The sequence below is a fragment of the Artemia sp. Qi Xiang Cuo genome, chromosome 3 (assembly GCF_049724085.1).
Source record: "Artemia sp. Qi Xiang Cuo chromosome 3, ASM4972408v1, whole genome shotgun sequence".
Taxonomy (NCBI): Eukaryota; Metazoa; Arthropoda; class Branchiopoda; order Anostraca; family Artemiidae; genus Artemia; species Artemia sp. Qi Xiang Cuo.
Genome location: NC_142796.1, coordinates 18,582,959 through 18,655,047, shown reverse-complemented (window position 1 = coordinate 18,655,047; position 72,089 = coordinate 18,582,959). Strand labels below are relative to the sequence as shown.

Genomic DNA, 72,089 nt, shown 5'->3' with positions numbered 1-72,089 from the left:
AGTTTTTGCAGAATTTTATCAGTTTGAGATTAGATTTTAGTAGGTTTATTTTGGTTGTTGCTTCTACATCGCCTTAGTTCATGTTTCATGCTCACTTTTCCATTTCAATGAAGAACAGTTGTGTCCAACAGCTTTCAACTTCCTTCTATAAAACCTGATTTGAGTTTACCACTTTTTCACTGATTATCTATGCTTTGATCAACTTCTTGATAAATGGCTGAAAACACGAGAAAGATGCCTGGGGGACGGGCCAGGCATAGATAACAAAGATCATACCGGTTCCGTGGTTTGACAGAGTGCAATGAAAAAAAAGAGTGGATTTCACACGAAATGTGTGCAAGTTGGCAACCCTATTCAGCACAAAGTATAATCATCTACGGAACTTGGGTGATTATACTTTCCTTCTGCACAACTTCAATCCTGGATTTGAATAGTTTATGCCAAAAGTCATTGTTACTCTTTATCAATGTCCTACAGCCGTTGTATAGGCTACCAGGGCTAAAAAAGAAATCCCTGCAATAATCTTTCATTCTGCTGAAACATTGATTGCAAGTTAAAAATAGGATTCTTTTTAAAGCTTAGTAGAAAAATATAAAACATAATTTTTGTTGGAAAATTGATTCCTTTGCGAGGGACTAGAGACTTACCGGTATAGAATGAAGGGAACTAGATGATCAATTTATTCTTCTTCTGGCATACGTTACGAATGCAAATCACGTTAATGAATGCAATCTAACATGCAATGGTGTCATAATAGTTTTAAAAAAAATCTTGATTGACGGGTGTGTATCTATAATCTAAGAGCGCAAAGTAAGTCCTTGGGGCACGAAAAACGTAACGTAGAAAAAAAAATTGGGAGACATACCCCCACCCCCAAATATGTATTTTACCGATTGGCTTGAAACTTGTACCTTTAAGCCATTAGACTAAGGGAACACCAATGCGGAAGAAAACAATAGAACAAAAATATTGATTTTCGAAATAAGGGGCCCGACAAAAGGATGACAAACTCCCCACAGGCCACTTTGATTAGAACAGGAGGATGTGAAAACTTGGGATGGGGGCTTATTTGATATTTAAAGCTCTAGTGCTCTTTTAAAGGATCGAAAGTAATTGGAGGACCCCAATGAAATCGGACCGAAATTCTGAGATTGTCATTTTAGTCAAAAACGTCGAAGGATCTAGCAAGTCTTTCTCCAGGTTCAAAATCAATCTCATGGCCCTAGGGTGAGTCGGCCAAAATTATTCAAACTTTCGTTCCTAATTTTCATCATACGAAAATTATCTCTCTGTGTTTCGAAACTATCTCTATTGGCTGACGAAAATATCTCTCTGTGTTTCGTCTTATCGATTGAAAATGAAAAGCTAACAATAAAGCTATGATGAAACTTTGGATTCGGGATGGTCGGGAATCTAGTTGAATCAAAACAAAAGCTAGCACTACAGTCATATATATATATATATATATATATATATATATATATATAGATATACATAGATAGATATAGAATATATAGACACACATAATATAGATATATAAACATATATATATAGATATAGACACATATAATATATACAATAGATAGACATATAAGAGAGAGAGAGAGAGAGAGAGAGAGAGAGAGAGAGAGAGAGAGAGTGATATATAGTGAGAGAGAGAGAGAGAGAGAGAGATAGTGAGAGAGAGATAGTGAGAGAGAGAGAGAGTGATAAAGAGATAGTGAGAGAGAGTGAGAGTGATATATATATATATATATATATATATATATATATATATATATATATATATATATATATATATATATATATATATATATATATATATATATATATATATATATATATATATATATATATATATATATATATATATATATATATATATATATATATATATATATATATATATATATATATATATATATATATATATATATATATATATATATATATATATATATATATATATATATATATATATATATATATATATATATATATATATATATATATATGGTACTCTTTCATTAGCCGGACTCTTTTTATGTCTCAAACTCGAGACACGTTGAAAAACCCGTTTTTCAACGGGATGATACAAGACTCCGCTGTAGAGAAATACAATGTATAGTGTGGTTTTAATTGCGTATACGATATTTAAAGTGTTGTTTAATGGTTTTTTTGGTGGGAAAGAGGTACCTAGGTTAGGTTACGTATTTAATATATGCTATTCTTCCCCCCCCCCACCCCCTAATGTGAAAATATATAGCCCAAATTTGTTTCTAAACTATTATATAGTTATCCTATTTTATTTTATTTCATTAGCATTAACCAAACTAACACTATATAAAAGAGTCCACAACGGCGCGACTATCGCGTCAAAAAATGTGTTTCTGATCCCAGTCAGATTCTCCATATTTTTCTGCACATGTCTGCCAAATTTCATGCTTTTACCATAAAATGTACAAACCTAACGCTTATGTACCTAACTATTTGTTTTAATTAGCGGGGAAGCATCTTAATACCCTATTTCAATTTCTTGTTTCGGCGTTCATATTTTCAGTGTATGCGACTCATGCGTTAAAAATATATTCTCAAGTTGATTCTTGGTTAAATATATTTAAAAAAACATTTTATAGATAAATGAAAAACTAAAAATGAGTTTTCATTGTAAATTTTACATGTGGAAATGTAATTCAAAAAGTATGTATCAATTGAAACTCTTTTAATATAAAATTGTTATAAAAACTGTTAAAGTTTCAAAAGATACAAGTCTGAAAGTTTGTCTGGTTTAACAATTTTTGAATAGCCTCAACAATGAGATCCAGTTAACGCCGGTCTCTCTTAATTGAGGCTTTGATGGTATTCAGTACTTGCGTCATGCAAATGGGCATTAGCTATGCTCTTTAGATGGGTAGAAATCATATCCCTAGAATAATTCTAACAAGATACCACGCAAAGCGTCATGAAGAAGTCTGATTATGCTGTGATTTGATTGGTATACAGAAAATATGACTTGGTTAGTGTCTTATTGACAACAATTGACAAGCGTAAACATTAGTAGAGAGCAAAGGCTCCTTATAAGACTGCCTTGCACAAACTACCACAAATACTGCCTGAAAAGGTAGATTATATATAAATCGAACTTGCTTTTATTGCAATGCCTAGCTCAGCATATTGGCATTAGTAATTGTGTCTTGAATTCCTGATAACGATTCTGTAGAATTTTAGAGACTAAGAATTATTTGATAAAGTTTATGGTTTATGACACAATTAACAAGTCAGAATCACAGTACATGTCCAAATATTAATTAGGAAACACCTAACTTTATAGACGACGGTCCATTTCAGTGTCCTCCAACCTTTCACCACCTTTATACTATTGTTGCTTTTAAATCCTTTGAAATTTTTTAGGTTGTGGCCAAGTAAAATGCTTTAAACACAGTGAAACTGAGAGTTTACTTGCACTAAATGTTGTCATTCAAAAACTTTTTGAGTTCTTTTATTGTCGGAGATCGTCCTTTTCGGCCATTCATCTAAAACCATAGGTTATCAGGACGTCCACGAACGGAATGGGAAAAGGTTACAAGATAAGATTTAAAGGAAAGTAGAATCTTCGGGGAGAGTGTAAGGAGAAAAGCTTTGAACAGACTGGGACGGAGGAGGGATGCGTGCAGTTTCGTTAGCCTCAGGTGGCTTCCTGCTACGGTGAGTTGTTAGGAGGAGGAAGGCTGGCTCAACATTTGTCGTAGCAACAACAAGTAAATTCAACAACGGGGAAAAAGGTGTGCCTGTTTGGATTCCGATTCTGGTATTTTCTTAAGGAAGTGTGATTGGCTCTGAAAATACGCCACAAAAATAAACCAATGAAAGCAAAGCACACGTTTGACGCGAAAGCATAGGATAGTTATCTCTCATTTTCTCTTTGCTTTAACAATACGAGATGGAAGGGGGAGTTTTGAAGTGTACCAGCCTCAGATGGCTTAAAAATCCAACCAGCGGTGGCAACTAATGAAAATTAGGGGTTGGGAATGTATTTTTCAAAATCTTGAGGGTTAATTTTGTTATTCCCTTTGAATTCAAAATCTTGAGGGTTAATTTTGTCATTCCTTTTCTATTTTTTGAATGGAAATACCAGAAAAGGCCATTTTTCAATGCAAATGTTAAGAACAAGATATTTTTTCAAAATAGAGAAGGGCAAATCCCCCTCCCTTCCCAATTGACCCCACTGAAAGCAACGAGTTTGTTGCAATAGCTAATTGGCAACTGAGATGAAGACCTGTGCAGGAATTCCAATAATGTAATTTTGAAACATTCTAGACCTAGTTTAGCTTTTCTCTTTAGAGTTAAAACAATTGTCATTGCAAGCTAATGGAAAATCCCTATTATTTTTGGGTTTTTAATTTCAGGTGGAAGTAATTCAAAATTAACATCAAATGAGAACGATCATGTTTTAAACACTGCTACGCTTGCCAAGGTTTGTTTTTATCAGCATATTTTTATCTATATCTTATTAATTGAGACAGTTTTACCCAGGGCTATTAAGAGCGAAGACAGGGCTACAGAGACAAAATTATTAACGGCTCACCAAATATTGGTGTCTAATAGCCCGTAGCAACAGGTGTTATCTTGGTTGGTAGACTTATCTTCCTATTCTTCAAAGCTTCTTTCAACTGTGAAAAAAACACCCTAGACCTTGGATATTGTACTTTTAATATCTTCGCCGTACCTACCGTTTTTACTAATAATTAAATTAAAAAAAAAAATTTTTTCAACTGAAAGCAAGGGCAATATTAACACTTGTGTTTCAGGAATCTTTATTATAGAATTGGGGTAAAAAGTCAAGCTTTAGGTAAAGAGTGAGCTATTAAAAAGGGGGCAACTCCGATCATATACGTAATAATTTCTGTTCGTTTTAAGCGTTAGTGTTTCCCCTTACTCTTGAAAAAACTTTATTAAAGAACATGTTTTGAATTATGCCAGGAAACCAAGCTCCCCTTCCACGGAAAGATCCTCTATAGAATTCAATTCCAGTCAATTTTTAGCCCGCACAATAACCATTAACATTTCTAGATGTAAATTGATTCAGCAAAGAGAAATTTAGACCAATTAAAAGAATTTTGTACAAGAATTGTGGAAAATTCCTGCAGCGTAAAATTTTCCCTGAAACGATCCCCCTAGATACTTCCCTCCCCTCCAACCAAAAACTGTATGCATACTTCCTAATAACAAATACTATAGCCTACATAAACAATGGACAAATTTCATTGCTTAAAGACCTTTTCCCTGGGGCTGTGAGGCGTCATGTTATCCCCAAAGGCATAGTTATTGGACATTTGAACTATTCTAAACAAATTGGCTACCTAAAAAGTTTGATCAGACGACTTCGAAGGAAAAATGAGAGTGGGAGGGGGGATGGCTGCCTTTCAATCTTTTGGGTCGCTTTAACAGTGCACTAAAACTTTTAACTTCTAGTCGACTGAGTCGTCTTTCGATATCCTATGACCATTGGATCGATATGATCACCATTGGACCAATATGATATCAGAATTTTCTTTTTAGAGTTTCGGTTACTATTGAGCCACGTCACTCCTTACTTACAGCTCGTTATCATAAACTGTTTGATACTACGTAGGTAATTGAACATGTGCACTTAATCGTTCTTCTGGTTACCTAACATCACCTCTTTACCTTCACTCATTCCCAGTCTAAGTGATTTAGCGACTGACATCAGTTTTGAAGCCTTTTCTTGGACCATGAACTTTCAAAACATCCAAAAATTCATTCGTGGTGCTAATACTTTCATCTTAGACGTTCAAATTATCAGAATAATCTAAATCTAGGAGAGTTATACTTCCTCATTTGATTTTGTATTCTCCCATAGCCTTTGCTGTGCTCCTTAGGGCGAGATCCCTCAAAATTATCCAGATAAATGGGGATAGAAAGCAACTCTGCTTAACTCCTGATACACAACCATCTACTAACCTCATTCCCTACCTTGTTCGTAACAATATTATTATCGTGCATAGCACTAACCACTTCAATCCATTTATCTGGTACACCACGCAAGGATGGGTTCTCGGCTAAAGCTCTTCTATCATCAGAATCAAACGCTTGCTCATAAACTGAGGACCAAAGAGGTCTTGTGACTCAGGTACTTCTCAATTATTAATCAAAGAGTAAATTTTGGTCGGCGTATTCTCTTCCCCTGCTAAGACCACACTGTTCTTCTCTTAGAACTTTACTTACAGAATTTCTAAGTCAATTCCCTAAAGTAATTTAGTTCCTATAGAAACCAAGCTAATACTTCTATAACTACATTACTCATTCTTATCACCTTTCTTACAGAGGGGTTTAACTAAAGTTTTTCTAAAATCACTAAAGGCTTCCCCTTTTTTAAAAATCATATCCATCCATTTCAGCAGTTCATCCCTTACTTCCCAAACACCATATTAAAAAAGACTACGGTACCGCACATTCAGCACCTAGGGCTTTGTTATTTTTTAATCTTTTCACTGGTGTCACTAATCCCTCTTCACAAGTAAATCTTGCTTCATTTTCAAATTGTCACAACAATTTTCATTCTTTTTATTCATTCTTTAGCATGTTTTCAAAGGGTTCTGCAAATCTCTCTTTAACTCTTTCCTTATCAGCAATTGTGGCCCCGGCCCCATTATCCTTAACCGGAACAAGTCTCGATTGATTGTTCCCTCTCAATTTTTTAAAATGCAAGTACAATAATTTACTATTATGCTGTCTGGCTAAATCTTCCAGATCTTCAGCAATTTTATCCCGGGACTCCACTTATCTTTGCTGTAATTTTCATATGATCCATCCAGGGGCGGATCCAGGACTTTCTTTTAGGGGGAGGGGGAAGAATAGGTTGATCCGATAAACTTTCGTCAGGAGCAAGTTTATTTAGTGCAATCTTGCTTTATATAAGTAAATTATACTACTTTAGACTACGTTAGGGGGGCGCCCCCTTGCCCCCTGGATCTGTCACTGGATCCATCACTCAAATATTTCTTCTACAAACCCTTCCTCCTCTAGAACTAAATTTAAGGTTTTTTCACCAATATTCTTAGCCGTGTCTCTAACTTTTATCCCTAATGCACCATCTACGACTTAACAAACTATTTTCATAAAATTATTCAATCCATCTTCTACATTGTCAAATTTTAGACTCTCGAGTTTAGTATTCAGCTGTGATAATGCTATACCCTTTACATCACTTGTGCAAAAACCAAACCTTGGGTTAGAATTGAATAAAAGACCTGCAAGGAAGGAATCCAAAAGACATAACTTTTCTCTTTTCTAGTCTAGCTCTAATTAAAAGAATAAAGCATTGAAGTAATGGTTTCAAAATAATAATTCAAGGTTCCTATCTGATTTTCTTTGGACTTATAAATTCAAAAAACATACAAATCATTCACATGATAGTAATTTAAACAAATTCGAGACTTGACTGTACGAATAAAAAACTGTATAAAATATATTTCTGGAATAAACAGAAAGATTAAATCCTTACAAAAAATTGTGTCTTAAGCTTACTGTGTTTAGTCATTTATATAGGAATCAGTATATCCTTAATTAACATGCCTCTGCGTTAGAATTCCGGTTGACTGGCCTTGCAGTCTTAGCCAGATGTGCTTTCCTATAGTAGCCTCTTTGTGATTGGGGGGGGGGTGTTACTCAAAGATTTTTTTCGGGGGGGGGGGGTACAAAAAAAATCTGAAAAACGCATGAAAATTATTTCTTACCATTTACTCAGTCCTCTCATAAGTACTGCCTTAAAGTCGAGTGTAAGATTGTTTGGAAGAAAAAAAATTTACTTTCAAATTTAACAACAGTTTTATAGTATCATTCTGTCAAGTCACAACACAAAGTAGGCAAAATAGACTATGATTTATCATTTTAAAATAAGCCAAAAATGATTGATCACTAATACCTTGTCAAAATTGCCCTGTAATAATATTTAATAGTAAGAATTCTAATATTTTATTGATGCTTAGTGAAGTAGTGATGCGTAGTGAAGTGTCCACTGCCCATTTGCATACTAACAGGTGAGGGTGAGGGGGATGCAGTGATATTAAGACGTCTTCGCTTGACTCCCCCACTCATAACTCTTGTCAAATCATTGTTTCCACTTGTCGTGCTCGTAGCAGTATTTTCCAAAAATGATTTAAAAACATCTTTTGATATTTGACTAAATTCCTTTAATCGTTTTAAAATATGTTTATTGGCAATAAGGCTTTTTGGAAAGTTTGATGAGTTTAAAAATGTATGCAGGTGACTGCAATGACACAAGTCTCTTACGACTCGTGACCAAATCTGATAATAAATCAAGTAAAATATAGGTCTTGCCATGGATTACAACTTGATTCCCATTGGCATCAATTTGAACATGTTCACTTTCATTGAGATATGTCAAGAGTCTTTTACACTGTTCACGATAGGAATGTGGCATTAGATCTGCAACACTTGTCATAATTTTAGACAAATCTTCTTCTTCTTCTTCTTTTGGTAATATCGTTGTTGATGAAGATGATGGAGTCATTTCCTTATTGGATCCAATAAAATTTACTTTGAGGGGTCTCTCACGATAGGGCTTGTGTTTGTCCACTCGGAAAAGTGCATTTTGAAGCAGAATTAATTTTTCATTGTTGGCAATTGTCCAATTGTTAATAAATCTATTGAGATTGTCCTTCAAATTATCCTTCTGTAAAAGCATGATTTCAATTTGAATCAATCTATGGGGTTAAGTCATTCCCTATCAAGAGGAAAATGATTACAAATCCTACGGAGACGGACAGTAAAGATGCAAAGAAGTTACAGCCCACCTGACGAAGTTATTTTCTTTTAAAACCGTGTCCTTAATTTTTGCTTACTGCTGATGCTATGGACCATACAATTGAATGATGTTGCTTGGTCTGCTGCTTAACACCTTCTGGCAGTTTAACATTGCCTTCGGTTAGACTTAACAAAAATTCAGATACAAGATTAATGAATTTTCAGTCGACAACCAGTTTAAGTATGGCCTTCCTAAATCTATGTTTTGAATTACCAAGGACATTGATTAAATATCGAGGTTCATGTAACTTGTCCAGGTCCATGATCGCAACTAACGAACTTTTTACTTCTCGCTTGCTGATATACAGTAACTTCATCGTCAGAAATATCGGTGACTACACACAGATCCTCGGGTGTGTTCTGATTCAGGTAGCATGGAATATATCCATGGGATTTGTTGGTAGCCTGATTGTAAGTCGAGAGTTGAACTTTTGGTTCACCCGAATAAACCTGTCGCTTTAACGTTATGAGGGAATTGGAATCACGAACAACCCTATAGATGATATAGTTGGTACAATTCAAAGCAAGTGTTCTCATACACTTGTTCTGATGAAACAGATTGTGCAGAACTAGGGTTATGAAAATCCCTTGATGATGAGATCAGACAGTGAACAATTGTATCATCTCCTTAAACCTTTTTTCAATGGACTCAGCCAGCTCATCAATAATCAAGCAAGATTTTGATTCAATACTGTTGAAAATGTCAAGTCCATGTATGAATTTCGTGTCTGGGGCAATAGTTTTTATTCTATCATGGGATTCTGGCCAAAACTGTAGCAATAGTAAATTTTAGTTGGATTTTCTAAAAACATTCTGTCACGATTTTGAATTATTTTTGTTAAAAGTGTCGTTTTGCCGGACATTAATGGTCCACAAAGAAATGATATGAATGGTGTTTTAAATTGATACATGTTCCCTTCAACAGTTCACCTAGTCAACTAACTGTAGACTATAGCTGTCTAATGACTAAATAATTTCCCTACTACAACTACTCCGTTCAAGAATAATAAAATTGAGAAGAAGAAGACGAATAAAGAATCATATTTTCTTTTATTATGCATAAAAAAGTAACAAAACTTAAAAAAATACTACATTGAAAAAAGCACATTAAACATGAGAAAAGAATACAATTTTTTTTATTTATTTATAATAATAAATACAACATTTACATAGGCAGTAGAAAAAAAAACACTTTAAGATACACTTTTTTTTTAAATTATAAAAAAATAATATTTAATGAATAATGCACTTAAAATATCACTTATTTACAACATTTTAAAAGGGGTCCCCCCCTGAAGGGGCGCGGTGGCCGCTGGTGGTGGCCGGCCGAAGGCCGGTACCCCCTCCCCCCCCGGGCTGGCCGCGGGGCCAGAAAACAATTTGAACACTTTTTTTATTTACAGAAAAAAAACATACGACTCTGCCTTGCTATAAAAAAAAACTGCTGCTGAGTTGGGAAGAAAAACTACTGTTGAATTGTGAAAAAAAATGCTGAATTGGGAAAAAGAAAATAACTATTAAAAAAAAAGAATCCAACCACCACCCAACCATTTAATATTTAATTTTTTCCCGACCGTGGCGATTTCTATAATCTCGACACACACCTCGGTCAGATGTCAAATAATGTCCATGGGGTAGCACCTTCACACCATCCACACACACATAGACTTTATCCGACACGGTATACAGGGCTTTTTTATCAACTCGAACTGTGTGGTTTTTAAATTTTAAAGAGCGAATCGCCATGACCTTCGCCCTTGGAATTACACTATTTTCCACACAATTTCTGTATACATTCATGTCGAAATTCTTATTTTCGTAGTGTCTAGGCACCCCTTTGCAGACTTTTTTGACTACCTCGTTGTGTGTTTGCACACAGTACACCTTCGGACCTGCAAGCACACCACTGGAAATCAAGTCACTTCCCGTCTCCGATTTTAACATTAATAACTGATTTGGGGCCTGACGCTTCACTAACTCCGGGTAAATGGACTCGTCCCAATTGGTAAAGTTCATTCGGGAGCTAATGTGCACGCCTTTTTCCAAATCTTCCAATAAATTCGCAGTTCTAACTTTTAGCAAAAGTGAATCGGTACCCCCGTAATTTACTTGAACTTCTCCCTCCCCTAGCCATTGGCGCCTAAACACATCGTAATAGAATGACAACACGAGTTTTTTTGATATTTCGGTTATTGCGCTGCCAGCTGCAATATTTTTATTTAGAATTACATTTCTTTTTTTTCTATTTAAGAGGACCATATTGGAGTCTATGATGGTGAATGATGTAAAGTTTGGATCGGCAACGATTCGAGCACATTATTTTGGGTCAGTCACAACGTCACAACGACTTTGATTGCGTACACTCTCACACATTTTACCGAAGGCTGAGTTCAAAATGAATTTAAAGATTTCCTTTTCAACCTTCCTTTTCGCTTCGGAACGTTTACTGACAAAAGTGTCAATAAACGTTTTCAAATAGGGTTTTTGATCAAATTGGAGGGCTCTATGCATCTTTGTGACGTTGAAACCGTTGGCTACCATCCACCGCAAAAGAACGTGATGTACAACGATATTCTCTTTCGGATGAAGGTCAGCGATAAGTTTTTGTTTTAAAGGTGTCCAGTGCACACCACCATCCTCTACCTAAGAAATATTGTATGGACTCAAAGAGTCCCTAATCACCGCTCTGTTTATGCACGGGAAAAGAAAATCCTTCTTCGAGTCATGATGCTCCACGGGTATTTCACCATCGATTTCAAAAAACCATCCCCACGGTCCATTCTCCTCAACATTGGCAATGTTGGGGAAATCTGAAGCACGAGGATCGTTAAGCCATTTATAATTTCCACACGACAGAGGGTAGTGAGCAATTGCCAATGGATAGAGGGAGCTCATATCCAAGGAAACTACATCCGACTTTTCACCAGGGTCATTTCCAGTTGGATCAGTTTCCAGGATACTATCCCCTTGGAAAACATACCTTCCTCTCATTGATCTCTCTACAAATAGATGCTGATTCATGTCAGTGATCAAGCCTATTTTTTCTTTGCTTATTTTAAAAATTAGATCCATCACCAAATGAGGAGTGGAAAAATAATATCCTAAATACAACCCAAATTCCCCGAAGATTCTTTCCGTTTTCTTACACACAACATCAAGTAACGTCAGTACATCATTTGCCAGGTACAATCTACAATAATCCCACCCATAAAAATAATAACCTAAATCCAACCCGAATTCCCCATAGATTTTATCCGTGTTCTTACACACAATATCCAGCAGCGTCAATACATCACTTGCCAGGTACAATCTACAATAATCCCACCCATTTTTACACCCTCCCTTAGCCCAAACCCTCTTGGCAAATTCATAGTCGGCAGTGGTGCATCGGCGCTCGTAAAGTGAATCATAGAATGAGGTGATGGACGGTAATTGTTCCTCAGAAAGCCTCGCGGTGGAGTTGTAGTAGTCATACGGATATATGCCCTTTAACGTTGATAAATCATACATTTCCCCGTCTGAAAAGTCCTGCTGTTTAAGGAGGTGTTGCTTAAGGAGGGGTAAACTATTAAAATCGTCACTTTTCTGTACTTCAATGAGTTGTCTTAGGGATTTGGGGAAGAAGCTAAAGGAGTCTAAAAAACAGATCTTATTCACGCACAATTTATCGTTATCTATTATTTGCCATTTGAATTCTAAGAGCAGCAGCTTTTCAGACGACTTGGGTATGATATTACAAAAAAAGACCCATCTACCCATGCGCCATCTACAACTCCACCTCGTTGCAATCGTGCCAATGCCGTAAAAATAAATTTCATGTCATAGCTGGAATTGTGTATATAAACAGGTAGAAAGAGTTGCTGTTTAGTTTTTAAATTACATGATTGATGGGCCACTCCACGAAAATTGCTCAATCCCGATACAATCGGGTTGCCCAAATGATTATGGTCGCGGACCATCCCTTTACCTTCTTTCCCCTTACACCCTTTCCCCTTTCCCGCTTTCCCATTACCCTCAACAAATTCCCCCTTACAAATCCAACATATTTTATCAGTTTTAATGGCAAACTCGTCCTCTGGTGATAGAGTCATTGGATAGGATGTATTTCGCAGCCTTGATATCGATTTATTAGCTGTTTTAATGAGTGCTGTCACGGCTGAGAGCATACAATCCTCACCACCCAGTCTCTCAACTACCTCTACCAATTGCATGGAATTACACGAGTCTATTTGTGCGTGAGCATAAGAGACTGCAATGACCTCATGTTTTTTTAACAAGATTTGAATTCAATGGATCCCACACATCTATGAGAGCGGCTTCGCAGTCTAAGGCCATCTTGTCACTCTGTTGGAGTGAGTTTTGAAAGTTCTTAAATCGCAAGATGGCCCTGTCACCGCTAACCGTTTGCACAGATTGACATCCGTGACGCTTGCAATGCTTCATATGATTGTTTAACTTAATTTCCGACCGGAATCTAGAAAGGCATGTCGGACAATAATGGCATTCCCCTCCCTTGTTTCCTTTACACTCACTTAAAAACCGACTAATGTTTGGTATTGGAAAAAAATGTCCAATTGAATCGGGATCACTGGCTGGCTTGTAAAGAAGTCAAACCCAATGTTCCAATGATTCAACGGACGGAGCCCTCACTGGAAATATAACCCCCTTTTTACGGTCACACCCCTCAAGTTCTGTTTCATATTGTAGCACAGTAACACCAATTTTTAACTGTGCATTAGCCCGCTCAAAAATAGTTACCCAATTAAGTGTTACTGGATATTGATCATTTAAACAATTAAAATCTACTTTAGGAAAATTTGGACCCCCATTAACTGAATAATTGTCCAACAGTGTCTTACTAGCTTCCTTTTGCAGAGGCTTGTGAGCTGCCACAAGAAATGCATATTTGAAGCATTGAAGCACTGTATCGAAATTGAAGCGTTGTACACCATAACAATCATTTAAAGCATCATTATATTTTGGTGCCACCGCCCCCCTCCCGCCTCTTAAAATAAAATTCTTTTGAAATTTACCCACAATAATATCTAAACTCCCAATAAATAAAACCACCGACCCACTAACCGCCTCAGTATAATTATCCAATTTTGTTACTATATTGTCAACCCATTCCATAAAAACACCCTCAAAATTATTCAGGTCCAGATGAAGTGGTAGCATTTCAGTACGTAAATAACGCTCATACACCTCATCCGCCTTTTCATTGAAATAAATTATTTTTTGAGCGATGGCAGCCTTAATCCCATCCCTCCCACCACCCTCCCGAATCACTCTTTCAAGAAGGGCTCGAATCTTGCCCACATTGGAGTGTACTATGTCCACCGGATCCGTTATGATGCTACCTGATGTTAGTGAATTAAATGGGTCCTCAAACTCAGCCCTATAAACAAATACATTGTGCAAGGCACAGTCAACTAAATTAAAATCGAGCATGACAGGGGGCATTACGGGGATTTCTTGTCCTCCACCAATTTGCTCAATGATGGGGTTGTTGCTTGGTGTGAAATTCCCCAACTCACTCAACAAACCGTCGAGTGTATCAGAACTGAGATCAGCCCATTCGAGGGTAGCTGGTTGAGTCATACCCCCTGTAGATGTACTTGGTACATTAATATATCTATCCCCTATATTCGGAGGAAGCATACTACAATTAAAATCAGACATGATAGGGGGTGGCACGGGGATTTCATGTCCTGCACTAAATTTCTCAATGGTGGGGATGTTGTGTAATGTGGAATCCCCAAACTCACTCAACAAACCCTCGAGTGTATCAGGACTGAGAAGCATACTACTACTACTACGACTACAATCATCACCAAACCAATCACATAACAAATTTATAATCCATTCCGGTGATTCGTCATGGATATTATCTTCGAATTGTGTTGGTGGTGGGAGTTCCTGTACATTTATCTAAAAAATGAATGTGTAGTTATTTTTTCATTTACCAGATTTTTTGATGGTGATGTGACACTTCAATTAAGCTGAAAAATATTTTCAGTGTTTAATGATCTAAATCTGTAGAACCGCTACCCGTTTGTTACTTTTTTTTAATTCTTAATTCATGGTAGATCCTGACATTGACATTAAGGTTTTTTTTGTTTTTTTATAACACGCACACTGAGATAGAAATATACAGAGATAAGAGAGAAAGAGAGGGAGAGAGAGAGAGAAGATACAATTTTTCTTACGCTATCACGGAGAGAGGTGACTGGTTCCATGAGTACATCAGCTTCATGGGATGGGGGTATGGTTTGCATGCTGAGTGTGGTAGTTGACCAGTTGACAGTTGGTTGGCGTAATATGGGTCCGGGTAGTTGTGTTATCTTGTTGTGAGTGTTGGATGTAGGAATTGACCAATTGACAGTTGGTTGGTGTAAGATGGGTCCGGATGGTTGTGACATATTGCTGTGGATGCTGAATGGGGGAGCTGGATTGTGGCACTTTGGGCCGGTGGGGAACGATTGTGGGGAACTTTGGGCCAGAATAAAAATTAGGTATGATTTAACTCATGTACTAAGCTCGCAATCCATTTAAATAAAGGGTTTACATACTTTTTTTCATGTTTTGATATTGCTCTTTACCGACCTCTGGAGATCCAGATTCAAAAAATATTCAACTATCAGTTAACTATAATGGGATCTGTATAAATTTTAATAGAATTAATTTCTTTACCCACTATAAATATAAAAGAATAACTTACTTCTTGTGTGTAGCTTTCGTCAATACTCCTTTTGTTTGAATTCACCATTATATCTCAAATGCCAATTCTAAACTGAGAAGATAAAAAATTGTCAGAGTTTTTATACCCGTATTCAAGGTTAAACATAAGTCAACCACGCCTAACAAATTAAATTACGAAAAGAATTTCACAACTTCAAACAAAGGAAACGAATTACTAGCATGAAAACATCACGCACTTTGAACAGAAACATCACGAATTTTCACGGTGGTTTAATTCCGGTCATTACACTGTCTGCTTGTATGGTGGTACACTGCGCTTGAAACTGTTATAGCTATATAGGGAGACACCCCGCTTGTAATCGTTATAGCGATATGAGGGGACTGCCCGCTTGAATAGATTGATACATCACTACTGGGATGCTCGTATAAACTTTGGAGAGGGCTCATTTGATTGGAAATTGATAGTTATTTTTCACTTTATAAGAGCCAAAAGAGATCGGAGGGCAACTAGTTCCCGCCCCCCCCCCTCCAGGCCCTAAATGCAGGAGATAAAAATTATGAAATAGACATTTTGTTAAAAATAGTTCAAAGTTCAGATAACAAAAACTCCGGTGTCGACACAGCCCCCCAGAGCCCGGGAGAGAGGGCTTAACTTCAGAGAGGGCTCATTTGATTGTAAATTCAAAGTTCGAGCTCGCTTTTTAATAGTCAAAGGAGATTCGAGGGCAACTAGTCCCCCACCCACGCCTTCTTTTTCCAAGCCCATCTGACAAAAAGTTTTAGATAGACATTTTTTTTAAAAAATAGTTCAAAGTAAAGATAAAAACACTCCGGTGTCGATACAGCCCCCCCCCACCAGAGCCTGGGGGCGGGCATTGTAAGTTATGCCCTGGGGGCATATATGGTTGCTATGGAAGTGATACTTGTATAAACTTCATAGAGGGCTAATTTGATTGGAAATTGAAAGTTTTAATTCACTTTTTAAGAGTAAAAATTGATAAGAGGGCAGCTAGCCTCCCTCCGCACTCCATTTATTTTTTCCCAGAGGCACTTCGTATAAAAGGGGTCTTCGTATAAACTTCAAAGGGGGCTCATTTGATTGGAAATCGAGAGTTCTAGTGCCATTTTTAAGAGTCAAAAATGAACGCAAAGCTGCTAGCCCCCCTCCCCCAAGCTCTTTCCCCCAAATACATCTGATAAAAAATTTTAGGTAGCCATTTTGTTAAAACTAGTTCAAAGATCATTATAACAAAAACTCCTTTGCGTATGTCCATTTCGTTAAAAATAGTTCAAAGGTCAGAATAAAAAAAACGCTCAGGTGTCGACATAACCACCCAGGGCCCGGGGGCAGGCGTTGAAAGTTATGCCCTAGAGGCATTTATGGTTCTTATGGAAGGGATGCTCGTCTAAACTTCAGAGAAGGCTGATTTGAATGAAAATTGAAAGATCTAGCTCAATTTTTAAGAGCCGAAAGAGATCGGAGGGCCCCTAGTCCCCGCCACACCCTTTTTTCCCCGAACCCATCCGATAAAACTTTTGAGACAGCCATTTTTTTTAAATAGTTCAAAGGTCAGATATTAAAAACTTCGGTGTCAACACAACCCCCAAGGGTCCCGGGGTCAGGCATTGTAAGCTATGTTCTGGGGCCATATATGGTTCTTATGAAAGGGAGGCTCGTATAAACTTCAGAGAGGGCTCATTTGAATGGAAATTAAAAGTTTTAGTTCATTTTCTCAGAGCAAAAAGATCGGAGGGCAACTAGCCCCTCCCACCCTCCACGCCTTTGGGTTTATTGGATGGATAAAACCATCTGATAAAATTTGAGGTGACCATTTTGTTGAAAATAATTCTAATATTTGAAATTAAGACTACGGGGTCGACACAACCCCCCAGGGCCCAGGGACAGGCTTTGTAAGTTATACTCTGGGGGTATATATGGTTCTTATAGAAAGGATGCTCGTTTAAACTTCAGAGAGGGCTCATTTGATTGAAAATAGAAAGTTCTAGTTCCCTTTCAAAGATTCAAAAGAAACTGAAGGGCACTTAGCCCCCATCCCCGCCCTTATTCACCCAAACCTGTCCGACAAAAAATTTGAGATAGTCATTTTGTTAAAAATAGTTCAAACATCAGGTAATAAAAACTCCGAGGTTGACACAAACCCATTTTTTCACTTTGATTTTGTTACTTTGATACCAGTTTTAATGCTTTGATGAACATTTAATTTTTTTTTAAAGTTTGATTTGGAAAAAAGGAATTTTTAAAAATTTGAAACATTTTGCAATAAAAAACGAACAAAAAATAAATAAAAAAACTTTCCGAAAAATAAGTTTTACAAAGAAAGTAAGGGCCATTTTAAGCTTAATCTCAGCAGATACAAATACTGTTAATATTCAAACTCAAAACGACCAGACATTACTATTAAAGAATAAATGAAACCCAAAACGAACAGAAATTAAATAAACAATCATAGCAAAAAACATACAGCAAGTAATAATATAAATGAATACATAGATCTTAAAGCGAGTAATGCTTAGAGTGAATATGAAAATCAAGCTTAAAACGAAAAAAAAAAATTTTGATATTGAAGTATAAATGAAACTTAAAACGAACAGAAATTAAATAAAAAATCAATGCAAGCTAACATACAATAGATATTAATGTAAATTAATAAATAAATCTTTAAACGAGTGACACTTAAATTGAATATACAAATGAAGCTTGAAACAAACAAAAATTACCACAAACAAGAGTTTGGGTATCGCCTCCTTCTCGAACTGGAAAAGTCTAAAACCTACTGTGTTATTGGCGCTTTACTGAAAACTATATGCAGCTTGATCAATCTTGAGAAGCATAAACAACATCAAATTGAATATTTGATGTATAATAATATTAATTGTTGAAAGATCCATAGTAGTAACCTAGGTGCTGATCCGAGCAGTGATTGCGTAATTTGTCTTACCTCTCGCCTGAGGCATGAATATACAGTGTAGTCTAACCGGTACATTGACTTACCACGGGTCAGTCACCTATTACTACGAACGGTACTTGCCTTACTAGACGGGTTTCTGCAAAGTGTTATGGGCTTCCTTGAAAAAATACCAGTTAAAAAAAAATAAACATGTATCAATGATCTTTCTTCTGGCAAAAAAAATACAAATTCCAATCAAAACTGGTCAAACATGTTAATAACCTGTAAGTTATAGCTATCTGATAACTCGTTCAGTATCGCATATATTATTAGCGGTATCAATGGTATTTCATTTGCGTAAAGCTATCTCGATTTGACAAAACTTTTATCGTTCGCATAAAACTAACTCAATTTGCAAAAATGGTATTCCATTTGCGTAACTCTGCTCTGAATGTCATTAATGAGGATATAAATAATATAGAATGGCATTGTGACTTGACCTAGCTTTCCCTTTCCGATGTGATCTGTATAATACACAAGTAACGTTTGAAAAGTATTGTCAATTTAAAATAGGATCTTACGTTCCCTTCGTTCCCCCATTTCTGAGGGGCAGGGGATGGTAGGAGAGGGGGAGGGGGAGTCAATTTTGGAGATTTCTGATAACAAGTACCATTCATTGCGATCGTAGCACTATGTTGGCTCGTTTTAAATACTTCAGCTTATCTATTCATTTGTGTTAAATAAAAATCTTGAATCTGGAAAATGGAAAAATAAGTATTTAAAAAAAATCTACGATGCTGCTAATTAAAGAATTGTAGGCTACACTCAGAATTGTTTGCACGAGGGTTCAGTTAAAGAGGTATCGCTTGCACGAGGGTTCAGATGCATGGGGGTTCACTTGCTTAGGGTTTAGTTACACGGACAATGGGGTCCGCACGAAAGCAAAATGAATGGCATTGCAACTTGACCTAGCTTTAACTCTCCGATGTGGTCTGGATAATACACATGTAACGTATAATACACAAGTACGATTCATTGCGATCGTAGCTCTATGTTGGCTCGTTTTAAATACATCAGCTTATCTATTCATTTGTGTTAAATAAAAATCTTGAATCTGGAAAATGAAAAAATAAGTATTTAAACAAAATGTACGATGCTGCTAATTAAAGAATAGTAGGCTACACTCAGAATTGTTTGCATGAGGGTTCAGTTAAAGAGGTCTCACTTGCACGAGGGTTCAGATGCATGGGGGTTCACTTGCTTAGGGTTCAGTTACACGGGCAATGGGGTACACACAAAAAACAAATGAATGGCAGTGCGACTTGACCTAGCTTTACCTCTCCGATGTGGTCGGTATAATACACATCTGGGGAGGGGAGAATGGAGGTAAGTATTTAGTTTAAAAAATGCTAGGAGGACTTGAGTTTTGTGGGTAGGGTGAAAAATGGTACTTATTCAATATTCTGGTAAACATTATACCTCATTCTTTTATTCTAGCTTAACTTCTAGGAATAGGACTTCATTCCATCGGCTAAATCAGTTTATTCATCTATAACGGTGAACAAAAAGACTATTAATTCTCTGTATTCTTCTGATCATGCGCCCATTCCTCCTTCTCTCTTCTTCTTCTGATCATGCGCCCACTCCTTCTTCTCACTCAAGGTCAGTTGACGTCTCAGTATTCGGTAAAAGTTGCATATTCTACTCGTTCTCCAGAGCTCATAATATCCCACATGAGTAATATAGTGTGTGTCATCGATCTTAGGTTCCCAATCTAGATAAGAAAATTAAAAGGCTTAAAAAATATGGAATCTGTACAAGCTGTAATGGACAAAAATTATTACTTCACGATCAATCTTATATACATAAAGATAATGTATTAAAAAGACCGTCGAAAAAATTTTTTTTTCAGTGTAAGGCCGTGCAACTTCTATGGTAAGCACCATTTATCAGATAGCTAAGGAGGGTTCAGTTAAAGAGGGTTCAGTTACATGGGGGATTCAGAAGCTTGGGATTCAGTTAAAGAATACCTCCGAGACAGATATATTTTTTTAATGTATTTTATAGCTATTACCAAAAACGTCTAGCATAAAGAGCAAGGTATTTCGGAGGGGGCATCTCGCTTCATATACGGGATAATTTGCATTCGTCTTAGTTTTTAATGATGTTCCTTATTTCCACTTGAAAATGCTGTTTTCGCAAGAAAATAGCTGGTCTTTAGCAAACTTAGCCATAGCTAGTTGATACTGTGCATAAATATATTCATTTTTAGCCTAATTGCATAGGTACTAAAGGAACATTGAACATTTTTTCTGATTTTGTGTGTTTTCGCAAGAAAATAGCTGGTCTTTAGCAAATATAGACATAGCTAGTTAAAACACTGCATAAATATCTTATTTTTTAGCCTAATTGCGTAGGTACTAAAGCAACAATGAACACTTTTTTCTGATTTTGTGTGTTTTCGCAAGAAAATAGCTGGTATTTAGCAAACTTAGCCATAGCTAGTTGAAACTCTGCATAAATATCTTCATTTTTTAGCCTAATTGCGTAGGTACTAAAGGAACATTGAACATTTTTTCTGATTTTGTGTGTTTTCGCAAGAAAATAACTGGTCTTTAGCAAACTTAGCCATAGCTAGTTGAAACTCTACATAAATATCTTCATTTTTAGCCTAATTGCGTAGGTACTAAAAGAACATTGAACATTTTTTCTGATTTTGTCTGTTTTTGCAAGAAAATAGCTGGTCTTTAGCAAACTTAGCCATAGCTAGTTGAAACTCTGCATAAATATCTTCATTTTAGCCTAATTGCGAAGGTACTAAAGGAACATTGAACATTTTTCTGATTTTGTGTGTTTTTTGCAAGAAAATAGCTGGTCTTTAGCAAACTTAGCCATAGCTAGTTGAAACTCTACAAAAATATCTTCATTTTTAGCCTAATTGCGTAGGTACTAAAGGAACATTGAAAATTTTTTCTGATTTTGTGTGTTTTCGCAAGAAAATAGCTGGTCTTTAGCAAACTTAGCCATAGCTAGTTGAAACTCTGCATAAATATCTTCATTTTTAGCCTAATTGCGAAGGTACTAAAGGAACATTGAACATTTTTTCTGATTTTGTGTGTTTCTTGCAAGAAAATAGCTGGTCTTTAGCAAAATTATCCATAGCTAGTTGAAAATCCGCATAAATATCTTAATTTTTAGCCTAATTGCGTAGGTACTAAAGGAACATTGAACATTTTTCTGATTTTGTGTGTTTTCGGAACAACATAGCTGGTCTTTAGCAAACTTAGCCATAGCTAGTTGAAACTCTGCATAAATATCTTCATTTTTAGCCTAATTGCGTAGCTACTAAAGGAACATCTTTGTTGTATCTATTGGTATCATTATTCCGTTTTTTAGAATTTCGGTTACTATTGAGCCTTACGTGCCCGAAATCATGAATTAGAATATTTAATTAGCTGTTTGGGTTTTCAAACATAGTTTTTTAGATGTTCATGGGTGTTAGGTTCCTGGAGGGTTTTATGACTCATCCCTCCAATGAATTCAGATGGTTTTAGGACTCATCCCCCTAGCCTTAACTCCATTCAACCTTGAGCGAAGATATAAAAGTTTGATGAAGTATTTTTCTACTTAACAACTACATTAACAACTTCCGATATGATAGGACTGTATGACACAGAATTTATCAGTTACCGAGAGTTCAATGACTCCTCCCCACAATGACTTCCAGGGGTTTTATGACTCCTCCCCAGAATTAATTCAGATGGTTTTAGGACTCATCCACCTAGCCATAACTCCATTCAACCTTGAGCGAAGATATAAAAGTTTGATGAAGTATTTTTCTACTTAACAACTACATTAATAACTTCCAAGATGATAGAACTGTATGACACAGAATTTATCAGTTTGAAAAAATCATCTTGTGGTGTTATATTTGAATGTGCATTTTTATTATTGTCGATGGAACTCGAAGAAATTGACTGTTATCATTGGATAGTGAACTATAACATGTTTGAGTATGATAAAAGCTTGTGGAGTACTACATTACGTCATATAAAAAGACTGGGATTCTATGATAGAGTGATTACACCACTTAATAATGCTGGTCGGGAACTGAGAAATGTTCAGGAGGAATTCAGTGAAATTTGCAGCTTTTTCGGGGTTGAAGCGCTCTACGTAAAGTGCAATGTACCTACAGATAAAGTTTTATTTCAAAAGTGTGACCCTAGGATTCCACTTTTCAATCTAGAAGAGTTTAAGTGTCCTTAATTTGAAGGGGGTTATCACCGTCCTGAAGACGAGGTTAGGTTCTTCGCACAATGGATACCTAAGAACATACCTGATCGTGATAAATCCATAAGACATGGTAAAAACTTTTCTATATCATGGGACCATCGTTTGTGGATGTTTAAGAGTGAACTCTAAGTACTATTTTTTATGTAAACATTTGTTCTTGTGTTTTTTTTTCTCAAAAAAAAAATCTGTTAATATGTTTAAGAAATAAATATATTTAATCTTAACCCGTCTTTATTCTTTAGAATAGTTCTATTGTAAGCAAGTAACAAACTCTTTCCTGAAGTCATCTCTTGGATACACAATGCAGAAACTTCATTTAAGAAACTATGAAAAAATTGTAAGTAAGTAAGTAACAAATTCTTTCTTGAAGTCACCTCTTGGATACACAATACAGAAAATTCATTAAAGAAAATATGAAAAAATTGTAAGTAAGTAGCAAATTCTTTCTTGAATTCACCTGCTGGATAAACAAAGACATTTCGTTCAAGAAATTATGACAAAATTCTAAGTAAGTAACAAACTCTTTATTGTTCACACGACTTAGATACACGATGTATAAATTTAATTCAAGAAATTATGAAACAATTCTCAGTTGAAGTCAGCAATTTCTTTCTTGAAGTCAACTCTTGGATACACAATACGGAAATTTCATTCAAGAAATTATGAAAATAATTGTAAGTAAGTAACAAACTCTTTATTGATTTCACCTCTTGGATATACAGTACAGATACTTTATTCAAAAAATTATGAAAAAATATCAAGTAAGTAACTTTTTTTTTCTCTTTATCACAAACAATTTTCACTAAGCTACATGATGTAGAAATTTAATTCAAGAAATTATTAAAAAATTCTCAGTAAGTAACTATTTCTTTCTTGAAGTCAACTCTTGGATACACAATACAGAAATTTCATTCAAGAAATTATGAAAAAATTGTAACTAAGTAGCAAATTCTTTCTTGAATTCCCCTGTTGGATAAACAAAAATACATTTCGTTCAATAAATTATGACAAAATTCTAAGTAAGTAACAAACTCTTTATTGTTTTCACGAGTTAGATATACGATGTAGAAATTAAATTCAAGAAATTAGGAAAAATTTCACAGTAAGTAACAATTTATTTCTTGAAGTCAACTCTTGGACAAACAATACGGAAATTTCTTTCAAGAAATTATGAAAATATTTGTAAGTAAGTAACAAACTCTTTATTGATTTCACCTCTTGCATATACAGTACAGATACTTCATTCAAGAAATTATGAAAAAATCGCAAGTAAGTAACTTTTTTTTCTCTTTATCACAAACAATTTTTACTTAGCTTCACGATGTAAAAATTTAATTCAAGAAATTATGAAAAAATTCTCAGTAAGTAACAATTTCTTTCTTGAAGTCAACTCTTGGATACACAATACGGAAATTTCATTCATGAAATTATGAAAAAATTGTAAATAAGTAGCAAATTCTTTCTTGAATTCACCTGTTGGATAAACAAAAAGACATTTCGTTCAAGACATTATGAGAAAATTCTAAGTAAGTAACAAACTCTTTATTGTTTTCACGAGTTAGATGTACGATGTAGAAATTAAATTCAAGAAATTATGAAAAAATTCTCAGTAAGTAACCATTTCTTTCTTGAAGTCAACTCTTGGATACACAATACGGAAATTTCATCCAAGAAATTATGAAAATATTTGTAAGTAAGTAGCAAACTCTTTATTGATTTCACCTCTTGGATTTACAGTACAGATACTTCATTCAAGAAATTATGAAAAAATCGTAAGTAAGTAACTTTTTTTTCTAATTATAACAAACGACTATAACTTACCTTCACTATGTAGAAATTTAATTCAGGAAATTATGAAAAAATTCTAAGTAAGTAACAATTTCTTTCTTGAAGTCAACTCTTTGATACACAATACGGAAATTTCATTCAAGAAATTATGGAAAAATTGTAACTAAGTAGCAAATTCTTTCTTGAATTCACCTGTTGGATAAACAAAAAGAAATTTCGTTCAAGAAATTATGACAAAATTCTAAGTAAGTAACAAACTCTTTATTGTTTTCACAAGTTAGATATACGATGTAGAAATTAAATTCAAGAAATTATGAAAAAATTCTCAGTCTAAGTAGCAAATTCTTTCTTGAATTCACCTGTTGGATAAACAAAAAGACATTTCGTTCAATAAATTATGACAAAATTCTAAGTAAGTAACAAACTCTTTATTATTTTCACGAGTTAGATATATGATGTAGAAATTAAATTCAAGAAATTATGAAAAATTTCACAGTAAGTAACAATTTATTTCTTGAAGTCAACTCTTGGACAAACAATACGGAAATTTCTTTCAAGAAATTATGAAAATATTTGTAAGTAAGTAACAAACTCTTTATTGATTTCACCTCTTGCATATACAGTACAGATACTTCATTCAAGAAATTATGAAAAAATCGTAAGTAAGTAACTTTTTTTCTCTTTATCACAAACAATTTTTACTTAGCTTCACGATGTAGAAATTTAATTCAAGAAATTATGAAAAAATTCTCAGTAAGTAACAATTTCTTTCTTGAAGTCTACTCTTGGATACACTATACGGAAATTTCATTCATGGAATTATGAAAAAATTGTAACTAAGTAGCAAATTCTTTCTCGAATTCACCTGTTGGATAAACAAAAAGACATTTCGTTCAAGAAATTATGAGAAAATTCTAAGTAAGTAACAAACTCTTTATTGTTTTCACGAGTTAGATATACGATGTAGAAATTAAATTCAAGAAATTATGAAAAAATTCTCAGTAAGTAACTATTTCTTTCTTGAAGTCAACTCTTGGATACACAATACGGAAATTTCATTCAAGAAATTATGAAAATATTTGTAACTAAGTAACAAACTCTTTATTGATTTCACCTCTAGGATATACAGTACAGATACTTCATTCAAGAAACTATGAAAAAATCGCAAGTAAGTAACTTTTTTTCTCTTTATCACACACAATTTTCACTTAGCTACACAATGTAGAAATTTAATTCAAGAAATTATGAAAAAATTCTCAGTAAGTAACAATTTCTTTCTCGAAGTCAACTCTTGGATACACAATACGGAAATTTCATTCAAGAAATTATGGAAAAAATTGTAACTAAGTAGCAAATTCTTTCTTGAATTCACCTGTTGGATAAACAAAAAGAAATTTCGTTCAAGAAATTATGACAAATTTCTAAGTAAGTAACAAACTCTTTATTGTTTTCACAAGTTAGATATACGATGTAGAAATTAAATTCAAGAAATTATGAAAAAATTCTCAGTCTAAGTAGCCAATTCTTTCTTGAATTCACCTGTTGGATAAACAAAAAGACATTTCGTTCAATAAATTATGACAAAATTCTATGTAAGTAACAAACTCTTTATTGTTTTCAAGAGTTAGATATACGATGTAGAAATTAAATTCAAGAAATTATGAAAAAATTCTCAGTAAGTAACCATTTCTTTCTTGAAGTCAACTCTTGGATACACAATACGGAAATTTCATTCAAGAAATTATGAAAATATTTGTAAGTAAGTAACAAACACTTAATTTTTTTCACCTATCTAATAGGCATGACAGATACGACCTTAAATAAGCCTTGAAAAAATCACATGAAAGTTGCTTTTTTTTTCTCTTTATCACAAACACATTTCAACTACCTGAGTGATGCACAAATTCCATTAGTACAATTATGTGGTAAATATATGCAAGTACACATTTTTGTATTTAAGTCAACTCTTGGATACACAATACGGAAATTTCATTCAAGAAATTATAAAAATATTTGTAAGTAAGTAACAAGCTCTTTATTGACTTCACCTCTTGAATATACAGTACAGATACTTCATTCAAGAAACGTGATTAAACACGTTTCGAAACTACATGCTATTTGCATGCCTTTCCTTGGCACCTGTCCAAACGAGCGGGAATTCCCCACTAGTTCCTACACATTCCAAAAAGTGAGCAATACGAAAACTCCACGTTTTCAGTCAGACTGGTTTCTTCGACAACACCCATTTTTAGGGGCCAATCAGAGACAGCGGAGGTTGCTCAATATACAATAACTTGATTGGTGATTGGTTACACACCACGACGGCGCATACATAGTGAGAGAGACATGCAAAGTCGACATAGCTTTATTTCATTTTTTTAAGTTTTAAGTTTTCATTTTTTTAAGTTTCATTTTTTTTTATTTCATTTTTACGTGCGCGCACGTAACCTCGTCTAAATTCACCTTAAAAAAATGGTGAATTCAAGAAAGAATTTTCTACTTACTTACAATTTTTTCATAATTTCTTTAAGGAAATTTCTGCATTGTGTATCCAAGAGGTGACTTCAAGACAGAATTTGTTACTTACTTACTTACAATTTTTTCATAGTTTCTTAAATGAAGTTGCTGCATTGTGCATCCAAGAGGTGACTTCAGGAAAGAGTTTGTTACTTGCTTACAATAGACCTATTCTAAAGAATAAAGACGGGTTAAGCTTAAAGATGTTTATTGCTTAAACGTATTAACAGATTTTTTTTGAGAAAAAAAACACAACAACAAATGTTTACATAAAAAATAGTTCTTAGAGTTCACTCTTAAACATCCACAAACGATGGTCTCATGATATAGAATAGTTTTTACCATGTCTTATGGATTTATCACGATCAGGTATGTTCTTAGGTATCCATTGTGCGAAGAACCTAACCTTGTCTTCAGGACGGTGATAACCCCCTTCAAATTTAGGACACTTAAACTCTTCTAGATTGAAAAGTGGAATCCTAGGGTCACACTTTTGAATTAAAACTTTATCTGTATGTATATTGCCCTTTACGTAGAGCGCTTCAACCCCGAAAAAGCTGCAAATTTCACTGACTTCCTCCTGAACATTTCTCAGTTCCCGACCAGCATTATTAAGTGGTGTAATCACTCTATCATAGAATTCCAGTCTGTTTATATGACGTAATATAGTACTCCACAAGCTTTTATCATACTCAAACATGTTATAGTTCACTATCCAATGATAACAGTCAATTTCTTCGAGTTCCATATACAATAATAAAAATGCACTTTCAAATATAACACCACAAGATGATTTTTTCAAACTGATAAATTCTGTATCATACAGTCCTATCATCTTGGAAGTTATTAATGTAGTTGTTAAGTAGAAAAATACTTCATCAAACTTTTATATCTTCGCTCAAGGTTGAATGGAGTTATGGCTAGGTGGATGATTCCTAAAACCGTCTGAATTCATAGTGGGGAGGAGTCATAAAACCCCTGGAAGTCATTGTGGGGAGGAGTCATTCAACTCTCGGTAACTGATAAATTTTGTGTCATACAGTCCTATCATCTCGGAAGTTGTTAATGTAGTTGTTAAGTAGAAAAATACTTCATCAAACTTTTATATCTTCGCTCAAGGTTGAATGGAGTTAAGGCTAGGGGGATGAGTCCTAAAACCATCTGAATTCATTGGAGGGAGGAGTCATAAAACCCTCCAGGAACCTAACACCCATGAACATCTAAAAAACTATGTCTGAAAACCTAAACAGCTAATTAAATATTCTAATTCATGATTTCAGGCTCGTAAGGCTCAATAGTAACCGAAACTCTAAAAAAACTGAATATTGATACCAATAGATACAACAAAAATGTTCCTTTAGTAGCTACGCAATTAGGCTAAAAATGAAGATATTTATGCAGAGTTTCAACTAGCTATAGCTAAGTTTGCTTAAGACCAGCTATTTTCTTGCAAAAACACACAAAATCAGAAAAAATTTTCTATTTTCCTTTAGTACCTACGCAATTAGGCTAAAAATTAAGATATTTATGCAGAGCTTTAACTAGCTATGGATAAGTTTGTTAAAGACCAGCTATTTTTTTGCGAAAACACACAAAATCAGAAAAAAATTTTCAATGTTCCTTTAGTAGCTACGCAATTAGGCTAAAAATCAAGATATTTATTCGGAGTTTCAACTAGCTATGGCTAAGTTTGCTAAAGACCAGCTATTTTCTTACAAAAAACACACAAAATCAGAAAAAATGTTCAATGTTCCTTTAGTACCATCGCAATTATGATAAATATGAAGATATTTATGCAGAGTTTCATCTAGCTATGGCTAAGTTTGCTAAAGACCAGCTATTTTCTTGCGAAAACACACAAAATCATAAAAAATGTTCAATGTTACTTTAGTACCTACGCAATTAGGCTAAAAATGAAGATATTTATGATGAGTTTTAATTAGCTATTGTTAAGTTTTCTATAGACCAGCTATTTTCTTCCAATTAACACAAAAATCACAAAAATTTTTAATGTTCCTTTAGTACTTTCGCAACTAGACTAAAAAGGAAGATATTTATGCAAAGTTTGAACTAGCTATGGCTAAGTTTGCTAAAGATCAGCTATTTTCTTGCGAAAACACACAAAATCAGAAAAAATGTTCAATGTTCCTTTAGTACCTACGCAATTAGGCTAAAAAATGAAGATATTTATGCAGAGTTTCAACTAGCTATGGCTAAGTTTGCTAAGGACCAGTTATTTTCTTGTGAAAACACATAAAATCAGAAAAAAAATGTTCAATGTTCCTTTAGTACCTACGCAATTAGGCTAAAAATGAAGATATTTATGCAGAGTTTCAACTAGCTATGGCTAAGTTTGCTAAAGACAAGCTATTTTCTTGCGAAAACACACAAAATCAGAAAAAATGTTCAATATTCCTTTAGTACCTACTTAATTAGGCTAAAAATGAAGATATTTATGTAGAGTTTCAACTAGCTATGTCTAAGTTTGCTAAAGACCAGCTATTTTCTTGCGAAAACAGCATTTTCAAGTGAAAATAAGGAGCATCATTAAAACTAAGACGAATGCAAACTATCCCGTATATGAAGCGAGATGCCCCCTCTGAAATACCTTGCTCTTTATGCTAGACGTTTTGATAATAGCTATAAAATACATTAAAAAAATATATCGGTCGAGGAGGTATTCTTTAACTGAATCCCGAGCTTCTGAATCCCCCATGCAACTGAACCCTCTTCAACTGAACCCTCCTTAGCTATCTGATAAATGCTGCTTACCATAGAAGTTGCACGGGCTTACACTGAACAAAAAAAATTTTTTTGACGGTCTTTTTAATACATTATCTTTATGTATATAAGATCGATCATGAAGTAATAATTTTTGCCCATTACAGCTTATACAAATTCCATATATTTTAAGCCTTTTAATTTTCATGTCTAGATTGGGAACCTAAGATCGGTGACTCACACTATATTACTCATGATGGATATTATGAGCTGTGGAGAACGAGTGGAATTTGCAATTTTTACCGGATACTGAGACGTCAACTGAGCCCGAGTGAGAAGGAGGAGTGGGCGCATGATCAGAAGAAGAAGAGAGAAGGAGGAATGGGCGCATGATCAGAAGAATACGGAGAATTAATAGTCTTTTTGTTCACCATTATAGATGAATAACCTGATTTAGCCGATGGAATGAAGTCCTATTCCTAGAAGTTAAATTAGAATAAAAGAATGAGGTATAATGTTTACCAGGATATTGAATAAGTGCCATTTTTCACCCTACCCACAAAACTCAAGTCCTCCTAGCATTTTTTAAACTAAATACTTACCTCCATTCTCCCCTCCCCAGATGTATATTATACAGACCACATCGGAGAGGTAAAGCTAGGTCAAGTCGCAATGTCATTCATTTGGCTTTTGTGCGGGCGCCATGGCCCGTGTAACTGAACCCTAAGCAAGTGAACCCCCTTGCATCTGAACCCTCGTGCAAGTGAGACCTCTTTAAATGAACCATCGTGCAAACTATTAAGAGTGTAGCCTACTATTCTTTAATTAGCAGCATCGTAGATTTTGTTTAAATACTTATTTTTTCATTTTCCAGATTCAAGATTTTTATTTAGCACAAATGAATAGATAAGCTGAAGCATTTAAAACGAGCCAACATAGAGCTACGATCGCAATGAATGGTACTTGTTATCAGAAATCTCCAAAATTGACTCCCCTCCCCTCTCCTACCATCCCCTGCCCCTCAGAAATGGGGGAACGAAGGGAACGTAAGATCCTATTTTAAATTGACAATACTTTTCAAACGTTACTTTTGTATTATACAGGTCACATCGGAAAGGGAAAGCTAGGTCAAGTCACAATGCCATTCTATATTATTTATATCCTCATTAATGACATTCAGAGCAGAGTTATGCAAATGGAATACCGTTTTTTCAAATTGAGTTAGTTTTATGCGCACGATAAAAGTTTTGGCAAATCGAGATAGGTTTACGCAAATGAAATACTATGGATACCGCTAATAATATTTGCGTTACAGAACTAGTTATCAGATAGCTATAACTTACAGGTTATTAACACGTTTGACCAGTTTCGATTGGAATTTGTATTTTTTTTGCCAGAAAAAAGATCATTGATACATGTTTATTTTTTTTTTAAACTGGTATTTTTTCAAGGAAGCCCATAACACTTTGCAGAAACCCGTCTAGTAAGGCAAGTACCGTTCGTAGTAATAGGTGACTGACCCGTGGTAAGTCAATGTACCGGTTAGACTACACTGTATATTCATGCCTCAGGCGAGAGGTAAGACAAATTACGCAATCACTACTCGGATCAGCACCTAGGTTACTACTATCCATAAGTTCAAGAATTTATTTCACTGTAATTTTTTTTCAATGCTGTAAGATTGTAAGAACTTTGATAATATTTGTAATATAATTCGTTCTCAGCTAAGCGCCAATGACGCAGTAGGCCTTTGTTTTTTATTAACAGTTAAAGAAGGGGGCAGTATCCAAACTTTTGTTTGCAGTGAAACTATATTCGTCTTGAACAACTTTAGAAACAACTAATAAATTAAACTGAAAATTTGATGTATAATGATATTAATTGCTGAAACCTCATCAGTGCAAAATTTTACTATAATTTAATGTTTATTTTTAATATTAAGTACAAAAGAAAATATTTTTATTAAAATTGGTTTTCAGTAAAGCGCCAATGAAGCTTTACCGAGTTTCCCATATTCCATACGACTCTCTGGTTTCCCATATTCCATAGATTATTCTCTGGTCGTCTCGCATTAGGCAACTATAGTATAAATAGGTACTAAATATTGGGTTTATTATCTAAAAGACCCAATATATTTTTAAAAGATCCCCAAAGAGAAAGAAAAGAGGAATATTTCGGAAGGGGAGCGATGGGGTAAATTATCCTTCTGCAGGTTTTTTTTAAACTCAGCTGTAAATAAAAATAGAGATTATTTTTTTAAAAAAGAGCCCAATTTATCAATCATTACTGTCCCCCCCCCCCCCCCGTCCAGTTTAAAGAGATCGTTTGACAAATAAAAATTGCTTGAAATCAAACAGTTCGTGATAACAAACTATAAGTAAGGAACGACCCAGGTCAATAGTAAACGAAACTCTAAAAACTTGAATTTGGTATAAATAGATACATCAAAAGAATCAACTCATTATGCTTACTCCAAAATATAAGATTCATCAAGATTAGTGTTATCCATTAAAAATTACGAGCCTGAAAAATTGCCTCATTTTTTAAACAGAATGGACCCCCCCCCCTCACAAAAAAACAATCAAGGAATCTTAATGAAAATCAGGTGATCAGATTTGGCGTATCTATACACAAAAATATGGAATTTTGCTATTTTTGCCAGTAGACAGAACAAGGATGCGTGTTTATTTATTTATTTTTTTCTTTTCGGGAGGGAATGCATTCAAACGGAAATCAAAAATTCTAGTTTCCTTTTTAAGTGATAAGAAAGATTGGAGGGTAACTGCTCCCCCCCCCTACGCCCTTTTTTTGGAAGTTTTCTGATCAAGATTTTTAAGATAGCCATTTTGTTCATTATAGTTGAAAGATCAAATAACTATGTCTTTACGGGTAAATGACCCTCCACAGTCCGTGGGGAGAGGCCTATAAGTTTTGAAATTTGCACTTTGTTTACGCATAGTGTTTGTTATTGGGGAGTATACAGACAAGGGAGGGGGGGGTTATGCTTAGGGTGGATTTCAGTTGGGATAATCTTCTTTGGGGAGCCAAATTTCCAGGGGGTGAATTTTCCAGTGAAAATTTCAGACTTAGGGGATTTGACAGAATTCCTATACGAAATTCTTTTTAATTTCCTTACATTCTCTTTGCCAACTCAATTTTCTATGTGGAGATGTTCCGGGAGAATTATCTGGAGGCTATTTTCCGCGTGTTGTGATTTCCGAGAAAAAATTTCCATGAAGGGGGAATTTCCGGATTGATCGAGAAACCGATTAGAAATTAAAATCTTTTCAAATGAAAGTATTCATTTAAATTATTCATTTAAAATTATTCATTTAAATTATTCAAATGAAAGGAGAATTTTTCGGGATGATGCATCCGCAAGAAATTTCAGGGAGGGGGATTTTCAGTGAGGAAGGAACTGTCTTGAGGGAATTTGATGGGGGAGGGGTGCACATTATGGTGGATGAAGTTTTCACTGAGGTGTTTCTCGTTAGTGGGGAGGGTGTATTTCATGGAGGGTAATCCAAGGGTATATTTCTTGGAATGTTACGACGTTAAAAAATTACTATCGTATCGACAATTTGGCTGACGAATTCAGACAATTCCAGCTGGACTTGTTATGAGTGGACTTGTATGAAATTAGGTAATATAGAATTTTTACTCAGGAAGGAAGGATGGGGTACATAGACAGGGAGTAGGGCTCATGATGAATAAGGAATCCGCTAAGTCTTGTTTAGGCTGGGAAGGTATTAATAATGTGGCTACAGACTTTTCCAATTTTGAAAGTATAACGATCTAGTTATAACTAATGCGGTGTTTGGTCATAAAATGACCAATACGTTAACATGGTATTTACGTGATGGTAGCAAACCTTATTGATTATTATTATTTGAAAAAAACTACGTTTTCTAAAGAGTTAAAGAGGCTGAGTTACAAGGTCGAACCTTAAAACGTACAGGGATTAGGAGGCACAGTTGAGGGGCTGCCGCCCCCAAACCCCGCTTTCGCAGCCTTCAAATAAAAAAAAAGTTTTTTAAACTGAAAGTAAGGAGCGACATTAAATCTTAAAACGAACAGAAATTATTCCGTATATGAAAGGGGCTGTGCCCTCCTCAACGCCTCGCTCTTTACGCTAAAGTTTGACGTTCTTACAACTCTTTTTTTTAAACAATAAAAACCTTAGCGTAAAGAGCGAGGCGTTGAGGAGGGCACAGCCCCTTTCACATACGGAATAATTTCTGTTCGTTTTAAGATTTAATGTCGCTCCTTACTTTCAGTTTAAAAAACTTTTTTTTATTTGAAGGCTGCGAAGGCGGGGGGTTTGGGGGCAACTGTGCCTCCTAATCCCTGTACGTTTTAAGGTTCGACCTTGTAACTCAGCCTCTTTAACTCTTTAGAAAACGTAGTTTTTTTCAAATAATTTCTGCACGTTTTTGTACAGTTTATTACTTATTATTGCTTGACTAACTGTTAGATGATTGTGTATTATTCTTTTCTTTCTCGACAGGGTGTTTTAAGGGTCGACCTTGTAACTCAGCCTATTTAACTCTTAATAAAACTTAATTTTTTCAAATAATACAAAAATTAAGCTGAGTTTCTTTTTTTAAATTCAAATTAACCATACGAAACATCTTCTCTAGCTGTGACTTGACAAAGTGCTGTTAGTCTGCAAGTCAATAGTCCTGGCTGCGGCATTAAACAGACGCAATTATAATTTTGTTTTAGTAAGGGGAATCTTTTTTTGACGCAAGCAAAACTTGATATTTGGTTTTTGGAAAACAAGGAACGAGTGATCAGATTGAGCTGAAATTTCGAGGATGAGCTTCCAGGCCCCAGAAAAGCTTATCCTCTAAATTTCAGCCCGATCAGACAACTTTAAAAGGGGGTTGTGGTGGGAAAAATTAACATGGGCTATTATAGGAAAACGAGGTTTTTCGTAAATGTAAATTCGGGGGATAATTTTTTCGGTATGAAAATATCAAAAGGCCCTAACAGGTCGAATTCTTCTTCGAATGAGTCCTCATTCACCCGGATCTGTTGCCAACTGTGGCCTGTAGGCGTGGCTAAGAAAAAAAAAAAGAAATGATGCTGAATTTTAAGTGGCTATATTTGTATTTTGGAAAACAAGGAAGGAGTGATCGGATTGAGCTGAAATTTCAAGGATAATCTCCTAAGCCCTAGGAAAGCTTAATCTCTAAATTTCAGCCCAATCGGACAACGTTAAAGGGGGGCTGTGGTGGGAGGGTTGAAACTTCCGGCCCAGTTTACCCCATGAAGATAAAGTCGGAGGAGGATGAAATTTTGCAAGTTTCTTAGTTTGAGCTTGGGCTACAAAATGCGATTACCAATGTCTCTGGTAATACAAAATGTCTCTCTGCGACCTCTAGGACCTGAAATCGCTTAACATTGTGGTGGGTCACCTCTTTATAGAGGCACAAGTGTGCCTCCTTGATGTTACTGTAAACCGAGAACTGGCAGGATCAATACAATATATTAGGGTACATAAGAGTGCTGTTATTGATGTTAAAAGTAAAGATCAGCATTTATTATTGTTTAAGGCTTATTTAAAGCTGAAATTTTGAAAGGGTAACTACCTCCCGGGAAGTTATGACGTTGGTAGACTCCAGGATGAGAATTTGAGGGAAAATTTCCAGAAACAGTTGAATACTAGTCTTGAGAGTTTAAAATTTGACAATGTGGAAGATAAGAACTGGCCACAATTAGTGATAAGGAAAAAGTTAAAGATAGGTGTGCAGAATATTTTGAGAATGTGCTAAATGGAAATAGAGTCGCAGGTAAATATATAGAAGTTTTATAGAGGTTTAAGAGAAGAACAGTAGGATTTTAGTAAAGGTAAAGGATGTGTCGACCAAATTTCCACTTTAAGGCTAATAATTGAGAAGTGCCCTTTAAATGAATCATTTTGATGGACTTTGTCTTAAGGAGCACAGGAAAGGCAATGGGAGACCACAGAATCAAATGGGAGGGAAAAACCTCCCGGACTTAGATTATGCAAATGATTTAAGCATCCTAGATGAAAGTGTGAGCAAAGTGAATGAACTTTTAGAGATATTGAGAGTTTAGGGTGCTAGAATAGGTTAAAAAATTAATGTTAAGAAGACTAAGTCCCTAATGCTAGGAATAATTGAAGATGAAAAGATGACGTTGGATAACGAAAAAATTGATCAGGTGGGCAGCTTCACTTACCTTGGTAGTATTAGTAGTAAAACGGTGGGAGCAGTGAAGATGTTAAAAGTAGAATAGCTAAGGCTCAGGGTGTTTTATCACAGTTAAAAAAAAAGTTCGGAAGAAGACGAAGATAAGTCTGCAAACCAAGTTTAGAACTTTTGAAGCTACAGTAATGACAATGGTCAAATATGGCTCTGAAGCATGGGCACTCCGAAAAGCGGACGAAAATTTGCTAGATGTTTTCCAGAGAAATTGCTTATGGATTGTTCTGGGTACCCGGCTGACTAACCGTATTTCATACTGTAGGCTGTACAAAAAATGTGGTTCAATCCCATTTCCTATGGCTAGAATGAAAGAAAGGTTGAGATGGCTAGGACACGTTCTGCGGATGAAGGATGACAGATTGCTGAAGATTGTCCTTTTTGGCCAACCGTCTAGGGCTAAACGGAAAGCAAGTCGTCCTTCTCTGGGATGGGAGGATGTCATAAAGAAAGATTTAAAGGGAAAAGAAACTTCTTGGGAGGGTGTAAAGAGGGAGGCTTTGAATAGATTGGGATGGAGGAGGAGCGTGCGTAGCTGTGTTGGCCTCAGGAGGCTTGGTGCTGCGGTGGAATGTTAGTCGTAGTAGTAGTAGTAGTATTCCAGATTTACGGGCATTTTTCAAAAAAGAATCAGAAATTAAACAAAAGAAACAAGTTTTTTTTAACTGAAAGTAAGGAGCAACATCAAAACTTAGAACTAACAGAAACTATTCTGTATATGAAAGGATGCCCTTTCCTCGATACCTTGCTCTTTACGTTAAGGTTTGACTGTTTGTCCCAATTTCTTAATAGCGGCTACTGAAACACAGTGGCCGTTTAATTAGATTAGGAAGCTTTTTTAAAAGTGTTAGCTGCTTTAGCCTAAAGAGCACGGTATTGAGGAGGAGACGATCCTTAATATACGGAATAATTTCTGCTCGTTTTGAGTTTTAATGTTGCTACTTACTTTCAATTAAAAAAAATTTTTTTTTTTATTTAATTTTGAGGAAAAAACGACTATTTTTGTGGTCGGTTTTCTTGCTGTAAAAATTAATAGCTGTTTTGCATAAAACCGCTAAATGTATCTTTTCCCGCTACTTTTCTAGATATAAATTTAGAACAAAGGGTGTTACTTTTTGAATATGATTTATCCGGGCCACCTGAAATCTAAGATCTCTCAGTTAACCTTCTGTTATAAGCCGGAAGGTCGCCGTAACTGTTTTGCAAATGCACAGCTATTTACTAAAAGTCCTTGGATATACATCATTGGATTACACCTTCTTTTTGTTATTATGAACTGTTAAATTGTTTAAGGTCTAAGTGACAATAGTCATTGTAAAGCTTCAATCACTCCTCACTTTATTGACTAAGTCAATGATGGAACCTTTGTAAAATGGACCTTTGACAAACCCATAGTGACGTTTTTCATGGTTCTGATGATTGCGATGCTTTATTGTTTAAAATTTAATTTTATATTCTTATATAAAATACTTGCTGAAAAAAACTTAGTCGTGTTTTGTAGGAAGTTCATTACATTTGGTTTAATCCTTGTGAAAGTTAGCTAATTTCGTTTGAAATGAAGTTAATGTTTGTTTTTACCATTGGTAAGTACAAATGTTAGTGCATTTTTATGCAAGGTTAGCATACCACGACTCCTGCAGAACTATCTTCCACAAATGGTACTTCTAAATATATTTTGCTCGTTGGTTTATCCATACATCTCCTATGGTTGTTTCCTATGGAACAGTGACTTCTTCAGCAATTAAAGAGCAGTGTAAGTTCTGCGAAATAAAGCTGTCAAATAAAACTGAGTTTGAGTATTGATGGTACATGGAGATTGGATTTGTTATTACTTTTATTTCATATTTTGTTTATCTATTATTATTTTCATTTTTTCATTATTATTATTTTGATTTGATTTAACTATATAGTTAATTTAATAAGTCAGTAGTTACATGGACTTTTGCATGACCCAAACCCTCGTAGGTTTTTCTTCAGTGCCAAAGTGTTGTTTATTTTATTTTAATAATTGGTGAATTTTAAAACTAAAAAGTTGAAAATGGTAGCCGTCATATAAAAATTTTATCTCACAAAAGACTCATTGAGGTACCCGTATAGTATAGCAGGGTTGTCTAAATTATCTATTACCAGAAAAAATAAAGTATTTCATACAGACATTTTTAAGCCTTTTAATCCTGCCAGTAACATTTGGGATAAGGGTCAATTTGCTGTGGGTCCACAGATACTGTGCTATTTGTTAGAAAATCAATTAGACTTAAATTACTTGGTTGGGAAAGCAGGCCAGAATTGAATAGGTTCAGGGCCCGATTAAGTTTTTTTGCGGGACCCTCTCTATGTATTGAATATTTAAATAGAAAATACCTCCATAGTAGTTTACGTATGTAGAGTAGTTCACGAACCTAGCTGAATCTCTGCAATATAGAGCTATTCTGATTAAATTTCATGGGTATCAGATTTATATATTATAAAGTATATATTATACAATAATAAACATATTAATAGATATCATCGAGCAATTTGAAATTGAAATAAATATGTTTTTAATCATTTGTATAATTCATAATGTATCCCTTATAGCCAGAAATATTTCAATTTCAATTTCAATATTTTTTTGTTCATTTTGATGGTGACGCAGGCCCTTAGTTTTTTTTTTACCAAGAATATTGAAAAAAATCCATAAAAAATAACCAGAGCTAAACTACAGGCTAGTAGGGATATAGGAGTTGGTTTTACTGATGGTTGCCTGGGGCTGTAAGCATTAGTCCTCGCACTATCCCTCTCAATTTCCAATTCAATGAGCCCCTTTTGAAGTTTCTATGACAATGCTATCTATAAAACCTTATATGCCCCTAGGGCATAACTTACAACCTTTGCCCTGGGGGCTTGTCATCCTCAAATACATAATTTCCAGAACTATGAAATAAATATGTTTTTAATCATTTGTATTATTCATAATGTATCCCTTATAGCCAAAAATATTTCACTTTAAATTTCAATATTTTTTTATTCATTTTGATGGTGACGCAGGCCCTTTCCAATGAGGGACATCATTGGTCCAATCACTCTTTATCCCACCCTGTAGGAAAGCCATAATGATATCTTTCATGGCTGTGATCTTTGCAGCAAAATATGGTTTCAAACCGTAGTATTGTTTGTTGTTATGCGTTACATAACGCACTTTCCGTTAGAAGTTAGTCAAACGTCAGGGGAAGTTCATGAGAGTTGGTTTGATTATTTTAGAAATTTTCTTACTTTTATTTTGAAATAAAATCAATATTTGTTTTTGCCCCTGGTTGGTTCAAAATATACTTAAGTTTTTTTGGTTTTTTTTTTTTTTTTTTTTTTTTTTTTTTTTTGTTTTTTTTTTTAACGAGGGATAGAGGCCATTCCTTTGAAAAGGTTTATCTCACGAAGAATTGGGTACTTATCGGTTGTAGCGACCCCCAAGAATTACGCTGTGTAAAATTCGAGAACAAACCGGTTTCACCGGTCTGTATTAAAAGACAATTAGCTTACGCTCAGTGGAAAACAAGTAGTTGGTGACAGAATACATTAGACTTATATATTTTGGGCTATATATTTGCACATTAGGGGGGGGGGGTATAGTATTTGGGTTACGTGAAGTTAGAAAATAATTTTTACTTCATAAGATGCAGAATAATTGTAGGTAACACATTTTGCTTACAGACCCGCTACACTTTACGCCCGACCCCCCTAATGTGTAAACATATAGCCCAAATTTGTTTCTAAAGTATTGTATTTTCATCATGTTTTAGTATATTTCATTATAATTAACCTAACATCATTTCTTGAGTGGGGTTGCTATAACAGATAAATACCAAGAATTGTTTCCTTGAGGAGCATTGTAGATTTTTTTTAGTGGAAAATTATAAACAAATAGAAGGATATACCGGATTTTTCCAGACTTTTTTATTACCAGAAAAAATGAAGTATTTGATGCAAAAAATTAAATAAAACAAACTTTATTGGATGGAATCAAAATGGATAGTTGAAACATAAGACGAACATTGCTTCACATCTAATGCAATATATATGTCCATAAAACTAGTGCAACAAAAAAAAAAGACCGATGAAATTTCTGTGTTGGCACCAATGGAAGGATTTTTAAAAACTAGAAATACAAAACACACAATCAAGAAACAAGAGCACTTTATGTTTATTGTTTATACCAACAAAATATCATACGAGATACGAGATACGAGATATACATTTATTAAAAAAAGAAAACATACACTATTCGCCTTTCGCCTGCCAAGAAAGACAATAAGCTTGAAAGGGCAAGCGAGGTTATCACTCTCAGCTAATTAAAATAACATTCATACCTTGCTACTGAACACACAAGAAAATTATCTGATGAAGGAATAAACGGAAAAAGAGAGAAAGAGGAAAAGACAAGAAGTAGATAGAAAAAAAAAGAAAAAAGAAAAAAAGCAAGCTAAATCGGGGAAAGACCTTAAATAGAATGACAACCTGGAGTGGGCATAACACCAAATTCACTCACGAGATAAAAGAAACTTCTTTGCCCGTGACTTGAAAGCCGGAAGACTAGGCGCATTTTTCACAACCTCGGGCAATATATTCCAAACATGGGGACCATAATGGCGAATCACAAAAGATGCCCGAGTGGTGCTCCTAAACTCATGAGTTAAGTCATCAGCTTTTCTTGTATTATGATCATGAAGGTATATATTAAAAGTAAAAATATTTTCAAAAGCTGGGGTGAGCAGCTGATTCAAATATTTATACGAGAAAATCGCGACATGGTAATCTCGAATTTGGGATACATCCATTAACTTATTCTTTTTAAAATGCTCATAAGCAGGAACCTCATCAGAATCATCAAATTCAGATAATAATTTTACAGCTCTATTCTGAAGTTTTTGTACTCTTTTGAAACATGTAACAAAATTACTTGCCCATATAGAGCATCCGTAGCTAATATATGGGTAAAATATAGAAAAATAAATCATTTTCAGGATCTTTTTTGGGACTAGATTTTTAATTCTTCGCATTACCCCAAGGCCTCTGCTTAATTTTTCAGCTATTGCACTTGAATGGTTTTTCCACGACAGGTTTTCATCAATTAAAAACCCCAAATACTTCGTTGTTGCTACTCTCTTTATCACATTTTCTTGAACCGTGATATAGTAATTTCCAGCACTAGACGAAAGTCTAGAAAATATCATGAAAAAGGTTTTAGAAAAGTTTAGGGTTAACATATTTTGCTGAGAAAAAGTTAGAAATTCAGAAACTGCATTATGAATTTTATTATATAAAACATCAAGTGAAGGCGCTCCCAGACAGAGCAAAGTGTCATCTGCAAACAGGATGACACCAGCCTCTGACAGGTAATGTTTCACTCGATCAATGAAAATAATGAAAAGTAGAGGTCCCAAGATTGACCCTTGTGGGACCCCACACTCTACTTTCTTTTTGAAGATAAAGATGACCCATTCTGAACTATCTGATACCGATTGTGTAGATACGATGAAAACCACTCCAGACTTGAACCCTTCACCCCAATCGAGTCAAGAGCTTGAATAAGCTCTGAGTGGTCCACCGTATCGAACGCTTTTTTCATATCCAAAAACCCAGCTGCAGGTATGAGACCAGCTTCAAATGCATCACTAATCCAATCAACCAATTTCAGAACTGCTATATCCGTAGATAGCCCTTTCCTGAACCCAAATTGATTTTCCATTAGAATTTTATTCTTTTCAATATAATAACTTAACTGGGCATGTACCACTTTCTCATATAACTTAGAGAAAAATGGGAGAATAGATATAGGTCTTCGATTCGATGGGTCATCTTTTTTCCCTCCTTTATGAAGAGGAATCACTCTTGCAATCTTTAGTGCTTCCGGGAAGACTCGAAGATCTAAAGAAAGGTTGATGAGGTGCGTCAACACAGGTAAGACACTCGTTTTTGCGGCCTTTATGAGTTTCAGGGAAAACTCGTCCATCCCGCTAGAGCTTGACTTCATCGTACCCAAGAATCGTGCCACTTCCCGTTCCGAATACCTTGCAAACTCAAGGAATTCTGACTTACAGGCTGTCTTTTAACGACAGATCCAAAACTCGCAGATGTGTGTAGTTTAGCCCGCGCTTGATCGCAAAGTCTTTTTCCTTCATTTGCAAAATAACCACACAGAAATTCAAATATGTCTTGAGAATCAGTAAGACGACCTCCTGTTGTCTCCATGACTCTCACCTCCTCCTTACTATGAAATTTACCAAAAAGTTTACCCATTGTTTCCCACGTACTTTTCCTATTCTCTTGATTTTCATGAAATTCATTTTGAAAACAAAGTTTCTGAGCCTTCCGTTTTAATGAAGTTAAAATATTCGGAAATCTCTTGAAATCTATAAAAATATAATCTGGATGATCAATTAAATAATTCACATAAAGTTTGTTTTTATGCTTTATTGAAACTAGAATATCTTTTGTTATCCATGGTTTCTTAGGAAAATTTCTATTAGGGTTTATTCTTCGCAAGGGACATGCTTCATTCATTACATTCGTCACTATCTCATTGAATAGGTCATATGCAGTATTTGGACACTTTTCCTTTATTACACTCGAGAAATTTGTTTCATCCATCATATTTGCAAAACTCTTTAGGTTTTTATTATTCATTTCACGGTAAAACGAAGTCCTTTCATTTCTTTTATTTTCCTTTGACTGATTCAGCTTTATTTTACTAATTAACAGAAGGTGATCCGTGCCGTCGGACGCAACCAGATCTGCTTTTGATTTTTCAAGTAATCCATCATTAACAAAAAAATTATCAATGAAAGATACCGAGAGATGCAAAATCCGAGTTGGAATAGTCACAAGAGGAAAACTATCATGTGACACCATCATATTAACAAAATCTGAACTATTTGCTCTTTTTAGTAAATCTATATTAAAATTTCCCATCATAAATTTGTTTTTATTTTCATTATTAATTTTATCTAACAATGGTTCAAATTCATCAAGAAAAAAACTAACATCACATGACGGATTTTTGTAAATTAATCCCAAAATCAAGTTACTTCCCCCGTCATTTTTTATTTCAATGAGAAGTGTTTCTATGCTACCTTCAAGCTACAGGGAAAGTTCATCCCTAACCCAATATTGGGTACCTTCATTAATCAAAAGGCCTAGACCGCCCCGCTCCATGGTTGTCCGTTCTCTTCGCTCGCAAATATATCCTGGGAAAGAAAAATCCCATGACAGTGACTTGCTAGAAACAAATGTCTCACAAAGGCCTACAATGCACGGTTTCTTATCTAGCGAACTTAAAATCTCACATAAAGAAGAATATGCCGTTCTTAGACCTTGACAATTCCAGAAAACGATCGTTCTTCTGCACTCGCAGGATTTGAATACTCATAAAGATTATTTGGATTCACATAATTACTAGAGCGACAATTCAACGAAAAATTATCTATGCATTCATCATCCCCCGCAAGTGTGTCACGAGCTTGGCTTCCAAGAATAAACCGGTTTTTTTCAAATTCATTCAAAGGGTCATAATATAGATTCGCACTCATTGAAGAGGGTAATTACCTTTACGACACAAAAACAAACTGATAGGCAGAAAGAAGAAGGGAAAAAAAAAAAGAAAAAAAAAGAAAGGAACGGAAAATTTGCCTATAAAATAAAAAAGGGAAAACAAGCATACAAGTAATTCAACAACACAATTTACACAACACAAAATTATATGGTCAGATTCGGCAGACGAACCACTTTAGCCATGGCTCGAATTTTACGGATCTCTCCCACCGAGTTTTTTCCAAAAATCGTCCCGTTATTCGACCAAAAATTTCTGTTTCCAAGCTTACTCTTAGCCAAGTCAAGAATCTGTTTCTTTTTTGATGTTAGGTACTCGGTGACAAAAATCCCCGACCGAGCAAGCTTTGACTTACATGCAAACACTTTTCTTGCAATTTCAGCAGATTTGAACGTAACTAACACAGGCAAAAGACGCTTTTTTGCATTTACAATGGTGTCCGAATCAGTATAATTTGCTCGAAATTTAAATACAGAAACTATTGCAGTCGAAGAAAAATCAGAAATTTGCATTTTATCTGTAATCACATTCAATACACACTTAGAGATGGGAAGACCCCCACTGTGGTCAACACCTTGAAATACGAGCTGATTCAGTCGTTTTTCCTGCTCTATATCATCAAGACGGGTTTCAAGCTGTTCAACCCTATTTTCCAGGGCTAGGTTTGCGTTTTGAAGAGCCCGTAGTTTGTTTTCATCTCATCAAGCTTAGCCGAATACTGAACGAGTATAGATTCGTGAATCTCAGAAAAGATATAGTCAACCATATACACACTATTTTGCAATACAACATTTTTACAAAAATCTTTTTCAAAATAATTCTAGAGAATGGATATAATTGTGTCCAATTCCAATAAAAACAGAATTTACTGAATCCACCGATGTATTTGGTAAACTCGACCCAGTGATCTCAAGATGTTTATGAGGAAAATCAGCTAATTCCGCAAAAGCGTTCGCAATGCCTAATTCATTTTTCTTCTTAGCCTCCTTTGAAATGCTAACCAAGTTCGAAAGCTGTGAGGCTGTTGTTGTCATGGCTTCCGTAACAAAATACAACGTAAGATATTTTACTGTTCTTGACCTTAATTATGTCCAACACTCGGCAGGGCCATGGTGGATAACTTCTGAATTTTGCTAGAACAACAGCATCCTTTTCGAACTGAACCATTGAAATGTATTATCAAATAGACAAAAAACTACACTTAACTTTGAATAGGTAGGTCAACGTGAGCTTAAGAATCACCTTATGATCGATTCATCCGTCCAAATATCCAAAAAAATTGTTCTATCCAATTTCATTCAATATCAAGTTCATTATTCATTAATTATGTCCAACAAATCATATCCAATTTCATTCAATAGGTCACTGCGATTTTGTAGGTAACAGGTTTTAGATAATGTAATACAAATCACACACAGGTCCTTTCGCTTTGAACAACGAATGATAACTGACATAAGGTATACTTTAGATGAAATCCTCTATTGTTTTAGAGCGCTGAGTTTAGAAATGTAGGAAGTACTTTCAGTATCTTTGAGTTTTTTGGTTTCTCCCGAATTCTCCAAAAATTAAAGTGGGTTTTCCCAAATCTCCACAGAAATTAACATCCGTAAATATGTAGCCTAAACAGTAGCGTGAAATACAGATCGCTAATTTTCAGGGGGCGAACCCAGTGACAAATTTTGGGGAGGGATGGCTAAATTACTTTAGGGATGGTAATAATAAAGGATAAATACAGTTTTTAAAATAAATGGTACATTATTTATTGATACAACACTGTATAATATGTAAGTAAAATAAAGTCGAACCGTCTCTTTTTTGTGGGCTAGTCTATCCGAAACGTCTTTTGCCTTGATTAAAACATCCCTGTATAAGGATAATAAGGCCAATCCATTAAGTTGTTCCTGACCTGAGGCACTCCTGGAATAAGACTTCACTCTTCTCAGGGTGGAAAAAGAACACACGCACGTAGCCGTAGTGACAGGAATCATTGCGCCAATCTTTAAAAATCAATATGGTGTGGGAACATATTCTTATTGCATTCTTTTAAGCACATTAAGCACGTTGCTTAAATGGGGATATGTTGGTCCCGCGTTCCCCGACTGTATCCAAATTCTCCTAGACAGAGCTAACTCCGCTTGCAAACTTCCCCTATAGCTGTCTGCAGTCAGAGTATCCGATATCTCCTTTGTTTTTTCTTTGTCCCAGGAAATACAATGCTGAGAAAGTGGGTAATTGCAGTGACTCCAGCAACTTTCTATGACTAAGGAGTCGCTGATGCAGGTGTTGCGGAAAGTAGTCCATCAATGCGATAAACACTGAATGTCGGTAATACAGGTTGCGTAATTATCCCTGTACGTTTGTTTTGGAGCTCATCTGGGTACTCTACCACTGATTTCAGAATCTTGACACAGTTCAGTTAATTCAGTAAAAAGTGGAAGAAACTTAGGTTCACTCCTCTCTCTTATGTCTCTAACATTGCTCTTAAGATCGTCAGCGTGTTTGAGAAAGTATAAGAGATCTATAGTTTTTGACTACAAAGATATTAAAAAACTCTGACACAGACTGAACACTTTACTGACAGTAACCACAGCTGCAATAAGGGTGCATCTGTCAATAACATATAACAAAGAATAATATTTGATTGAAAATTCATAATCTAAACCAGGATGCTCTTTAATGTCCACCTCACAGCCTTAGAGATAATAATGAACATCTCTCTAAACAAAGTGATTGCATTAAAGTGCTCCACCCATCTTGTCTCCCAAAATTTGTTTGATCTTGTTCTTTTTGTCCTTGTGATAGGTTTAGTCTCTCGAACAATTTGTTTTCAAATTGGAAAGCGTTTAGGTGAAATTCTAAAGAAATCAGTTACTTCTTTCAAAACTCCTAGACAATTTCTTACAACAGATATGTTGGACAAATGACACAGGGTTATGTTTGAGGGGTGACTTGCCCAGTGAACATAGACTGCATGGAGAAAACTATCACGGACTATAGCAGCACAGCCTTGAAACTGGTCATTCATAGATGAGGCTCCATCATAACCTTGTCCCCTTAAGTATTTTAAATTGATTCCCATTTCATTTGAGGTTTGTATCAACCAACTAATGTCTGACATCAGCCAACTGTTTCTTTTTTAAATGTTTATAATTATTAATTTCCGTTTTGACATGATTGACGACTAATTAATGATCATGGGCGTAGAATTCTATATAAACACTGAAAAAGTACACGCTTGATTTAAAAGGAGTTCAACGATCTTAAAAGTCCGAGGTTATAATAGCACGTGGCTTACTCGGAGCCAACCTGGCATTGTTCTCAACTGCATTTTCATAAAACTAAAATTATCGTGAAGAGATCATCACAGTACCTACTTGTTGTGCAAACATTACTCTATATCAATTGGATTAAAACCTGTAATGAATTTGCTTATTTCTTAAGACAGTCTTGTATAAATTTTATTTTACAAACAAATAAATCATTTTTTTTTTTTTTATCTTCGTCACAATAAGATTTATGGTACACATTATCCTTTCGTATTAGTCAAGATCTAGAAGAATTTCGAACTTGAAGGACAAATTTCCCGAATTTTGGGAGGAGGGGGATGTATCCCCGATTATCCCTCGGGTTCGTCCCTGCTAATTTTGGAAAACCTAAAGTCGGGGAAACCCCAAAAATTCTGGGTTTAGTGGAAACACAGGATGTAGCTTATGAGTTTCGATGAGATAAAATGTCAGAAAAAGCCTTTTGAATTCCCGTTGACGCCTTGTTTCTGTCATTAATTTTACTGATTTTGCTTCTTTGCTATAATTAGTCTAGGATACTTCTAAGAATATTTATGAAGTTTTTTTTTTTACTTTTTTTATTTTGTATTTTTTTTTTATTTAGGATACCATTAGGAATGTTTATGTAGTTAATCGCTACGCGTTAGCAAAATCTAAATTTTTGCCTGACCTAATTATTTATAGCTTTAATGTGTTATATATAGGTTTATTATGTTAAATAAAGTCAAAAGTAAGACTTTCAAAAGCCATCTACACTAGGTAGGGCAGGCGGTGTGTGGAGAATGTGTCTAACGCTTGGTGCAAAGTTGCTGTAAAAAGAGCTGTAAAAGAGTATTGTAAAAGAGCTTTGGTTTGGTGGAAATCTGCCATGCGGGACAGAAAAAGTGGCACTCTGAGGCCTGAGACGTACATCAGATGGCAAAGTCGGCAACCCATCACTATTCAAATGATTCAATGTTTCAAATAATTATTCTAATGCTGTATTTATTTAAACGGTCTATTGCATAGAAATGAAAGGGAAAGTAAACAAAAATGGGTACTGTTCTATTAGCTACAAGACACGCAAGATTGATGATAAAAGAAACTAGTAAAACCTTTTCTTTCAACGAAGAATTGGATTGCAAACAGTGGTTTCTCACTGCGTTTACGATATTAAACTTTAGTTTTTTGGGGTTTAGGGGGGGGGGGTAACTAGGTTATGTTACGTATTTAATATATGCTATGCTTTACCCCCCCCCCCCCCTTCTAATGTGAAAATATATAGCCGAAATTTGTTTCTAAACTATTATTAAATAAAAAAAACAAGTTTTTTTTAACTGAAAGTAAGGAGCGACATTAAAACTTAAAACGAACAGAAATTATTCCGTATATGAAAGGGGCTGTCCCCTCCTCAACGCCTCGCTCTTTACGCTAAATGTTTTTATTGTTTAAAAAAAAAAATAGATTTGTGAGGAAGTCAAACTCATTTCAAACCTTCAAACCCATTATTTTCTGAGAAAAATCAGAAAATTATGGGAAAATGAAAAAAATCGTGAGATATCGGGGGGGGAGGGTGGGCCCGGAGGCCCCCCCTGCGTACGTCCCTGCCCGACCCCCGCCCTCCCCCCGCCACTACCAGGAAAAATCTCCCCTGAAAACGTCTGTACTGTATACTTCCCAATAACCAATACTATAATTATGTTAACATTGGGTAAAGTTCATAACTTTCAGCCCTCCCCCCGGGAACTTCGGGGGATTAAGTCATCCTAAAAGACATACTTATAATATTTTCGAACATGCTGAACAAAATGGCTATCTCAAAATTTTAATCAGGTGACTTTGGGAAAACAATGAGCGTGGGTGGGGACCTATTTGCCCTCCATTTTTTTGGTCAATTAAAATGGGCACTAGAACTTTTAATTTCCATTCCAATGAGCCCCCCCCCCCACGATATTCTAGCACCACTGGGTCGATACGATCACCCCTGGAGAAAAAAAATAATAAAAATAAACATGTACCCGTGATCTTTCTTCTGGCAAAAACTGCAAAATTCCACATTTTTGTAGATAGGAGCTTGAAACCTCTACAGTAGGGTTCTCTGATACACGGAATATGATGGTGTGACTTTCATTCAGGTTCTATAACCTTTAGGGGTCTTTCCCCCTTTTTTCGAAAATCAGCCAAATTTTCTCAGGCGCGTAACTTTTGATGGGTAGTATTTAACTTGATAAAACTTATATATTTGAAATCAGCATTAAAATCCGATTCTTTTGATGTATCTATTTGTATCAAAATACCGTTTTCTAGAGTTTCGGTTACCATTGAGCCGGGTCCCAATAACCAATACTATATGTTAACATTTGGTAAAGTTCATAACTTTCAGCCCTCCCCCTGGGGGCTTCGAGGGATTAAGTCATCCTAAAAGACATAGTTATAATATTTTCGACCATGCTGAACAAAATGGTTATCTGAAAATTTTGATCAGATGACTTTGGGAAAAAAATGAGCGTGGGAGGGGGCCTAGTTGCCCTCCATTTTTTTGGTCACTTAAAAAGGGCACTAGAACTTTTACTTTACGTTCCAATAAGCCCTCCCAAGATATTCTAGGACCACTGGATCGATAAGATCACCCCAGGGGAAAAAAACAAAACAAAAAAACAAAAAAACAAATAAACACGCATCCGTGATCTTTCTTCTGGCAAAAAATGGAAAATTCCACATTTTTATAGATAGGAGCTTGAAACCTCTGCAGTAGGGTTCTCTGACACGTTGAATATGATGGTGTAATTTTCATTAAGGTTATATAACTTTTAGGGGGTCTTTCCCTCTTTTTTCGAAAATCAGCCAAATATTCTCAGGCGCGTAACTTTTGATAGGTAAAATTAAACTTGATGAAACTTATATATTTGAAATAAGCATAAGAATGTGATTCTTTTGATATGTGTATTGATATCAAGATTCCGTTTTTTAGAGTTTTGGTTGCTATTGAGCCGGGTCGCTCCTTGCTTAAAGTTCGTTACCGCGAACTATTTGATATTTTCATCATATTTTGTTTTATTTCATTAGCATCAACCAAACTTAACTTTTCGCGTGTCTTGTAGCTAATAGAACACTACACAAAAATAACTAGAGTCCATTGGGTTCCTTTTGTCTTTTGAGTTAAGTAGTGTTATGGAATAGGAAATTAATAACAATTAAATTGAGCTATTTCGAAAAGTTATAAAATCAGAAAAAAACTATATTTTAAAGTAATAACAGCAAAAATAAAGTTAAAAACAACTGGTCAGTAAATAAGAATTTTGTTTTAGACATCGCAATCTAACCTGCCTAAAAGCAGCGTCATTTCGTGAGAATTTAGGGGGGAGATGGCAAAATGTATTTTCATGTCCAAGCACTCCTCCTTAGCAAATTTGCTCTATTTTTCCAATTTTTCAGTGAAATACTTAAAAGAGGCATTTGCCAGTGAAATTTACCCCCTAATAAGGTATTCTTCAAAATTTAGGAAGGGTCTAGAAGGAGGGGAGATCCCTCCTCTCTCTAACAAGTATTGTCAGCTAGCAAAGTACTTTTTTTTGTTAAGTTGATAGTATTACAGGAATACTGTAATTTAAGCTTCCATTTTTTTTAATTTCAAAAATTATACTTTAAACTTTCCTTCTCGTTGGCCAATCATAAAGATTACGCTTGGAAGTTGAACACTCTTCAAATCACGAAACAACGAATGGGTAAATTATTAGCATTTTTTAGTCCTGAGAACACTTGCTCCCCCCCCCCCTTTGGAAAGTGGCGATTATCGTTGCTAGAGATGGGTTGCCTGTATCGGGTGTAGTTTTTATTGTCATTGTCAGGTACTGCATTCCTCTCTTCTGTTTTCAATAAAAGGGGCGTATGAAGGGGGAAAAACATAATCAGTAGTGCAAGCTGTTTTATGACACATAGTTGAAGGCTTTGCTCGGGTTCTTCCTTAGAATTTCTCAATATAATTTTATTTGTTTGACAGAGGTTTCGCTATCCAAAATTATAGGGGTGGGGGGATGGAGTTTACCAACTGGATGGTCGTTTTTACAGACTGACTTGGGTAATATTATCATTAAAACTTCTTCATTTTTTTAGTTTTTTATTGACTGAGACTAATTTCCTTTAATTGATTTTACGTCATTTTATTGCCATCAGCCCATTTATCTAATAAAAAAATTGAGCCAGTCTAATATCAGCACTTCACACCAGCATTTCACCTACTCATTTTTCTAGCGACCGGATGAAAACATTAGGGGGTGCAGCTCCCCCCCAACCCCAATTCGTGATGCTTTTTCCTTTCGGGTTATTTGCTGCTATGATCTTGCACTACCATACTGGGCACTATGTACTATATTGAGTTTGTCTAAAAGCATCACAGTCATGACGAGCAACATATTCAAAAGCTAAGAGTGTGGACCGGGGACGAAGATCGAAGCTCTGATAAAGGACGAAAGGCTTTATAGGAAAATTTTAATATTTTTTTTTTAATCTATCAATATTTCATTCAGAAATTAAATTTTACTGCTACCCCATTGACTTTTTCATAATGCAACTTGATGTCACGTAAAATTTTATGAAGAGCTCAAGTCTACTTGGCACTGCCTACATTACGGACGAAAGTTGTCCCGTAAAGTTAAATAGCATAACGTAAAATCTTAGCGTAAAATAGCATAACGTGAAATCAGTTCAGTTCATTGTCAGAGTTCAAGGAGTGAAGAGCTAAACAAGTTTTCAATTGAATCGGATGTAGTTCTTGCTGAAATTTGTTGAACTTGTATAAGCAACTAAGCACATATTACAAGCGTGAGTACTTTGGGGTGGAATTTTGTAACATTTAGTAGTTTATGTTTGTTCCCTTTAGTTCCCCCCCCCCCTTCGTATCTGTAGATTGTATAATTGCAAAATACAAAGAGTTCGACCTTGTCCTAGCTTCTTTTCAGGGATACCCCATATGGCCATCAGTAGTTATTAAAACCACCAAAGACCATAAAAATCAAGCTAGATACCTAGTCTTTTGCTACGGTACCCACTCTGAGCATTTTATAGCTGAAGCTCATATCCGCAACTGGAATGAGCACTTTAAAGAAGCCTGTACAAGAACAGATAAAGATGTAAATAAGGCTTTTGAAGAGCAGCGCCTATTCCCTGATATTTTCAAGACTAAGAGTAAAACCTACTTGTCTCTACCCAAAAAAACTAAAGTAAAATCCAGCCTAGCGCCGTCAACTCCGACTTCTGCAGCAGCATCAACTTTAAAGGAAATAATAAATGAAACTCAAGAGGAACTAATCAACACTAAGTCCAACTCAATGAATGACATTTCTCGTGTCGTATCAGACACAATGAAAGATCGCCGAGCTTCTGAAATTATCAGTGAAGATCTTGTGAACGAAGTTTATAATTCTATTTCCCTTGAATATAATGCTAAATTTGAAAAAATTGAATCAACCCTTCAAAGACTTTATAAAGCTGTGAACTTGCTTGAAAATAAAATTTCTATAATAGAGGACAGGGTTGACCAACTTGAGCAGGATACCTTACTTGACACCCTAATTTTCTACGGTGTGAAACCAAACCCCAATGTGGAATTGATGGATAATCTTATTGAAGTGAAAACAAAAATAATGGGCTTGCAAGATTTCAAAAAAATGGACCTCTTAAAGGCTAATCGGTTCCGTCAGCCTGCTACTCACACTGAGAATGTGAAAATTGCCCCCATCCTGGTAAAATTTTCAAACTTGGATATTGCTCGAAAAGTGTTTGCAGCAAAAAGTAAGTTGGTTAAGTCAGGTGTATTTGTGTCTGAAAACCTAACTAAAAAGCGTCGCGATCTATTAAACGTGGCTCGCAGCTCCTTTGGTCCAAGAAGTGTTTGGTCTGATCATGGACAAGTTCTAGCCAAAGTTCCGGGTGAAACTCGTATACGTAAAATTAACTATTCGCATGAATGCATTAGTATGTGACTTGTTAGTATTTTTCTTATTTTGTAAATGCCTTCCACAGTTCATTGATTTTCATTTATTTACTTTATTTAATTTTTTCATTTTTGTTTCTCTTTCAGTGCTAATGGTTCATTCCGATAATACCTGCTGTCCAATTAGTTATTTGATTGTTTGTAATCCTTTGACAGGTTTTTCTTTTGCAATTGATTTAAGTAAATATTTCTTTTTGGTTCATCTGGTGACTTTAATAGACTCCAAGTAAAACCTGTTTTTGTGAATTTTTTAAGCCATGAGAGTCGGCTTTGGAGTTTGAATATAATCCTTTCGATGTAATCAGTATTGTAAATAATTATGTGGGTCAGGCTAATCAAAGTCCGGTTAATATAAACCCTAATTGTTATAGTAAATATGTTTCGGATGTGGGGGGGGAGAGGAGGTTACCAAAGAAAATTATTATCTGATAGCAGTTAAGTTTAACGTTCAGGGTCTCTCCTCGCCAATTGATAATTTAAGACAAATTGGTTCTGATGGAGAGCCTGATGTGGTGGGTTTATATGAGACGTTTTTAATTAATTTTTTAATATACAGAGATGGTTAGGAGCTAGGTTAAGTTGGGTCAGGTATTTAATATAATGCGTTGTGCGTGGCCTGCTTTCCATAATTCTTTATAGTAGTTTTCATAATTTTGTTTCGAAAGTATTATATTATCACCATGTTTTGGTATACATCATTAGGATTAACGTAAGTTCTATTTTTGGGTGTGTTTCTTTGAATTGACAAGTGCCGAGTTTTCATGATTCTTATCAATTTTTTATATGCAGTGAATTCAGTTAAAAAAGTGTCTAGCCAGGTAAAGAATCTTCATTTATCGATGTAACCATACACAATATGTATGCAAGATATTTATGCATTTGTGGCCAAAATTTTCAGTGGTCCATTTGTACATCGTAAATAATTTCTCTGACTACATTGCATTTCCAGCTATATTTAAAATGACAAGAAAGTATAAAAACGAGTAAAACTTTTGACAATAAACAGTCATTTGATTTTAAGTATATTTATAAATGCATTACCAACACCAGAAAACAACAGAGAATAGTGATAATGAATAACAATCTACGTTTTAATTTAACTCCACCAATTATCTTTTCGAAAATAGTTTCAGGACTTTGTGCGTATTTATGGGTGCATGTGTGTATGCTCCGTAGTGCTCCTAAGGAATAAATACAAAAAAGGTCTTGGGGCTTAGTGTCCTTCTTTACTCCTTGTATAAGGTCAGATTTTAATCCTCTAATGGCGTGTCATATTGTTTGGAATAAGTTGCCTGAATCAGCTCGAGGGTGCCACTCATTCGGTTTGTTTAGGGAAAAAAAAATTGTTAAAAATTTTTGGCTTCGTAGATGTTATTTTTATTTATGTTTTTATTTCATTTTTTTTTTTTTTTTTTTTTTTTTTTTTTTTTTTTAGTCTGTTTAATCTAATTAATTAATTTAGCTTATTTATTCTATTTTTTCTATAGTTTTCATTGTATCTATATTTTCTTTTCTTCTCATTTGTATGTGAGTAAGTGTTTTGTTTTTCATTTTTGAGTAAGCATTTCATGTCTTCCCCCTTTGTACAGGCCAATGAGCCTTTGGGGGAATAATAGCATGTAATATTGTATGTGTATATATAATGAAGAATAAAACTTATCTTATCTTATCTTATCTTAGCTTATGCTAGCGTGAAACGTTCTGCACTGTAGTAAAAGCGCACCATATAATTTTACTGTGCTAAAACCAATAGCATTTAACGAGTATTCAAGAGAGGCTTTTGAAGAAATTGGTACTGATGTTTACCACTAGGATGGCACCGCAATCGACCTGCTCACTGACTTTTAAAGACTATGAATTAAAAAAGCTCAGTCGAGTTTTTTTTTAATCGTTTAAGAGCCCAGTTCCACTGGAAGTGAAACCCAGCAGGAACTACAAATATATACGATTATTTTTCCACCATTTACGTATATTTTTCCATTATTTTTCCATATATTTTTCCATATATTTCCATATTTTTCCATATATTTTTCCATATTTTCACCATATATTTTTCCATTCAAGCATTTACGATTTGTTCCTCCTTTTCAGGATTGTGCGCTGTTTGCAATGGTGCAGAATCAATGGATAAGAAGATGTCCAAAGATGAATCAGAAGATGCCAGGGTAAAATTATTGCAACATTTCTTGCATTGCAATTATTAGTTTTGGGTAGTAAAATCTGAGAATATTAATAACCCGCTGGAAATCAATCCCTTTTCTTAAATCTTGTCAATAGCCAATTTTATTGGAAGTCAATTCTCTGATTATCTTGTTTAAATATACATAACTTCAACTTTTCAGTGTAAATTACTTAAAGTCAGTGGTGAGATCGAAATTGAGCCATAGTTACATAAGTTGTTAAAAACCTAACCTAATTTTATTCCAAGTTTCTGTTAAAAATTAAGATCGTGACGAATGCTCCTGCAAGATTGTTCACCTATGAACACAAAATATGAAAAAGCGGCAGTAGGAAAATACATTTGAACTTTTTTCAGGCCTGACCCTGGGCTCAAAGGAACATCTTCTAAGCCTTTAGACACAGGATATAGTTTACTTATTGGCTAAAAATTTGAAACAACATAGCTCTGTATATTTTCCTTTAGTATATATTTCTTCACAATAGATCTAAAGGTGACCAACAAAATATCTACTATTCGGTGATATTGATGAAAAGGCGATCAATATCGCAATTTCTAAGTATAGAAATTGCTTTGTGCCAGAACAATGAAATAAAGATTTCGTCAGTAGCTTGTTAAAAAATGTCGCGAATACATACTCGAATTTTGAGAAAACTAAGATGTAATACTGCTTATTATATGTTTAATTAAGTTGCGTAATATTAAAACAAATACTAATGGGTATCAGTAAAATAGATTATTAATTACCTTGTGACATACTTGCTGTGACACTTCCCGTGACTTATGGTGCATATGTTGTAATTTTTCAAAAAGATGTTCAGAATACATATTCGTATGTACAAAAAAAACAAATATAATGCTAATTATTATATGTTTAACGAAGTTATTTAATTTATAAGAAAAACTAAAAGTTATCAATCAAATAGATTAGTATTGATCTTGTGACAAATAAGGTGTAGTTATATTGTAGTTGGTTAAAAGATCTTGGGAATACATATTCATACTTCTTTGCTGGTACTTGTGTTGGGAATCCAGCGTTTCAACCTTACCCACTATCAAGGATCTTCGAAACATGTTAGGTCTATGAGATGAAGTTTGCTGCCAGCTGGTTTGCAAGTGGGAGTCATCGGGTTGTTTTTCTGTGCTCAAACTTTTTGAGCTCCTCGATATTTTTGACCATGGTCTACCAGTAGTTCCGCAGTTCTCCTTGGAAGGACTAAACTAGAAGGATTTGCCAAAGCAGGTACTCTGATGCCTTCTGTAAGAACTTGCCCAACCATTTCAGTCAGCGTTCTTTCATCGTGAGGCCAACGTTTCTATTTTTTTTTCAATGGAGATATAATTTATTTAAAAAAAAAAGCATAAAGCCAATTAGCATGGGATTTTATTTCAACTCAAAAAAAAAAAAAATTACATCGACTTAAAACAGTTCATTCGGGTTCCCATTTCACAACAAAACAAAAAAAAAACATATAAAACATATTAAACATATAGAACTACTTGAAAAAAAATTTATTAGAATTCATAAACCTGCAGGCAATGGTGCCTCAACTGCTCATGAAAGCCAAACCTTTCAGCAACATCCCTAATAGAAGATGGCGTTTGAGACCACAGCACCGGAAGAATATGACGAGCACAGAAATCAGACCTCGCAAACACTCTAATCGGCCTTCTCTACATACCAACCTGTCTCGTTAAATGACCATGGGCATCAGCAGCTGTTTCAAACATATGACGTAGACACATTGGAGAAATATTATTAATAATATCATACATTAGCTAAAGCTTATAAAATAAGCACAACCCTGAAAACGGTAAAATTGATGTCACATATTCGTCGTATATCCACGTTTGATATGTGGTTACGCAGATGTATCCTGAGTATATTCCACAGATGGGTATGCTCGAACACCTTCAGCACATTTTCATGAAATCGCTTCACTGACAAAGTTTTGCATTCGTAACAAAGGATGATCCAAACCTAAGCCACGTAAATTCGGACTTTAGGGCGCAAACTAACTTCGTGCCGATTTGACAGGTGGTTGCTGAGGGAAGCAAAGACTGCCAGTGGTTTCTACCATCTTTGTTAGATATCGACATGTAAAAATCTATTAATACAAATTTATTGCCGTAAATTTTGCCTTCCCTGTTCTGATTTTCAAGCCACTGAGATCTTTCCATGTCACAACATCCTCTAGCATAGATTGGGCTTTCTCTGGTTTCTGAGAGAATTCTGACATCATCAGCGCAGTCAAGGTCTTCAAGTGAAAAGCTCTGTCCAATTTGAATTTCCAGATGAGAAGATAAGGCATTTTCAAGCAATCAGTCAGCAGAGTAATTGAACAGAGTCGGGGACAGGAGGCAGCTCTGCGTTACTCCGAATTCAACCAATAGTTATTCGGTCTCTTCTTGGTAAACTTGAACTCAGCTCAATTATTCCTAACGGTATGCCTAAAGCAGTTTAACAAATTTCAGGGACATTCCCTATTTCTGTAGAATTTTTCAAGGTTTTCGTGATTGATCGAGTCGAAGGCGGCAATGAAGCCAAGAAATATCAGGGGAAAATTGTGCCTTTTGAACTGCTATATTATGAGGTAAAGTGCAAAAATATTTTTGGTGTAACCTTTACCCAGACGGGAACTGGCTTGGTTTTCACATATTCTTTTCTCCCTTGCCCCATTGAAGTGGGTGTCTTCCAATCCATTGGGGAAGTGCTGATCCTCCACACTTTTTCAATCATACCATGCAGCTGTTCAGCAGTGATCTTAGGACACTGTTTGTAAGGTTCCGGGGGAAAACATCTTTGCCAGGGGTTTTGTAATTCTTCAGGGCCTTAATCGTTTTGGGTATTTCTGATATTGCCGAAGCTGCCAACTCGACGTCATATGGATTCTTTTGAATAATTTGGGGGGGGGAGGTTGGAATGACTGGGAGCAGTGGATAAGGATGGGCTGAGTGGAGTTTTGAAGTGATCTTTCCATCTTGCTAAACACTCCTTTTGACAGCTATTGATTTTTCTCGATCTGTCTTTGGCAACTTTAGACACTGCAACTTCCTTACTTCTGATTTTTTGAGAATTTCGTAAAGCTTTCAGGTGTCACTGGTGTGTGCTCCTTTCTCCAACGACACATCAGTCTCTTTTCAAACTTCGAGTATGTCCAAAGGATCAGATTATTTGAACTCTCTGAGTAATTTTTTCATAACATCTTTAGGGGCGCTCATTCTTTTTTCTTGGCTCTCCGACTATTGACATGGTTGCGGTGGTAATCCAATGCTTTCTTTTCTGTTTCCAACAGTGATGTTCAAATTCTCATCGCTATTATCATGGTTTTGTCCTTATTCTCATTTAGGGTATCAAAATGGTTCTTCAGCTCAATTTATAGTGTTTGCCGAAATTTTTTATCTTGATGCTTACCAATGTCAATTCGGGCTTTTGGTTTGTTCCTTCTACAAACTGCAAGACGCAGCATGTTTTTTGTAAAGACAAGCCTGTGACCAGATCACGATTTTGAGCCCGTGTCCCCACCTTATAAGAAGGCAAGTTCAATACAGCCAATTTGTGCCTCAGTAACACCGTCATAATGGTGTGCCAAGTCAAAAGATGGATTGGTTCGTGCCAGAATATGGTGTTGGTGAAAAGCAGAATGATTCATCAAATTATAGTTTACCAGTCTTTGTCAATTTTTGCATTGTGTCACTGTCCAAAATTTCCAAGGACTTGGGTGGTGGTCTAATCAGATGGACCAACTCTCGCGTTGAAGTCCCCACCAACAATCAGGCAGTTTTTACTGCAGTTGAAGAGGTCACTTGTTGCAAATATGAATATAGTTAATTCCTAGCAGCAGCGGCAGCATCAGAGGAAGAGGCATATGCGGAAAGAATCGACACATTTACAGGGCCTCCTTTAAGTCTAATCCTGACCAGTCTGAGAGAAACAGGTGTCCACTGAAGGAGTAAATTTCGAGTTCGTTGGTTCATAATGGAGCCAACGCCATGCAATTCCAAGTTATCGTCTACTCCAGAGTAGAAAAAGTGGAACTGTTTTAGCGTTTTGTCTGCTGTAATTTCTGCAGAGCCACAGAATCGGAGGTTCTGGTCTCGGAAACACATAATGTATCAATGCTGCACTTCTTTTTCTTATGGACAAGGAGAGCTTGCTTAGATTTTTGTTAGAAAAATCTAACGTTCCAACAACCAATAGTTAGTCTTGATTTTGCTTTATTTATGACTGTTGTTGATTTTCATATAAATATGGCTTGTTGATTTTTTATCTTCGTCACAATATTCGAAATTGCTTCGCCTTCAAGGAATACCCTAGCATGGTTGGCCTGCCTTCTTCTAGACATCCGCGCCAATATGGGGGTCGCGTCACTTGCCAGGAACGCCTCAGCTTTATTTATAACTCTTATTCTTGCTCTGACATCTACCGATGTTTCTTGGGAGTAGAGTTAACCGCAATGTCCCCAGTCTAGCGGGCACCGGAGCGTGATAGCCATCACCTTGCTTGGAATGAAGCTTAGTAATGTTTACACCCCTTCACCACTCTGAGGTGTGTTGAAGTATTTTCTATGCCACCTAGGATGGCGGGTCCGGCTTTATGGTTTTAAATTCCACCACCACCGTACACATTTCCAGGCTTAACTTGCCCCTTGCTCCTATCTAGAGTGAGTTATAGGCTTCAGGAAGGGGAACTCCACATACTTCAGGAAGGGGAACTCCACAATATCTTGTGGAATTACAGTTTGTTAATGTATGCATTTTTTCGGAATAAAAATCGCCAAATTTAACTTAGTTATGCTTATTTATAATCGCGGTTCAACGTGGTAACATTGACAGAAATACGGCATTAGCCATATGAAAATTCATAATTTGAAGCAACCCAAAGAAGAATCTTGGAAAATCGTGGTCTTTGGTTCTTTAAAGCTAATCATTGTAATCGTTTTCCTATGCCAAGAAAATGTCAAAAAGACAGCCAGTATTTTGATGATTTTGAGCTGAATTTTATTGTGAAAACTGTCGAATAAAAAAAGGGATGGTTTCACCTGTTTATATTTCTTTCTTATATTTTGGAAAAATATAAATCCAAATTCAAAAACTGAATTTGTAGGAATTAAAACTTAATGCGCGGGGAGATGGAGTTTTTTTTTATCTGTATTTTAGAAAAAAACGTTAGCTCTGGAATTTTTATACTTCAGTTTTTTAAGGACTAAATAAATCATTTTTAATTGTAGATTAACTGAAATTTAATACTGCTGATTATATGCTGATTTAAGTTAGTCATTATTAAAATAACTCTAAGATTCATCAATAAAATAGATTAGTAATTATCATGTGACATATGTAGTGTGACGCATAGTTTCTTATGACATATAGCGTAATTGCGTTTTTTTTTCGGCTCCGCCCTTTTCTTTTAGTTTTGTAGGAAGATTCTCCATTAAACTAAACTAAATAAGTTATCTTGTGACATATAGTGTAGTAATTACTTTGTGACAGCGCAATGGGATAAAGGATTTTGTTAGTATTTATCAAAAATGTATTGTAAATATTTACTTATATCTTGAGAAAACGGAAACGTAAAGCTGCCAAGAGCATATTTTCATTAAGTTAGTTAATTCTCAAGCAAATCTACAATTCACTGATATCTACAGGGATAAAAATTAAAATAGTTGGTACACATTCTTTCGAATTATAACTTTGGAGAAATCAATACTATTAAGAATATATCTCAATTTTAGCTAAATATCTCCTTCAAATAATGTTGTAAGTCCTAAAAAGTCTTCTTTAATATTTACTTACTAAAGGTTTCTCTTGTTGACGCCATATTCATAGGGCCTAAATTATTAATTTGTAGTTTCACCACGTCTTCTTCTTCTTCTTCTAATTTTAAAAAATGCGTTGAAAAGAATATACTAAGGATCAGTCTATTTGTTTACAAACCGTCTCATAATCACAATAATTAAGTGCAGGTGGTAGAAGGGGTCCCATGTAGCTAGTAGGTCTAAACGATAGTATTTTAACTCAATGGCATCAATTGGGGGAGACAGGAAGGGTAAGTTTCTCCCTAGAATTTATACCCCTCCCCCCCCCCCTGAATTTTGAAAAACATGTTTTTTTTTGTATTTTAATGGATAAATTCCTTTGTGTACATTTACACAAAAGATTTTAAAAAAATTAAAAAAAAAATCACCCCCAAAGATTTTGAGAATAGTTTGGCCCTTCCTACTTTCTCGCTCTTCATTGAAAAATACATTTTATTTGGTATTTTTATTTAAAAACACCTTTTTTGTATATTCACTTAAAAGATTGAAAAAAAAACAACAAACAAACAGCAAAATTGCCCCCAAAGCCTTCGAAAAATAGTTTTGCCCTGCCTACATTCTCGTGAATTGACGCCATCATTGTCACCTACCTTGGTTTGCAAGTACGTCGGTGAAATGGCATGCCAATCAATAGCTGCGTTTTTTTTCGAAGTTCCGTGTTTCATGGTTCATGTTCCAAGTTTCATGTTCTAGCCCAAAAACGCAGTTTTTGTCGCTTTCGTGTTCTCTGTCCATGTTCCTGGTTGAACGTCTAAAAACGCATTTTAGGAAAAGTGGCAAAATATTCAAAACTGTAGAAACATGTGGAAAAATTCTGAGCTTTTTACTTGCCTGTTTTCTTGTACACATATGTTTCACCTTGGCCTCTATTCAAAAACGCATATTCAGCAGGATCTATGTCCATTTTCTTCCCTTCCATCTTATCCTTTCTTTTGTCATCTACAGATAACTTTTTTCTATCTGGATAGGGACCAATCGAACACGCAACACGCACAAAGAGCAAGTTCCAAGTTTGAGGAAACAGACAGTCGAACAGGCAACATTATGTTTCGTGTTTCGAAAAAAAACGAAGTTTTGTTAAAACATGCTGTTACGTGTTTTGTCAAAAACGCAAAAATGTAAAAACCCTATTAAACCACGGAACCAACCACCCAAAAAAAAACGCCACTAATGAGAAAATACATGGAAGTTAAAAAGTTTTGGACGAAAGGCCTTAAGCTATGACAGCGTATTTACTATTATGGTAAAAACAATAAATTAATATACCGTTTGCACCTGCTTCTCCTGTGAATACTGCAGAGACATTTATCTGCAAATGTGGATTGTAGTATTATTATTTTTAGGTCAAAAGAGGGCACGCGATTGGAGCTTATGGAGGACATGCTGTTGCTAGTAGTGGCTACGGCCATTCTGTTGGTGGGTTTGGTGGAGCTGTCGTCGGGCATGGAGGATACGGTGGAGCAGCAGTGGTAGCACAACAAGCAGCTTATCAAGCAAAGGCTGCCCAAGGGGCTCAATATGGAGCCGCCGCTCAAGCAGCTCAGCAAGCAACATCTGCATTAGCGTATCAAGCAGCTCAAGCAGCTGAAAAAGCACAAGGAGCATTAGCAGCAAAACAAGCACAAGTAGCACAAATTTCCGAAGCTGCAAAGGCTGCACAAGCCGCTGCTTTTGCAGAATCATCTCAAGCCGCCCAAGCAACTCAGGTACACAATATGTACATGCATACTAACTAGTATTGCACCTAATAGCATAGAATGGAATTTACCATGCCTGTGGTGTAGACAAAGCTGTTTCAAGCTCTAATCATGACGAGTATTTGCATTTTATGTGAATGATCTACTGTCCCTTTAGTTATTCATCGTACTATGATACCCCAAGGCAAGACTGTAAAAGACCTCAAAGAATCCTCCAAAATAAAATGATCAGGGAATTATGCTGTCATGTTTACAGTTTTAAAGCATATTTTTCGTTTTCTTTGCATTTTGGCTCAGACCTTCAAGCTTTTTTTTACGATTGCTAATCAACCATAGCTATTTTTATTTTATTTTTTTTAATCAGTAGATCAATTAGTTTTAATTCTGTCTCTAGTAATGTGACTCTATAGTAAGTCATTAATTAGACGACGTGGTGGTAACATAATACCACAGGAACCGATATTGAGAAAAGAAAAAGGAACAATTAGTAAATTCATTTCACATTGCCGAACTGGATAAATTGAAATTTATATTTTTTTAGGAAACTCCATAGCTATTAGTAGAAAATCTTTTCTGATATTCCTCGACTTATGGTTTCAAACAAGCACTTCTCGTGAAAAAAGTAGCCAAAACCAAAAAAATTGAACACAAAGCCTACTTATGCTAAAAATATGAAATTTTGCATTTTTTTTTTAAGCTAGTTTTGCATAGACCGGGTTCTTTGGGATTACTCTAAGGGGTTCTTTGGCATTCTGAATTTGATAGTATTATTCTCATCATTATCAGAATGTTTTTTGGGAATGTTTCTTCCTATTTCTGAAAAGAGGCAAAATGTACTTGGGCTAATGACTTACCTTTAAACTTCACATTACCTTCACATTTTTTTTAACTTCAAATTTAAAGTTTCCGGAATCAGCATTATTCGAGATTCATAAATGGAGACTTATGATGTATATATTGCTTCTAAAATTTGTTTCTGTTTTTTTTTTTTTTATCTTGGCTATTACTGATGAGGGTGCCTTTTCGTACACCTTTTTGCACTGTTCGCTACCACAAACTCATCTATTCTTTAAAACCCTAGTCTGAAATGTTGATTTTACTTTACTGAATAGAAAAAAAGGATGTTTTTTTTTCCAAATGAAGTTAAAGAGCAAAATTTAAACCTTAAATTAACCATAATTATCCTATTTTACAGGTAGCTATTGTCCCTTCTGTTTTGTTTTCTGAACTAATTGTCATGGTTCCTTTACACATTGCGGGAATCTATGTGGACATCCGGCCTCATCATTTTGAACGGTTGCCCAGAAAGTACAACGTTTAAAGGCAAAGTATTCAAATAAATGCATCAGCGTGCATAAAGATAAAGTTCTAAAAGAAGATCATTGGCTAAATTGACTTTCGCTTTAGTCCCTATACTGCGAAGGAGGCATAGAAGACACAAGAGAAAGAAATTTAGTCTGAAATAACAAATATTTTGATGCTCCATAGTCATGTTTTTATTCTTTTAAAAATCTTGCCAAGAATCAGTCCTGATTAGACGAAATCGGTGCGGGAAACGGAATCTCCGCATGGATTGCCAAATCCGGACGTATTTCCGCAATCTATAAATGAACTGGGACAAGTGAATGTTTCTTCAGGGAGAGACAATATTTATTGATAAAAAGAAAAATAAGAATTTGCTATTAAGCCATATGTTTTGTGTTGCCAACATTTAGTTACACACTTCCATAAAGAACTGAGATTATTATAGATAAGGTTGGATAGCTTAAAAGAGTAAATTCGCAACTTAAATTGAGTAATTGTATTTTGTTTATAAAAGCCTAATAACAATTATATTCCACTAGTACTGAGAGTTAGCTAGCGCTAATTTCGGGAATCAGTTTAAACCAAGTTCGTTCACAATAGATGAAAAAACAGAACAGAACTGGATCGATCCAAACTGAAGTTCTGAACTTATTCAAAGTTGACCCAATAGGAATATTTAATAGAATTGTCTGATTCACTAATGCCCAAACCTTATTAAGACAGAGAAAAAAAATCCCGGAATTTGAATCTGGTGAGAAGATTATACGAAAGCATCTCCATCACAGTCCAAGCAAGAAGAAGAACAAATAAAAGTGGAATAAATAAGAAATAAAATATTACAAAGAGCTGCTGGAGCTTGCCAGAGAATTACAGTATTAGCACGGCAAGCAAAACAAGGACTATATAAGATCTGAAACAAAAACATAATTAAAGTAGCCTATTAGATGATTTCAGCGTTTAAATTGCCCATGAAAAAAGCAAAATCTGATCATTAGAATCACTTAATACCAAGTTTCTAAACGGCGTTAACTTCTGGCTTTAATAAAATTTCACTATGAATGGGCCTTAATCGAAATCAAGTCGATTAAAATCAAAAGACAAGAAAACCATTCTTTTCTGGTTTAATGTGATTTAACCCAAAGTAAATGACGTTGTGGAACAATACTTATATGGGATGAGCTTCTTTGAAAAATATATATTTTTTATAAATATATATATAAAAATATATATATTTCTGTATGGGTAGATGACGTTTGAGCTGGTTTTTCTCAGGTACACTACAATTCGCTCTGGCTAGCATAAGGTATTTTGAACTTTTTTTTTAATGTTACAATTTATGGTTTGTGTCAACCTTTGATAAATCTAAAAACAGATTTTGGTTTTGAAATATCTACTCTAAATTTTTAAATTAGCTTTAATTTGTTTTTTCGTCGTGTTTTCTTCAACTTTGTCTTATCTTTTCTCACTTCCTCGATCCGGCTTTTGTTCAGAACTATGAGCAGTTATCCAAAGTGCTGCGATAGCTTTATTGACAGAACTTTCCTTTCGTCAATCCTCCATCAAAGTTTGTTTGTTTAGAAGTTGAGTCGTGAGTTCTTGGTTGAAATTCTTATGACCAAAGACCCTAATGTAATATAAATAATGTATATCCAAGTATTTAAAATTTGATTCCTGGGGCATGCTCTGTTATCTAGATTCTAGGTAAGTGAGAATTGACAACATAGCAGTTGTTTTCAAATCTTTATTGGAGTCTTTTGACCCTAGTGCCACCTATAGGTTAGAGTGCAGCATTTTGCAGAAACGCTAATTTATGTTAAATTTTACATTGAATTTTTTTCTTTCAAAATCAGACTCAGTGGTCGTTTCTCTCTCCAGACACTAGGAGCCCCAGATCAAAGATATGCAGAAGTCCAACTTGTAAGAAGGGGCACCCTGGGAGGGGGGGGGGGGGTGGAGGTGCATCCCCCCCATTTTTGGGATTTGATAACATTTTTTCCGAAGGTGAAAACTTCGGCAGAAATTTTGCGAAATCGGCAGAAATTTAGCAAAATTCCTGATTTCTGCAGAAAATTGGGCATAAATCAGGTAGCGATTCGGTAGCCCCCCCCCTGTGAACTGAGGCTCGGGACGCTCCTGCTTGTAAGTAGTAACTTAACACAAAATGTAAATACAGTGACATTTTTCTATAATGACGGGGCCTTAGGCCGTGGAGTATTAACAGCAGAGCTAAAATCCTCTGATGTTTAATACTAGTTATCGTCTTTAGCATTAACAAAATACTTGAGGTGTATCTTTGTGAATATAACGAATGCTCAACTTTCAAAATGTATCAAAAACTGATTGCACCAACATGGCACCTTTCTTGACTCATTAGTCTTACTTCATTTACTCCTAAGAAAACTTGCGATGTTTTCACTTTTTTTTACCTTTTGAATTTTGATGCTTAAACTATTCATCATGGTTGTCATTTTGCTGCTATTTAGTAAAGCAAATGATCGGTTCTTTGTTACTTTTAGACTGTTCAAGCTGCCGAAGCAACTAAAGTACAAGCACTGAAACAGGCACAAGCCCTCGCCGCAGCAACAAAGGCTGCAGAAGCCCATGCTGCTCAAGCAGCTGCTGCACTTCAGGCGGCGATACAGCAACAAGCTGCACAAGCTCAAATGGCCTATCAATCTCAACAAAACGCCCAGGCTCTGGCTTATAAACAGCAAGCAGCTTTGTCTGATCTAGCAGCTACACAAGCAGCAGCAAATAAGGCTTTGGCTGCTGCACAGGGCGCTAAAGCAAATGCAGGATACGGAATCGGAGCTGGCTATCACTAGCAATCATGGTTGTTTCAAATTCTCGATTCTTAATTGGAATTATGATTTAAGTTTATTTTTAAATAAAAAAAAACTAAAAATAGTAGGATCTCTTATAGGGACACCACTTCATGATACCCAAGGGAGGGGGGCTAAAAGAATTTGTTTTGACACGAAATATTTTCCTTCAATGTTACAGCAACCACATATATTTTAAGACATGGTACTTTCAAGGGGTATCAGTATATAAGCCTATAGTGAGATCAAAGCTTGTATGGATCGTTATATGCATACATTGCATGTGAAGATCTTAGTGAAATCACTGGTAATATCAGTAGGTAATATAGGGAAACATCCCCTTTGTAAATCGCGACCACGGACTTTACAGCGTTGAAAGACAACTATCGTAGAGAAATTTCGACTGATGAATTGAATATTCACACTATCAAACAGTGGTACGTGGTTATGAAATGTAAGTAAGGAACGAGTCGACTCAATAGTAACTGAAACTCTAAAAAACAGAATTTTGATATTAATAGATACATCAAAAGAATCAGCTTATTTTAATCATTCCAAATATATAAGATTCATCAAGTTTAGTGTTACCAATCAAAGGTTAAGAGCCTGAGAAAATGTGCCTGATTTTTGAATTAGGAAGGAAACACCCTTTAAAATTCAAGTAATCTTGATGAAACTAACACCATCAGATTCAGCGTACCCGAGAACCCTACTGTAGAAGTTTCAAGCTCCTATATAAAAGAATATGAAATTTTGCTATTTTTACCAGAAGACAGATCACGGATGTGTTTTCTTTTTGTTTTGTTTTTTTCGCGGGTGGTCGTATTGAAATAATCGTCCTAGAAGATTCAAGCGGAAGCACATTCAAACGGAAATTAAAAGTTCTAGTGCCTTTTTTAAGTAATGAAAAAGATTGGAGGGCAACTGGGCCCCCTCCCACCCCCATTTATTCGCCGAAGTTTTCTGGTCAAAATTTTGAGATAGCCATTTTTTTCAGTATAGTTTAAAGATCAAATAACTGTGTCTTTAGCGGTAAAATAACCCCTACAGTCCGTGGGTAAAGGTGTGTAAGTTATGAAATTTGCTCATTGTTCACGTACAATATTTGTTATTGAGAAGTATACAGACATTTTTCAGGGGGGAAGATTTTGTGCTCGGGGTGGATTTCCATCGGAAGAATCTTCCCAGGGGAGGCAATTTTCTGGGGGGGGGATTTTCCAGAGATAATTTTACACTGGGGGAATTTGAAAGAATTTTTATGCGAAACTATTTTTAATTGTCTTACATTGTCTTTGCCAACTCAATTTTGCATGTGGAGATGTTCCGGAGGAAATACCTGAGGGCTATTTTTTGCGTGTTTTGATTTCCAGAAAAAATTCTACGGAAGGGCATTTACCGAATGATCGAGAAAAGCGAGGATAAAACTGTATGGAGGCAAATTCATTTTAATGGCAGCACGCGGCCTAATCGTTCTAATCGTCTTTTATCCGGCCCTGGCTACACATGATGAAATAGCGCTAGAATAGCACATTCGTGTTAGAGGTGGCAACTCTGCTAAGAATTTAACTGGATAATTTGCAACCAATGTCGGCTAAACCAATATTTAGTTTTTTATCCTTTTTCGAATGCAGAACTTAGGCTAAATATTTTTTCAAAAATATCATGAAATTTAATTATTATATATATAAATTATTTTTACGTTTTTGAAAGTAAAAATTTTACCTTCAAACTGAAATTGAAACCTATGAAAGACATAGATTGGAAGTATTAATGCTGAAACTAGTACGGCTCCAACATGTCAAGTTCCAGCACACACAAAGGTGACAACTATGGTATAGTTTTCTTGATTTCAGTTATTTCTTATTCTTATTATCTCGACTCTTGTGACTCGCTTATTAAACCTAGACAAAAATGGCTATCTAAGAATTTTTGATCTGATACTATCAAGGATTTGAGAGGGTCAAATAGAAGAAAAAGGCATGGGAAGGAGGCTCGTTGCCCTTATCAACCTTGGTTCTTATAACATGCTCTAGAATTTTGAATTTTCACTAAAAGCGGTCCCTCCAAATGGCGTATTCAGGGGGCGGGGCACCTGAATTAAATCCTTCTTGAAATATTTGTCTGACTCGTAAAAACGTAACAAGAATGCACAAAGACAAATTTTGATGCATTTATAAAGTTTTTGCTTCCCCCCCAAAAAGTCCCCCCACCCCTAAACAATAATCCTGGATATGTTCCTGGCCCCTCTTAAATTTCTATGACAAGTGGCGAGCGAAAACGTTCTTTGGCCCTTCATTGGGCCTTATTATGGTGAAGATCGATCTTTATTTCCATTTTGTATTTTTATTCTCGATTCACCTCAGTCGTAGGACTTAAGGATATAAGTTTCAAGCCAATCAGAACAGAAATTATTTGCCCTTTTTAGGGCCTACACTTGCCCCAGTTTCAGCCAGCGTTAGCTTTGTTTTTGTTTTTTAGTTTTACCACCTGTTTTGTAATTGAACCTGGTGACTCTTACTTGCTTAGTTCACATTTTCTCCTATTGTTTTGTAATTCATTAAAAATCACAATATTAGAGATAACAACACTTGTAATAGATAGTACGGGAAGCCCTTAATTTAAAACACATAAATACCCTAAAAACAGACACATTTTAACTTGTATCTTGTGGGAATGCGATTACATTATTACTATTTTTGTATTGTGGGAATCCTTGCCAAGATTGCGTAATGCTAATCATTTCCCAGAGACTATCTTGGTATTTATCTGTTAGCTTGTACACACTCGAGAATTTCGATCTATAAAATCAGACAATAACCGGTTTATTGCTGTTTTTATACGGAGACAATTAGCTTCGGCTCAGTGGAAAACTACATTGTGGCTATATTTTAATAAATATTTAGTTGGTATTTGGGTTAGGTTACATTTTGCATGCAGCCTCACGACGATTAACCCCCCCCCCTAATGTGAAAATATACAGTCCAAATTATATATATCCTATCTATCTCTCAAGCATCTCAGTTGTTTCAACCACGTAGATCCAAATTCTCGAGTGTGTACTAGTTAACAGACAAGTAACACTATCTTTAATAACTTTGTTTGGGAGTTAAGTTATAACACATCGTACATGGCGCGTCACACAGGGTTGCCACACAGTGAAACAAAAGATCACTAGATTTTAGTGATTTTTTTCAATAATCTAGTGATTTAGGTGCTGATTTAATGATTTTTTCTTTAGGCAGGATAAAAAAAAGTACTAGAATTAGTGATAAATCACTAGGGCTGCCAACCCCAGCGTCGCATCAGGACTGCAGCCTATTATTTGCAGACATACTTTTAAATATCAAATCCTTAGCATTGAAGTTTACAATTTAAAATGGATTGTCTCCGAGTCATATTTACAGGTGACTGTCTGTACTCGATTAGTGGTTTCTCGGCAGATTATAATTCACAATATTGTCTTTCGGGAGTACTTGTCAATTATACCGACCTCATCACCTAGGAAGTGAAGTTAGGCCAATCATAATAAAATATACCAAAACACGATGAAAATATAATACTTTAGAAAAAAAATTATGGAAACTACAACAGAGAAGCATGGAAAGCAGGCCATCCAGAACGCATTGTATTAAATACCTAACTTAACCACCTCTATATATTAAAAACTTAATTAAAATATATCTGTATAGTAGTTTATCTCCCTGAGACTAAGTTAATTATCTCCGAATGGAGACACAGAAAATCGGTTTTACTCACACCAAGAACTTAGCGAGGTCGGTTTAATTGACAAGTACCCTTTCGGGTTATGTTCTGAATTTTCAAATTGACATACTTAATTTAAATATGAAATATAATACAACCTTAGCGTACATTTTAAGCCTAATTTTCAAAATGAGTACTCCAAAGCAAGGCCGTATCCAGACGGGGGGGGGGGGGGGTTTAGGGGTTTGACCCTCCTCCCCCGAAATGTTTGTCTGACACGTAAAAACGTAAAAAAAATGACATGAACAAATTTTGTATGTGTTTGAGTTTTTTTGTGTAAACCCCCCCCCCCCCAAAAAAAAAAAATTGAGTAAAACCCCCTCCGAAAAAAATCCTGGGTATGGCCTTGCTCCCAAGCCTGGATGTTATCCATCCCCTCTGGGTGAGGCTATATGCCCTATGAAAAGGCCCTTTCCCCCAACACTTTTTTCTGCATGTTCCTATTTTGAATTCATATTTGGATTATAGTAGTAAAAAACTTTTTTATATAAAGAATCTTTTATCAAGGAACCTATGTAAGGAATCTCAACTAAATGCTTTAACTAACCTCACAAGGGACTAGCTTGTTTCTAATTGGTTAAACAGGTTGTTTCCCCTCCCACCCGGAAAACGGACCAAATAAAAGACTTTCAATCCCAGATTTATGTATTTTTTGATACACTGATTTTCAGATTTCTGTATGTTTCTATTTCGAGTCCATATTTGAGAGCTAAACCGATTTTTAAATTAATTTTAAAGAAACAAAGTTTTTTTTGAGGTAATTAAAGGGAGAAGTTGAAACTTAAACGGACAAAAATTATTGCTTCACATTCCCTCCATAACATATCGATAAAACTAGTGAAAACAAACCGAAACTGATATTTGAACTTAGTCAAAGCCAAACCAAAAGGAATGTTTCGTAGATTCTTCTGATTCGTTAATGCCCAAGACAAATTCAAATTTGCAAACAAAAATAAAGAATAAATACTAGAATATGAATCAGGTGATGAGATTATACGAAAGCGTCTCCATAGCAATCCAAACAGGAAGACGAATAAATAATAAATAGAAAAGTGGAAAAAAAGTGAAATATTGCGAGGAGCTGCTGAAGCTTGCCAGAGCCTTAAAATAATTGTACGAAAAGATAAACAAGGACTATGTTAGATCTGACAAATAGATAGGCTAGTTACAATAGCCTATTAGATGATTTCAGTGTTTAAATTATCCATTACAAATGGTAAAATCTGACCACTAATTTCAGCTAATACCAAGTTTCTGAACGGGCTATTTTTCAGGCTCTAATAAAATTTTATTGTGAATGGGGCTTAACCGAAATCAAGTCGATTAAAATAAAAAGAGAAAACAACATTCTGTTATGGTTTAATGTGATTTCACCCACCGTAAATGACGTGGTTGAACATCATAGGGGCAGCAGTAGCTGCAACCTAGTAAAGAGCGAACCACAGTTCATAGTAACCAAATCATCACATCCCCCCATTGCACCTGGCTGAAGGGCCTTGAGACGGAGATCAGCACCACTGGTTGGGGTCTTAGGGATGTAGTGCCGCATCCTTTACCTTTTTAACTTTTAAATAGTAACCAAAGATTGAAAAAACGCGTTTGAAAAAAAATTGCCTACTGAGAAAAATTGCCATCTAAAACTGAGCCAGAAATGGTAACTA

General features: G+C 35.3%; 1 protein-coding gene across 1 annotated transcript; it reads left to right on the top strand.

Annotated features, from left to right (window-relative positions):
* Positions 1 to 37,506: 37,506 nt before the first annotated feature.
* LOC148953830 (uncharacterized) lies at positions 37,507 to 66,749 on the top strand. Its single transcript, XM_089086839.1, has 4 exons — positions 37,507 to 37,590; positions 54,936 to 55,009; positions 62,186 to 62,548; positions 66,361 to 66,749. Exons 1-4 carry the CDS (start codon positions 37,563 to 37,565, stop codon positions 66,667 to 66,669), a joined length of 774 nt encoding a protein of 257 aa, XP_088942965.1. The 5' UTR covers positions 37,507 to 37,562; the 3' UTR covers positions 66,670 to 66,749.
* Positions 66,750 to 72,089: the final 5,340 nt, after the last annotated feature.

What these genes read in the sequence shown, in the direction of transcription:
- LOC148953830 (XM_089086839.1), top strand. Translation starts at nt 37,563, where the DNA reads ATGAAGTTAATGTTTGTTTTTACCATTG. An exon ending in AATGTTTGTTTTTACCATTG is followed by an intron (nt 37,591 to 54,935) that starts GTAAGTACAAAT and finishes CCTCCTTTTCAG; the next exon opens with GATTGTGCGCTGTTTGCAAT. An exon ending in AAGCCGCCCAAGCAACTCAG is followed by an intron (nt 62,549 to 66,360) that starts GTACACAATATG and finishes TGTTACTTTTAG; the next exon opens with ACTGTTCAAGCTGCCGAAGC.